Raw genomic sequence first — 68834 nt, 5'->3', positions numbered from 1 at the left:
CCCATCAGAGAATCCACACCGGAGAGAAACCTTACAAATGTTTGGAGTGTGGGCAGACCTTCTGTTGGGCTAACTCCCTGACCTTACATCAGATCACTCACACGGGAGAGAAACCCTTTAAATGCTTGGAGTGTGGAAAAAGCTTCAGCAGAAGCACCAGCCTTACCTCGCATCAGAGGATCCACACGGGGGAGAAGCCGTATAAATGTTTAGTGTGCGGAAAGAACTTCAGCACAAACAGATACCTCACGTGCCATCAACGGATTCATATTGTGGATAAAGCTTTTAAATGCCTGGTGTGTGGGAAGAGCTTTAGCACTAGCAAATACCTCAGCTGCCATCAAAGAATCCACACCGGGGAGAAGCCATTTAAATGCCTGGAGTGTGGGAAGAGCTTCTGTTGGGCGTATTCCCTTACTTTACATCAAAGAATCCACACAGGAGAAGATGCATTTAAATGCTAGGAGTATGAAAGTGACTCTGGTTTTTTTGGGGGGGGGTGGAAGGATGAGGGAGCCCTTATTGTAGAAGAATTTAAGGGAGAAACCGTAGAAATCACTGTGGAAAGACATTCGTGCGGAACACAGACTTCATTTCTTTGCGTTAGATATAAATTTATTTATATGTATGCTTTATACTGTTGGTGTGTTGGCCGATTGTTGCTGTCCAGTGTTTCAGACGGCTTCCTTTTCAGCCCCGCTTTGAGGGACTGGGAGCTGGACTTGAACCGTCAGTACGCTCCACATCTAAGCAATCGTTGTACCCTAATTTGAATTCTTGGGGTGAGAAGGAAAGAACTGCAGTCTGTGCACAGATCTCACCTCTCAGCGAAGACCGGGGACACGAGAGGATCCGTAGAAACGCCTGGAGTTTTGCAGAAGTCCTTCAGCTGGAGCTGAAGATGTCAAGGAACCCATATCGTAGATTTGCAAGGAATATAGGATGTTCATCCGCAGTAGACCAATGGAGGCCCATGTGAGTTCCTATAACATTGAGTTTCTAAAGGTTGGGAGCTCTAGGGGTCTAAGGATAGCTCATCCTAATCTACGTTGTCTGACATGTTCCTGTCAGACAGAGATCTCAGGCCACTTCTGGCCCTTCCTGCTCCACCTCCGCCAGACCCTTGGCCACTGAGTCTCCCTCAACGTACTAGCCAGAATGCTTGACTCCAGTTCTTGCACAGAGGGTCTCTAGCATCACCCAGTCTTCCAAACGCAGGGCTTTCAAGAAGACAGGCATGGCTGCAATAGTGACCATCCAGGAGATGCCAACAGAAGCAGAGTGCGAGACATGGGCACGTGGACCCTCTTTCTCTAGCAAATGCAGCGACATTTGAGATTGCTGGAGTGAGGGGGGAGGCTTTGTGTGTGTGGCCCCCAATCCATTTGCTGTATTTATTTACTAGGGTTATATCCTGCCCTTGCTCCTGGAGCTCCGTTTGGGAATCTCCCTTCATTTTATCCCCCCAGCAAGATCCTGCAAGGTGACCAGCTCAAAATCAGCCACAGGGTTTCCAGGATGGAAGGTGGATTTGAACTCAGGTCTCTCTCTCCTGGTCTAAATCCTGTAATTGCTGTATTGTCATAGGAATCCACCGGGCCGGGGGTGGGGGGTGGGGGACACCTGTTGCAGTGTCACGGTGTAAAGTCCAACCCTGACGTACTTGTGAGTGGCCTCAGCATACAGGTACCCAAGAGGAGGTCTTTGGTGTGATGTCAGGCTCCCGTTTTGTCATCCTGATAAGGAACAGACTCATGCAAATCAGGGGGGCTCTTCAGTGCTAAACATCAAGAAATGGGGCCACAGCTTGGGGCACTCTCCTAGAGCAGTGGTTGGCAGCTAATGAGGCTCCTTCCTGCCCACCCACTGCAGCTCCTCACACCCCCAAAGCCCATCTCAGCCAAACGGCCATATTCAGCAGCACAATTTTACTTCTTCCTTGGTGATCTAAAGCTTGAAAATCTGGTCCCGCTTGGCTGAGCTTGCCTGGGCTCAAAGGCTAAGCGGGCCTGGATCAGGGGAGTGTTAGGATGGGAGATGACCAGGGGATCTCGGGCAATAGGCCAGATGAGAAAGTCAAAAAACATCTCCAAGGAAAGGAGTGGCAAACCACTTCCAAAGAAAATTCCACGTGAGGAGTCAAGTTCAGTTCTAGGGCTTTGCCCTTTTTAGGGGGTACATCACGTCTCCCTGCGAGTTTTAATGCACCTGCTTTATATTTCCAAGGAAAGCCCCCATTTGCAAAATAAACGAGAAGGGAAACCTGCAGGGTTGGGCTTCTGGAATCCATTCCGATCCCTTAATAAGAGCTCTGCTCTGGGTCACATGACCAGGAGATGCTCTGGGTCACATGGCCAGGAGTGGGGGTTAGAATGGAGGAATCGGCAGCCTTCGGAGCCTCTGCCCTCTCATAAGGATGCCTTGAGGAAGTTTTTCTGGATTTTTTTCCTCTGCAGTCCCTAGACAGATCCACCTCATTTTCAAGCTCATTATTTCTTTTCCCAGTTTCTTCCTCCCAACACCAAATTTGGTCCCGTTCCATGTTAGAATTATCCTGCTGATGGATCCCAGGACAGAACCCTGAATCCCTAAATTTCTTTCCAATATTCCATCAGGTTAGAAAGAAAAACAAGGACTGAAAGTTTTGGATCCCTGAAGCTTTCAGAGACTTAAAATAATGGGGAGAGTAGGGACATCTGCAAGGGGGATCAAAAAAATCAAGACAGCAGCTATGAAAATGTGATTGAAGCCTTTTACAGGGAGTCCTCACTTAATGACCATTCGTTTGTTCGACTGTTCGAAGTTACAACAGTGCTGAACAAAGGGACTTACAACCATCACAGCACCCCCATGGTCATGTGATCCAATCCAGGCACTTGGCAACCAGGTCACACGATGGTTGCAGTATCCCAGGGTCATGTGATCGCCATTTGTGACCTTCCCAGCTGGCAGGGCTTTGACTGAATGGTTGTGGCTGCCATCTTGATTTTTTTAACATTCCCCTATCCCACCCTGCACTCAGTCCTGGGTAGGGTTGGTCATTGACACTCTTTGGAGCAATGAAAACACTTCACAAGAATTACCAAGATAATTTTTCATACTGGCTGTGCCCATCCTTTACCGCCTTGATCCCAGAGCAGTGACATCGGGTGACACCTCCCTAACCCTTGCCAGATGTGATTTCCTTGTTTTTAATTTCCCGAAAAATGATATGTGAAGTTTGTGTGGTTGCAAGAAAGAACATACCAGCGTCCAGCATTATCTTTATTTTCAGAAACGCCTCTGGGCCCCCTGTAAACACCAGCGGTCCCCTTCAGAAATGCAAATGGAACATGGCTGCAGGCCAGGCCTTTGGAAGTGATGGAGATCCTTGGACCGATGTTTGGTGACTGGGAACTGCTTGGGCAGGCGTCCCCAACACATTACCACAATTCCAAAACGTGACTGCTAGACCCTGAAAGATTACCAATCCCCGATTTAGTCTCCTTGGATCTAGCCCTCCTCACTCACATCCTCCTCCTCCAGGCTGGCCTTGAAAAGGAATTCCAGTTGCCTAACCAATGACTCGAGCAGGCGGAATGGAGAATCCTCTCTGGATTTTTTCTCGGCTGCATTTCCCACCTGTCGTTCTGGGCTGCATTCTGTGTGGGGACCTGGGCCATTAACAACATAGACAGTTTGGGAGCACACACACCCCCTTTGCTTCTATGAGACTTGGGGGTCACAGGTGGATCCAAGCGGCAGGGCCTTTTCAGTGGTGGCAGCGAGACAACTGTCTGCCTGAAGTTGCATCGTTTGGGAAAGTTGCATCCTTTGAGAAACTGCAAAAAGGAGCTTTTTCTGGTGTGTCTCTTCCTCTGCTGCTGCCACCTCCTTGGCAGCTCTTGGGCCGTGCTGCTGCTCTGGTTTTAGCTCTCTTCCTTTGTAAGGATGTGCAAAGCGTTCTGTGCACAAACCATCTTGTGCGTGGAGGTTTTCGAGTGGGCCATGCCTGAATCAAAGCACAGCTGTTCTGGGTGTATTGATCTGTGCACATCTGGAATGGCAGGGCCATTTCGTCCCTCTATGGATGGGACCGGTCCAGATAGAAGTGGTGGAGTGGGGAGGACGCTGGTGACTTGGGGAGATGGGGAAGGAAGGAGGACGGACAGCGGGATACGTCACACGGTGGCAGTGGAAGGGAAGGAAGGAAAGACATTGCAGGCGGGAGCTGGTGGAATTCGTCATGTAGAGAAGGAGCAACGGGCATTAGACATGCCCAACTTGTCCGGATTTTGTTTTGCCCCAAACAAAACAGCCGAAGCGTTCCAGGTTTTGTTACTGCTGGACTGTGACTGATCCGAAAGGGTTTGGCAGAACTTCCGAAACATGATGGCTGGTTCTGGGTTCGAAAGAAACTCTTTTTCCTGTCTCGGGCCCACCCCTATGTTGTTGATGGCTTTGGATAGATGTGTAGAGGGGTGGGATTAATGAAAAAAGTAGAATAGTAATCCTGTGTAAAGCAACTTCTTCCCTGTGGTAGAAACCCACTCAGGTGAGGCACCGTGAATTGGAGAAAAGAGGCGTCGTGAATCTGTTCGAAGACCAACTGGTGGACTGGCAGCCTGAACTGGGCTCAGTGTTTGAGGTGCCTTCGGAAAAAGAGGCTCTTCTGAACGGCTGGGCCTCGTTGCCGAGAATTCAACTTTCGTTCTAGAGCCATATCCTGCTTTTTCACAGTGTTTCTTGTTTAAACAGTGCCGCTCTGCATGTTTTTACAGAAATCCAGTGAGTTATATGCAACTTTCGCTCTGTGTGTTTGGTCATTTTTCATTTTCTCTGTAATTTCATTTTTGTATCCCTTCTTGGATAGTTACTGGTTAATCTCCTGTACTAAAAGCATGGAATCATGGATGGGTATTTGAGTGTGAGTTTTTGGGGGAGGCGTACGAAAGGCGAGTCGTGCGTGAGCTTCTACAGTGGGAGGGGGGCATCACACGTGTCATGATGTCGTTCTGCCATGAGGTCATGTATGGCGTGGCTGACCTCATAGCAGCTGATACTGGATGCCTCTAGAACAGTGTTTCTCAACCTTGGCAACTTGAAGATGTGTGGACTTCTTCATGTGTCCACACATCTTCAAGTTGCCACGGTTGAGAAACACTGCCCTAGCTATACCATTGGACCCAAGCAGCCTTTGTGTGAGGTTTCCTTCCTAGGAAACCCTGGCCAAGTTCCCATGACCCATGAAGCCATGGCTTATTCAGTTGTGGTTTGAATGACTGGTTGAATGAATCGCCACGGGCTGGAGTCACCCAGCATGGTAAGCCATAAACATGATTTATAAACCATAAGTGTCTGAGTTCATACAGCCCACAGACTCATAAACAAGACAAACCATGATGTGTGAATCTGGCCAGCAAGTTCAGGAGGAATGAAGCCAAGATACTGAAGCCAGAGCTGGAAAGAGTTTTAAAAACCATGTTTGGGCATCTTTATTCTTCTTTCAAACAAAGCATCTTGCATCTGGGAAACCTCAGAAAGAGAATTTCTATGTCCTGTCTTTCTTCCAGGACGTTAAGGTGGTATACATAACATTCTCTTCTCCGTTTTTTTTTTTTCCTGCCACAACCACCCTGTGAGGTAGGTTAAGCTGAAAGATCATGAAAGCCCAGACTCATCGCCAAAGCTGAGTGAACTTGATCTTTGGACTTCTGAAAAGGTTGTTACCTCAACCTTGACACTGGGTTTGCACTTCAGGCTTAAGCCCTACTTAGCCATGGTTTATTGAACAAACCATGGTTTGGTTTAGGGCTGCAAACTAATCCTCAACTTATGACCATTCATTTAATGATCGTTTGAAGTTACAACAGTACCGAAAAAAGTGATGACCAGCCCTCGCATTTAGGACCGTCGCAATATCCTTGTGTTCACGTGATCAAAATTCAGGTGCTTGGCAACCGGCATGTATTTATAACAGTTGCAGAGTCCTGGGTCACTTGATTGCCATTTGTGACCTTCCTAGGGGGCTTCCAACAAGCAAAGTCAATGGGGGAAGCTGGATTTGCTTAACGACCACAGTGTTTTGCTTAACGACCATGGCAAAAAAGGTCAAAAAATTGGGCATGACTCATTTAATGACCACATTGCTTAGTGACAGAAGTTCCAGTCCCAATTGTGGTCATAAGTCGAGGACTATCTGTATGCTTTTGGCAAGCTCATTGTAACTGACTTAACAGAGTGTGTGAATGGGAATGTATGTACAGCTTCTTTATGATTTCCTTGCTTGTTTTTTCTAAGCATCTAACTATTCTTGGGCATCTGCAAGGCAGACTCGACAGCATCAGGATGGCATGCACGGGTTAGGGTTGTTGGCATGTTAAAAAGCAGTGGGGTGTCAATAACCAGGTTGAGCCTGTCATCTCAATGCCGTTGACCTCACCAAATAGATACCCTGCCTCCAGTGAAGTGGAGTAACCGTTAAAAGGGAAAGAGAACAAAGCAGAACCTGGTCCTAATCCAGGAGCAACTCCTGTGAACTTTGCTTGCCTAGCTGGTTTGGGGTTTAACAAATGATAGTTAAAACAAACCATAGTTTGGTGGATGAAGACAAGACAATATGCTAATGGGGCTTTGTATGTATCAAGGCTGATTTTCAAGTCCTTGAAGTATAACTTTTATGGGCAATTAACCAGAGTTAAATGTGTCAGAAGAGAATTCCCCCTCCCCAGTTAAATACATCTCCTTTAAAGACCAGGGGAATTCAAATTATGATGTGTGACAAACATAACAGCAGGCAGAGGTTGAATCGCCCATCGTGGTCACTATCTTGACTTTTCTTTTTACTATACCCTGCAGACATTCCTGTAAACAAAAATGAAGGAAAATAAAAAACTAAAATATTTGGGACTTGAGCTTGCCAAAAAAGACAAATTAAGGAAGGGAAACAGCCAGGGAAAAATATTTTCCCGCCTCTCTTAAAACACTAGGACCAGGAGTGATCCAAAGCAGCTGCTTGGAAGCAGATTTAAAACAGACAAAAGAAAGGGAGGGGGGCATTTAGGCAGGGCAAAATTAGCCTGTGGGATTCATTGCCACCAGATGTGGCAGCCACTAACTTGGATTGCTTGAAAAGGGGATCAGAGAAGTTCACGGAGGAAAATCTATCAAGAGCGATTGGTCTGGAGGAGTCAAGGCTGCCTCTGAGTCAGAGGCAATGTAGCTCCAAATATCAATTGCAAACAGAAGTACCTGGTTAGCCCTGTTTCTCAGCCTTGACAACTTTAAGATGGGTGGACTTCAACTCCCACAATTCCCCAGCCAGCAAGGTTGAGAAACACTGGGTTAGCCTCATTTTTTGGTGAATAACAGAGTGAACCGTGGCCTGGTCTAGTAGGCCCATTCTGTAGAGGAACTGACACATTCTTATAATTAAAAAAGTCACATTATGTATTTATTAAATGTATAGAGCCGACCATCTCGCATGTGTGACTCTGGGCGGCGCACACAAAATAACAAAAATGATAACCACCAATTAAAATAAAACCCTTAAAAGAATTAGCCGAGAAGTGGAGACCTCTGATACAACTTGGCTGAGATCTCAGAGCTGAAATGTGGAATCACCAGCTCTGATGCTTTCTTCTTATTTAAAAGGCTTAATGATCAACACTGAGTTCCATTTCTATTATTCATACTTTAAACATATAGTCCTGTTTTCTGTGCTGGACTTGTCTTGTAAGAACCTGGAGTGCCGACCAAGAACAAATCTGACTTTTGATTGATTTAAGTTTGCAACACAAGAATTCCGGCAAGGGCTCTACTGCCAGATGAGAACCCTATATATAGACAAGCGAAAGCAGGAAGACTGGTCTGTTTCCTTGCACTGTTGAAGACACTGTTCTCTCTGTGAAGACAGTGCAGGCTGTACCTGTTGATCATTTCAGAAACAGCTAACAGAGAGTTTTTATCAATGTAGAAGCCAAAGGCGTCGATAAGATCCAAGAGGTTTACAGCTAGTCCTTGCTTACTCTCATTTAATGACCGTTCCAAGTTATGACGGTTGGGAAAAAACAGCTTTGTGACCAATCCTCACATTTATAGCCATCGCAGCATCCCGTGGTCACGTGATCGCCATTTGGGCTCTTCACAGCCAGCTTCCTACTAATAGTGTCAATGGAGAAGCTGGCAGTAAAATTGCAAATCACGGTCACGTGATGCTTTGCTTAATAACTGCAGCAAAAGTGGCACAGTCATGTGACTTTTCACTTAGTGACTGCAGTATTATCTATGTAAAATCTTTTAATAAAAAAATATTTAAAAAACAAAAGAGGCAGAGCTTGGTCACAAGGGCGCAACACTTTCATCATTTGATCCCATGCCCTTTTGGACCCCTCTGGAGTCAGCGGTTGCATTCTAGAACACGGTGGGGCTTATTCACAAGCCATGTGTAGTGAACAAGGAAGACATCCTTGTTGGAAATAGGCACGACCGTGATCCATCCCAAAGGGGCTGTAAATGAGATAACATTTGGGAGCGGCTCCAGCAGACGCCTCCCTGATTCACTGGCGCATGAGGAGGAGGAGGAGCAGCACAATCAGACCTGCAAGATTCTGCCATTAAGCCAATCTCAATAAAAGTAGTTTCAGCCTTCCTCTGGAGTGGATTTCCTGGTCTGCTCTACCTAGTAGGGCTGACGCAACATGTGGCTGTCCAAAGCTCTTCCTTGCACCCTTTTTCCCATAAGACAACCCCGTCCCTGTAGGGCCCTTAAGTCTGGGGTCTAAAACGAATTACTGGACATAAAATGCAGTAGGTATAAAGCCGTTTGCAGAGGAAGCGATGAATAACATTGCATCAGAAGGCAAACTCCACTTCTTATATACATTGCAATGCAAGAACAAAGCGGCAGAGTTTCCATTATGACGTCATAATGCCTGTTTGTCACATGGATTCTGGCGCTGACAGTGGGGAGACTGAAATGGTTAACTACCTATAAGGACCCTACCACCCCAATTTTATTGCCACAGATTTAAAAGCTGTTCAAAATCGTAAATCCGCAACAGCTCACCCTACTACAAGTTCCTTGTTGGACTACCAAAAAAAATAATAATTCCTCGGACTGAAACCTGAAGACTCCCCGCCCAGCACTAAAGGAAGTGCAGAAATCTCAAAACGTAGCAGTCAAGGCACAGCACGCATGGAAGCAGGCCCTTTAGTCAATCGAGGCTTGATCACGTCGGTGGTTTATTTATTTCTTGAAAACTTTTACATTTACTCAGCAATTTTGTGTTACTTGAAAGGCTTCTAGGAAAAGGTTACAAACTAATGATGCTCCCCCCCCCCACAAAATCCTTGCCCTCAAGCTTCCAGTCCCAAAAAAGACGACTTCAGAGGAAAGAGGGACGGAGAGGGAAGAGAATCATCCTGGATCAGGGTTTCTCAACCTTGGCAGCTTTAAGACATGTGGACTTCAACTCCCAGAATTCCCCAGCCAGCATATAGGGAATATAGCCATAATGCTGGCTAGGGAATTCTGGGAGTTGAAGTCCACACGTCTTAAAGCTGCCAAGGTTGAGAAACCCGGTCCTGGGTTATGAGTTCGTACAAGCTGTAATCCCTTGATGTCCTGTACTGAATTACAAACGAGCTAGCCAGGGTGCCTGGGTTTTTAAAACAGTCATTTGTAAACAAGGACTTCCATGAACTAAGTCCTTAGATCAAGTTAACCTAAGAAACATACCACGTTCACTGCGATTTAGTGCAAGGTGGCCAATCTGCAGCCAAAGGCAAGGCGCACCCCAAATACTTTGGGGTGTCCCAAGGCCGTACAAATGCAATAATTATTAGAAATGGGAGTAGCTGTTTTTCAAGCACCGGCTCAAATTGTTCACTACATCGGAGACAGTCCAGATAGAGTATTCCTTAGGGCAGGTGTATGGAGAGGAGGTCAAAAAAGTCAAGATGGTGGCAAAGGCCAGATTGCAAGGTCACGGTGGCCATCTCGACTTTTTTGACCACCCTACCACAGAGGGTGCCATGATCAAGAAGATGCAACAGTATCTGGTAGAGGCCCAACTGGTGTTCAAATTCACAAAAAGGTGACATTATCCGTTGCTTCTTCAGGTGGACTAATCCAGATTACCTCCCAACAAACTTTCCAATTCTTTATTTTATTTTCCTTTTCTTTTCTGATGCTTTCCATATTTCTACAGTGGCTAAAGGGCCTATGTGCTTTAATTAAAATATCCAATTTATATACTATATCTACTAACCACGCTGTATTTTATATCTGATAATACAGATATAAAACCTCCTTCTTTATGTTTATTTCAATAATTTCTGCCCCAGAAATCAAATCACAGTTGAATAGGTGTGCATGTAAAATTCAACAGGCAGGTTTAATGTAAATCATTTTCTTAAATGTAGCTTTGCTCCTTTATTTATTTATTTATTTATTTATTTAATTAATTAATTAATTAATTAGTTAATTAATTTATATGCCGCCCATCTCCCCCAGAGGGTGATGATCACTTCTGTGTTAATGTGAACTGCCTTAAATCCTATTTTTATTTCAAAGTGAAGACATACTTTTCCTTATTTTTACACCCTGGTTCTCCCATTCTAATGATTTAGTAAAAAGATTTACAAAGCATTAAATTAAAAACTGAGCACCTCTGAAATACTTGTGATGAGAAAGCACCCGAACCAGTGGAGAATAACACAGCTAACAGGAATACTCCCTAGTGGGCTATCAATATTTCAAATATTTTGTTTAGTCCAGAAGAGGTTCTTCCTCCTCCAGCTACTTCTATCAACCTGGTTAGAAAACCTCTAGTCTATTTATCTAACATTTTAAAAATATTTCAAATGTCACTGAAAGATCTTTCTTGGTCCTAAACACTTAGAGAATCCACTCCAATGTGGATTTTTTGATGTGAAATAAGCAGGGCTGTCTATGGTGTGTGTGCGCACTCATGCATGTCCATGTGTAATTGAGACTGCCATCTTGACATCATCCCTTTGTACAGGGATTTGTATGTAAGTGTTTTGTTGGAAGAGAAGCTCCTGTGATATGGGCAGCATTGATCTTCTGGGTGGATTCTCTGATACCTAGCAGAGTCCTACTTTTTCCGGAAGCTCTTTCCATACTTCCATGCCTTCATACGATCTCTGCCCCGTGTGGCTCCTTTGATGCAAAGTTAGATTTGCCTGACTCGAGTAAACCTTTCCACACTCCAAGCATTTATACGGTTGATCCCCTGTGTGAATTCTCTGGTGGGAAGTCAGGGTGGTGATGAAGTGGAAGCTCTTGCCACACTCTAAGCATTTATAGGGTTTCTCCCCTATATGAACCCTTTGATGATCGTTACGGTCCCCAATCCTCCAGAAACTTTTTTCACATTCCAGACATTTATACGGTTTCTCACCTCGGTGGATTTTTTGATGCGAAGCTAGACTCCCGCTGCTCGAGTAGTTCTTCCCACACTCCAAGCATTTATATGGCTGTTCTTCGGTATGAAATTTCTGATGATCCTTAAGGTTAATTCTGCGACGAAACTTCATCCCACAGTCAACACACTTATATGGCATCTCTCCCGTATGGATTCTTTGATGGACTGTCAGGTCCCCGTTTTTCCTGAATCCCTTCCCACATTCCAGGCATATACACGGTTTTTCCCCTGTATGGATTCTCTGATGTACAATCAAGTTTGTTCTTCTGGAGTAGCTCTTTCCACACTCCAAGCATTTATATGGTTGCTCCCCTGTGTGAATCCGTTGATGCGCAGTAAGGTTTGTTCTTCTGGAATAGCTCTTCCCACACTCCAAGCATTTGTATGGTTGGTCTCCTAAGTGAGTTCTTAGGTGGGAATTCAAGCTGGCCCTCAGTCCAAAACTCATTCCACACTCAGAGCATTGGTAAGGTTTCTCTCCTGCGTGAATTCTTTGATGTCTGTTAAAATCCCCATTTTTCAGAAAGCCCTTTCCACATTCCAAACATTGATATGGTTTCCCCCCTCTGTGCATTTTCTGATGTGTCACTAGGCTTCCCTTAGTACAGTAATTCTTTCCACACTCTGGGCATTTATACGGTTGTTCCCCTGTATGAAATCTCTGGTGATTTCGAAGATTAATCACGTAACGAAATTTCATGCCACATTCCAAGCATGAATACGGCGTCTCCCCGGAGTGAATCCTTTGATGCCTGACAAGGTTCCAGTTCCTCCGGAAACTCTTTCCACACTCCAAGCAATGATACGGTTTCTCCCCCGTATGAATCCTCTGATGGGCAATCAGGTTCGTTCTTCGAGAATACCTCTTCCCGCACTCCAGGCATTTATATGGCTTCTCGCCTGTATGAAGTCTCTGATGTACCGTAAGACTGGTTCTTCGAGAGTAGTTCTTCCCACACTCCAGACATTTATAGGGTTGTTCCCCCGTGTGAATCCTTTGATGAGCAATCAGGTTTGTCCTTCTGGAATAGTTCTTCCCACACTCCAAGCATTTATACGGTTGCTCGCCCGTGTGAGTCCTTTGGTGGGAAATCAGGCTTGTCCTAAGCCCAAAGCTCTTCCCGCACTCTAAACAATGATACGGTTTTTCCCCTGTGTGAATCCTTCGATGTCGGGTGAGGTCCCCTTTTTTCAAGAAGCTCTTTCCACATTCCAGACATTTACATGATTTCTCTCCTGGACGTATCTTGGGTTGAGAACTTAAATTCCCACCAAGGATATTCTGATGGTGATAATACATACCGCAGTACAAACACATATATGTCTTCTCCCCTGCATAGGCTCTTTGGGGTTCAGTGACATTCACATTTTTTCGGAAGCTCTTTCCACACCGCAAGCAATTAAAAGGCCTCATCCCTGTGTGAATTCTTTGATGTACGGTAAGGACTCCCTTCTTACTAAAACTCTTCCCACACTCAAAACATTTATAGGGCTTCCCATCCATACTGATTCTCTGATTGGCGGTGAAGTTTGTGCTCTGAGTGGAACTCTGTGTACGCGGTACAACTTTAAATAATTTCTCCTTTGTTTGCACCAGGGCTTCCTGGAAGCGATTATGCTGAACCGTCACGGATCTATTCCTTCTCCATTCTTCTTCCTCTTTGCACCTGGATCTATTCAAGGATACCTCAAATGATCCTGGCTTCCTCTCCTCCTTCATGATTCTGATAGTCCCATCACCTGCTAGAAAAGTGAAAGAGAAGATTGGAGTTGGAATCCAGGGAAGATATGGAGCCAGACATCAAGGAATAAAAATAGGTAGCTAGCGTTGTCTGAGAAGATACAATCTTCTGCTTCATATATTTGTGCTTTAAGCAGTCACAAAACTGGGTACAGAAGGACTGTGCCAAATATTTAATATTTGACTGCCCTCAAATTTATTATCTTGCTAACGGTCAGTTTAGTAACAAATTGTAATGCTTTCCAGTAACAATTTCTCAAGATAGTTTATAATAACCATAACAACTATAAACATGAATACAAATTCACCTATAACCTAAACACATGTGCACAGCAGCTTGGCTGCAAAGAAAATGAACTAAACCATTACTTGTCCCACATGCAGGACCAGCGGATGGTTTGGGACACATTAAGTGCTCAGATATGGAGCATGTTTGCAGTGATAACTTCATTTGCTACTTTGCTCATCAGAGAAATAAGTAAAATATCTCATATACTGCCTCCAAAGATGGGAACAGGCCTCAGCATCCAACTTGGAAGCCATCTAATGCTGCCTGGCCATAGTCCAGCAGGTGGAATCTGAAAGTTTTGTCATTTGTTTCCTCCCCGGGTGGACACCTATGAGCTGAGACAACCACAACAGACCCTTTATGAGCCTTCCATTCTGGGAGAGGAGAAAGTAGGGTGTTGACTGCAAGCAATGAAATGTTGATTTCATTTATTGACTTTTCCAAAGTGGTATGATCCTGTAGAGGAAAGAGGGAATGGCCTTGAGGGGCAGGAAGAAGAGCTGCTACCAAGACAACGGTGAGATAAAAGAGGCCAGAGTCCAAGGCAGAAGTGTAACCTGAGAAAATGTCTCAGACAAGCCCCTCCTTAGTTCTCACAAAGATAAAAGGAAGGAGAGGGGAAGCACATTCAGACTCGCAAGTTTCTGTTGTCAGGTTCAGCTGGCACTGCACGCCTAGGAACTTGCCCAGCCGCGCTTTAGTCAATTTCACCGCTCGAGCGCCAGCGCAGAGAGAGGAAATGAGAAACCGCAAGCTAATGAATGGTCCACCTGGCGCCGCTTCACTAATCTGGAGCGGATACGTTGTGTTAACGCCAGAGGGCCGCGGGCGCTATAGACAAAGGAGAGAGCCGCGGAATTGAGGAAGAGATCAGCGCGCGGGGTGGAGCTCCCGGCTGTGCGCGCGACAGAAGCCCCAACGAAGGCAACGAAGGCCACAGGCAACAACAATCCAAGAAACAAGAGAACTGGGCTGAACCTGCCATTCCAGTAGAAGGGGGGGATTACGGGGGCAATCTGCAATCTAATTTGTAATATGTAACCTAGCAACGGGGCCCGCGGGGGGATTGAGACAACTATAAAGGAGTAATGTAAATGTACCAAGCCAGTCCTGGCTTTGCTTGTGACGGCTACGTTACGCATGAGTAAACCTCTTTTGTGAACCACACGTGTCACGGGAGTTTCTCTGTCGAACGGGGCAAACCTTACATAAAGCCAGGACTCCCATTGAGTGCTACCCGGTACACACCGAGGAGCGCTCACCTTTTTTCCCTGCAGCCAAGACCGGAGAGGAATCGATTAACGGCACCAGGAGATGGCAAGCGATGGGGAAACCGCTTGCCAGCTGGGCAACCAGGAGCCCAGATCCGAAGGCATGATGGCGGGACCAGTCCGGGGCGAATGGCGCACAGACACAGCCAAGAGGGCGCCAGAGGACGGGTGGTCGTTCGGCGGGGGCAGGAGCCCCAACGGGTCGCCAGCATGGGGGGTCCCGATGAGTCGTGACTCGGAACCCGAGGCCCGGGAGCGTGAGGAACGATTCACCCAACTGGAGGCCAAGATCGAGCAGCGGATGGACGCTGTCCAAGTGATGTTGCAGACCATCTTCCGGCGGGGCAAGGCCCCAGGGGCAGAGTCGCAGGCGAAGAAGGAATCGGGCGATGCCGGCAGCAGTGAGGGTACAAACTCAAGAAGCTGCACGGAGCCTAGACCAGAGATTGCGCAGATGGCTCCAGTCCCTAGAGTGAGGAAGAGGGGACCCACAACCACGGCCAGTTCGCGGGGCGCCAAGCGGGCGCTCAGCAGCAGGACGGAGCCAGAGGGCTTGACGGGAAAGTGCGGTTCCCGGGAGCAGCGGCGCAGGGTCCAGGAGCCAGGAGCCGGAGGAGAGGCTGGACCAGCTGGAGGGTGACCTCCAGCAGCAGACGACAGCTGTACCGGGCATGCGGGAGGCATGGCATGGCGGACCCAGGGCCCCGGCTGGGGCAGCCGCAGAGGGCGGCGTGGAGACCAGGCTAGCAGAAGTGGTCAGCCTGACGAGGAGCGCGAAGGGGGGTCGAGGAGTGCAAAGGGGGGTCGGCGGCCAGCAGAGGCGCCCCGATTCAGGAACTCAAGGAGCGAGCTCTCGGGGGGCCCCGAGCCACTAACCTATCTCCGTACGCAGGACAGGCTCCACTCAGAGATCCAGGGGGGAGCCCCCAGTAGGGACGACCTGGAGGCTCTAGTGAAGTGGAGCTGGCTGGCGGAGGCGGCACCAGAGGCGAGGCGCAGGAGCCGACGGCGGAGGATCGAGGTTGGAAACGCCTGGCAGACTGCAGGGACTTGCTACCGGTGTGGAGGCAAGGGGCATCGGATGGTGCAGTGCCCCTCGAGGCAGAGGGTCTTGGCGAGCTGCACAAAGGACGGGGGCCAGCGATTCCCGGCTACAAGGAACCCCGACCGATCCTGGGAGGAGACAACAGCTAGTGGAGCGGTGTGCAGTGGAGCCGGCTGGCTCACAAGGAAGCCCGGCTCTGCGAGGAGGGGAGAGCGAGCCAGCGGGAGGCGACGGCCGGCGACGCTGAGGCGCACCCCGGAGCAGCCAACGGAGTGGCAGCATGAGGAAACTACTCGCCCATGAGGATCAGGGTCCACCTCAAGGGGGTGAGATCGGAAGCAGAGGCGAAAGTCGACGCCTTGCTGGATTCAGGATGCACCCACTGCCTGATCCACCAGGTACTGGCATCCACGCTGGGGCTCAGAGTGAGGAGACTCAGGGAGCCCCTCGCACTCAGCCAGTTGAATGGATCGACGGCAGGGGGGGACCCGGCGCAGTATCGCACTGAGCCGGTCGGTTTGACGGTGGGGACAAGCCGGGAGGAGCTAGGCTTGGTAGTTGCCCCGGTGGCCGACCATGCACTAGTGCTGGGGCTGGCATGGCTTACGCGCCAGAACCCGCACATCGATTGGGTGGCCAAGACGGTGCGGTTCGGCAGCACCACCGAGCAGACGGGGTCGAGCCGCGGAGGTGGCACGGGAACAGGGGGCCCCACAGAACTCGGTGAGGTGGCGGCTGCACGAGGAGCCGAGGGCTGGCGAGCTGCAGCAGCGACGGCAATGGGGCCCGGGCAACCAACCGCACACGAGGTGAGGGCGGCGCCGAGGGAGACCGGCAGAGGAGCCGGGGCGGCAAGCGCACGAGAGAGTGTGGCAGCAGAGACGGTGCGATTCGACGGCACCACCGGGCAGGCCAGGTCGAGCCGCGGAGGCGGCGCGGGAGCTGAGGACCCCACGGAGCTGGGCGAGGTGGCGACTGCGCGACGGAGAGCCGAGGGCCGGCAGGCCGCAGCAGCGACAGCAGCGGGGCCCGGGCGACCAACCGCATGTGAGGCGAATACGAGGACGGCGCCGAGGGGGGTCAGACGACCGCTGAGGGGGCAGTGGCATCGACGACGAAGGGCCCCGCAGCAACGCAGGGGTTGGCTACAGCAGAGACGGTGGCAGCGGGAACCAAGGGCCCTGTGGCAAAGCAGGCAGCGATCACACTGGCATCAAGAGTGGGGGCAGGAGCGGCGCCGACTGGTCCGCGCCAAGCATGAGTGAAGCAACCGGCGGTAGACCGGGACCTGGCCACGGCCAGGGGGACCTGGAGGGTTGTAGGACCCTGAGGGAGCCGCCGCTCGAATCTACGGACCCAAGGAGGACAACCCAGCTGGAGGCAGCGAAAGGCGCAGCCCAACCCCCAAGGGAGAAGCAGGGGAAGGGAGCCGAGCCGGAGCTGAGGCGGCGCTGTGCGGAGGCGAGCGAGGGAGACCCCTGGTTGGTAAACAGCAAGGACTCCCTGAAGAAACAAGGGACCTGCTGGGAGCACAAGGGGAGGCTCTACGTTCCAGAAGCTTGCCGGGTGGATGTGCTCCGGAGAGGGCACACCGAGGACACTACGGGACACTGTGGGTTCGTTAGGACTTTCCACCTCCTGCGTGAACAGTTCTGGTGGCCGTCTCTCCGGAGGGATACGAGGGAGTACGTGGCCAGCTGCTCGACGTGCGCAGCAGCGAAGGAAGGGAAGGAGAGCCTTCCCTAGGAGAACCTAGGGACCCGTCCTATAAGTGACTCGGCCATGGTAAGGCCAAAGCCCCAAGCCGAGGAAAGGCACACCGTTATGGCACATGCGGGGGGGCAGCACCCTAGTAGCCCAATTAAGAGGGGGACTTGTGTTCAGGGGGGCGGTATGTCAGGTTCAGCCGGCACTGCACGCCTAGGAACTTGCCCAGCCGCGCTTTAGTCAATTTCACCGCTCGAGCGCCAGCGCAGAGAGAGGAAGTGCGAAACCGCAAGCTAACGAATGGGCCCCCTGGCGCCACTTCACGGATGCGTTGTGTTAACGCCAGAGGGCCGCGGGCGCTATGGACAAAGGAGAGAGCCGGGCTGAACCTGCCATTCCAGTAGAAGGGGGGGATTACGGGGGCAATCTGCAATCTAATTGGTAATATGTAACCTAGCAACGGGGCCCGCGGGGGGATTGAGACAACTATAAAGGAGTAATGTAAATGTACCAAGCCAGTCCTGGCTTTGCTTGTGACTGCTACATTACGCATGAGTAAACCTCTTTGTGAACCACACGTGTCACGGGAGTTTCTCTGTCGAACGGGGCAAACCTTACATCTGTTACCATATCTTTACAATAAAAGTAGCATTGGCCTACATGACTTTGGTTCCCTGGTCTGGTTGACCTTGAAGGGCTGACAGATACACCAAGGGCAGAAAGGGAGACTCTTACCCAAGGAGACCACATTCCAAAAATTCTCCTCCATCACTTCCCTATGGAGGGCCCTTTGATCCAGGTCCAGCAGCGCCAATTCTTCTTCGCTGAAATATACGGCTACGTCTTCAAAGGTCACCAAGTCCTGAAAGGAGGGGAAACCGTTTGTCCTCTTGCCAAAATCACAGTCAGAAGAGACTTTCCCAGCTTCGCCATTTCCAGGTATTTCCTGGGGTTTTACGAGAGCTGGAGGCGTTCAGCTGGAGGGCTGATAAAAACTGAGCATCCAGATTGGTGGGAAGCAGCACAAAATAGTGGTGGCTGATGGGAAATGCCATTCACAAGATGGCAGCAGTTGCTCGGAAGTGCCATTCATAAAAATGGTGGTAACTGATATACAGCACCATTCACAAAATGGTAATGATCGGTGGGCAGAACATGGCTGATGCCCCATCTCAACTATCAATGAGGGTGTCAGGACCTCAATTTGAGGAAAAGAAGTCATCTAAAAAATACTGCCCTACCTGATAGGGTTGCAGAGAAGACTGTTGGACTCCGTCTTGTTCGGTTAATGGCCAAATATTGATCATTGGTGTAGTTTCTCCATCTGTGTGACATGGAAAAACATTCAAGGATTTGTTCTTTACAACTCTCTCTCTCTATCTCTCTATCTATCTCCCACTTTCCAACACAAAACAGGTGTTAATATAATCAAACAAAATAGCCTTCCCCAGTCCTGGGACACAATCACTTGGAATTTCCATTAATTAATTCTGCGCAGATATGGGCAGAACTCTGTATTATTATCTTTTGACTAAATTATAAAATCCAGACATTTGGGCATGGCTTCAATCAGACTATTCACTTGGCTTGTCCTAGAGGTGTCTACAGGGAGTGTCAAGGGGGGGCCAAATGACAAAAATAGTGTCCCATTGTACCACAAGTTCTACCCCATTGCACTGCTTGACACTTTTCTCTTGCATGTTCTGTGCTATTGTGACCCACACTCAAGACCGTCATGCCACTCTACCCCTTTCGTGCATGTGTTGCAACAAGGCATGTAAATAATAATAATAATTTATTAAACGTACAGTACTGTGCAAAAGTTTTAGGCAGGTGTGAAAAAACGCTGTAAAGTAAGAATGCTTTCAAAAATATATATTGTAATTGTTGATGTTTATCAATTTGCAAAATGCAAAGTGAGTGAGCAGAAGAGAAATCCAAATCAAATCAATATTTGGTGTGATTACCCTTCGCCTTCAAAACAGCATCAATTCTTCTAGGTACACTTGCACACAGTTTTTGAAGGAACTCGGCAGGTAGGTTGTTCCAAACATCTTGGAGAACGAACCACAGATCTCCTGTGGCTGCCGGCTGCCTCAAATCCTTCTGTCTCTTCATGGAATCCCAGGCAGACTCAATGATGTTCAGATCAGGGCTCTGTGGGGGCCAAACCATCACTTCCAGGACTCCTTGTTCTTCTTCACGCTGAAGATAATTCTTATTGACATTGCTTGTATGTTTGGGGTTGTCCTGCTGCAGAATAAATTTGGGGCCAATCACACGCTTCCCTGATGGTATAGCATGATGGATAAGTATCTGCCTGTATTTCTCGGCATTGAGGACACCATTGATCCTGACCAAATCTCCAACTCCATTTGCAGAAATGCAGCCCCAGACTAGAAAGGAACCTCCACCATGCTTCACCGTTGCCTGCAGACACTCATTACTGTACCGCTCTCCAGCCCTTTGGCGAACAAACTGCCTCCTGCTACAGCCAACTATTTCAAATTTTGACTCATCAGTCCAGAGCACCTGCTGCCATTTTTCTGCACCCCAGTTCCTATGTTTTTGTGCATAGTTGAGTCGCTTAGCCTTGTTTTCATGTCGGAGGTATGGCTTTTTGGCCGCAATTCTTCCATGAAGACCACTTCTGGCCAGACTTCTCCGGACAGTAGATGGGTGTACCTGAGTCCCACTGGTTTCTGCCAGTTCTGTGCTGATGGCACTGCTGGACATCTTCTGATGTCGAAGGGAAGTAAGCATGATGTGTCTTTCATCTGCTGCATTAAGTTTCCTTGGCCGACCACTGCGTCTACGGTCCTCAACGTTGCCCGTTTCTTTGTGCTTCTTCAAAAGAGCTTGAACAGCACATCTTGAAACCCCCGTCTGCTTTGAAATGTTTGCCTGGGAGAGACCTTGCTGATGCAGGAGAACTACCTTCTGTCTTGTTGCTGTGCTCAGTCTTGCCATGGTGTATGACCTGTGACATGAACCTGTCTTCCACAATCTCACCTTAGGAGCAGAGTTTGGCTGTTCCTCACCCAGTTTTAAGCCTCCTACGCAGCTGTTTCTGTTTCAGTTAAAGACTGTGTTTCAACCTACATATGAAATTGATGATCATTAGCACCTGCTTGGTATAATTGGTTAATCATACACCTGACTCTAATCCTACAAGATCCCTGACTCTGTGCAAGTGTACAAAGTGTGCAAGTGTAAGAATTGATGCTGGTTTGAAGCCAAAGGGTAGTCACACCAAATATTGATTTGATTTAGATTTTTCTTCTGTTCACTCACTTTGCATTTTGTAAATTGATAAACCTAAACAATTACAATATATATTTTTGAAAGCATTCTTACTTTACAGCATTTTTTCACACCTGCCTAAAACTTTTGCACAATACTGTATACACCACTCCCAGGAGTTGGTGGCACATTGCTCATTCATCATTTTGACCAAAACATCCCATCTTGTGAATGGTTCTGCATTGTCTTTTGTCTTCTTTTCAGCTGTCCCATCGATATATCCATAAACATATCCTACAGAGTGGGGTAGTGGGGCATAGTATGGAAGGTGTTGGACTAGGGGGAAGGAAACTCAGGTTCTGATCCCCCCTCAGCCACAGAAGCTTTCTGGGAAACTCTGAGCCAGTCCCCCCCAAGCCAAAAAAAAATGTGCATGTGTCATACTGCAAAAGCCAACACAGTAAATTTGGCCCAGTTGTGCTCTCTCAGCCAAACCAAACCAACTCAACCCAAATACAGGCAGTCCTCAACTTACGACCATTCGTTTAACAATCATTCGAAGTTATGACAGCACTGAAAAAAGTGACTTACGACTTGTCCTTGCACTTACGACCGATGCAGCGTCCCCACGGTCATGTGGTCAAAATTTGGGTGCCTGGCCACTGGCATGTATTTACGACAGTTGCAGCATCCCAGGGTCACATGATTGCCATTTGCGACCTTCCCAGGGGGCTTCCAATACGCAAAGTCAGTGGGGGAAGCCGGATTCATTTAATGACTGCGATGATTCGCTTAATGACTGTGGCAAAAAGGTCATAAAATCGGGCACAACTCACTTAACTGCATCACTTAGCGATGGAAGTTCTGCTCCCAATTGTGGTCATAAGTCGAGGACTACCTGTAAAACGCTAAAATCTAAAATCCTGCAGGACTGCAGGAGAAATCTTCCCCACCCTCAGATTCATAGGAGAAAGATTTTGTCATTCCCTCCCCAAATGATGTGCATGATGCCATTTGCATCAGTCACATGACTACATTCCCAAGAAGTTGAGAAGGTGCCTTCTCCCCCCTACAGATTCAGATAAAATAGCCACTTTTCCTTACCCAGCAAAATAGGATCTGCGACACAGGCCTGGGTGGGCCGCTCGAACCCTGCTGCAGTCACTTCTATTGTGCGGTGAGACATTTCTGAAGACATTCGTAACTCCACTAAGATTCTTAGGGAAAAAAATTATGGTGTAACAAAAATCATTTTCTTTTCTTCCTCCCCTCCCTTCCCAGACTTTGTAATCATATTCTCTATTGGTGCACTGCTCCAAAATATGTATGTAGAAGCACCTTAAATATATATTAAAGAAATAAAAGGGGATACATGGGATCAGCCTTCCTAAGTTGATTAGTATCTCCAGAAATCTGGAGTATACTGGAGATATAATTAGTATTTGTTGCGTGTGGTGGGGAGGCTTTTGAGCATAGTCTGGTATATATTGTCAGATCTTTGAAACTACGATACAGAAAAAGGCACTCTTAAGTTGAGTTGTAATTTTTTTGGCAGTAGTACAGAAGGGCTGCCTTCAGATTTTTTTTTTCCCATTTCCTACAACTGTGGGGTTTCCTGGTGGTCTCCCATCCAAACACTAACCAGGCCTAACTTTGCTTAGCTTCGAGATTGGCCTGCATTTTATCCCTTGTGGTCCCTTGTATTTGTTTAAGACATATGTGTACATCCTATGCGATAAGGGTATGTGTGGCTCCTATAAGTATTTGGTGTAACCGTTTGAGTCCTCAAAAAACTTGTTGCCAACTTATCACACCAAATGTGAACCGAAGGCTAAATTGTTAGTCATAACTAACTATATTTAATTTTACTTCTACATAAATGCACATCAAACGAAATCAGATTTTTGAGTGTGGGAGCAGGAATGGCCCTCAGCCCAGAAAAAGCCCCTGTACGATAAAAGATACAGAATTTAAACCTGGGTTAAAAAACCAGAAAATGTAATTGTCCTGGAAGCTTTCAAAGACAAATTTGTTCTGACAATCCTTCCCTGCTTGTATCACACCATCTTTCACTTCTATTTTTATTGTATTTCGATGTTTGGTGGGTGCTCGTTTGTATTGCTTTATGGAATTTTATATCACAGATGCTTTATCAGTTTTATATTCTACGCAAGCCGCCAACAGTCTTTTGACAGTGGCAGAGGGATGAATGGATAAATAAAAAGAGAGACCTGGGTTCAAATCCACCCTCAGCTATAGAAACTCTGGATGACTGGGGCCAGCCCCCCCAGCCTACCTATCTTGCAGGGTTGTAGGGAAGGGTTGTAAGGAAGGGGCATAAATTAAGTATAAGGGGGGGGGGAAAGGATATTATGAGAATGGATTGTTTTGGCTGAATGGACCGCTGCTTTTATGTATCTCCCGCCCCCCCCCCATTGCTCAGAACCCATCAGAATCGGGGGTGGGTTGAAACCAACACTTCAATAAATAAAATAAACAGGCAAGAACCCCAGCTACGCCCCCTTCCGAAAGAAAAACAGCCAATAAATCTAGTAAGACACTGAACCCCCCTGGAAGTTTTAACCCTGCCTTGGGGGGGGGAGCAATCGAACGGAAAAGAAGAACAATTGTGGGGGGGCTAAGCTGCCACCCCAAGGCAGAGAAAAGAAAAGGGGAGACAGCCCCCCTCCCCAGCTTGTCTTTTCTTTGCAAGAACAGCTCAGATCTTTTTTTGGGGGGGGGTCCCTGCGCCCTCCCTCCCTCCCTCCCTCCCTGCTGCTCTGCAGCTTCGCTTTGCCCAAATGCACAAGGCGGGGGGCCCCACCGGGGGTGCCCCCCCGCCAAGGGGGGGCGCAGGGCCCGACTCCCACCCCCCACCGCCCCCCCACACACCAGAAAGGGCCGGAGACAGCAGGCTCGACCTCAGCGCCTTCTGCGAACGCCGCCGCGGCCGGCCCCGGGAGCATTCAGACGAGACCTGGAAAGGGAGGAGCGTGGGCGCTCCCTTCTCTCCCCCCCTCCCCATTCCCCAACCTCCACCCCAAATTGTCTTCCTCTCTAGGAATCCATCGCCTTTATTTAACTCTTTCGAGGACCGGAGCAAGAAGAGGCGCGAGGAGAGAGGGAGGAAAACGGGGAGGGTGGCGAGGCTGGAGCTGCAGCGCCTCGGTCACCTGCGCAGGTGAAGACCGGGCAGATGCATCTACCCAGAGTGCTGTGCGCGGCTCCTGCGAAGCTCTAACCCAGGGTTTCTCAACCTCAGCCCCTTGAAGGGGTGTGGACTTCAACTCCCAGAATTCCCCAGCCAGCCATGCTGGCTGGGGAATTCTGGGAGTTGAAGTCCACACCCCTTCAAGGGGCTGAGGTTGAGAAACACTGCTCTAACCAGATTTTTTTTGTGGGGGGTGTTAGTACATCAGGTTAGTTTTGGGGTCCTCGCCTTGCCCCAACCCAGAAAATGGGGAAATTCAGGAGGCTGGTGAAGCGAAGGCCGCCCTTAATCTCCCTACAGGTACCTCTGAAGAGCTGAGAGTACTTGAGGCCTCCAAGAGTCGACTTCACCGCTGTGCCTAAGAAATTGGCTGGAAAGGGTGCCCTAAAACATGCCAAGGCAGATGTTGAGCTGGCAGGGAGGGATGGGAGTGGTAATATTCGTGCCCTCTGGAGAGCAGGAAGGGGGAAAGGTCAAAGGCGTGGGCACTCTTCCAAACTTCAGCTTTCCAAGGGCTTCCCGGCAGCTCTACCAAGGGCTAGCCTGCAGTGTATTTCGATATATATATATATATATATATATATATATATATATATATATATATATGAAATTGTATTGAAGATTTTTTTAAACAAAGATAAAAACTAACACAAACTGATATAAAGTGAGAAAAAGAAGAGAGAAAGAAATCAAAGAAAAGTGCAAAAAAGAAGAAAGAAGAAAGATACAAAGGAGTAGCTTCCCTTTTTTTTTTTACAGCCGTTATAACTCCAATGGTAAGTTTTCCTCTCACTCTCTTCCTTCTATAATCCGTTCTGTTTAATCATCAAAACCATAAATCATTTTAAAGTTCATTTTTTTCTGTTTCACGCAAAAAGACTACGTGGCGTAGGTCTTGACTGCTTGTTCCTTTGCTGTTGATGGTTGATCCTAAAAGGCAGAAGCTGTCCAACACTTTGATATCTTCATCGCAAGTTCATTGGTTGTTCTACCTGTTGTCACTAGTTTGGTCTTCTTGATATTTAATTTTAGTCCCATTTTTTCACTGGGCTCCCTGACTTTTGTTACCAGGGCTTGCAGCTTCATGCATTTTTGGCTATCAGGATAGTGTCGGCAACATAGCTCAGGTTATTGATGTTTCTTCCTCCAGTCCACGCTCATCTTCTTCCGATCCAGCTTCCCTTAATATATATTCAGCACAGAGGTTGAATAAATAAGGGGAGAGTGGACAGCCTTTGACAACCTAGAGCCGGTTTGTTTCACCGTGTTCTGTCCGTCCTGTGGCTTCCTGACCTGTCTATAGCTGTGTAGGAGGCCCATTGATTTGCACAGCTTATTTTATATGCCTGTTGGATGTCTGGATAGAATACTCCAGGCAGTTGGCAATTAAAGCAATCATTGATACATAAATAAGGTAAAAATAAATGCAGATTTAAAAAAAAAAACAGGAACAGATCATAAATATTTAAAAACAGATCATAAATATTTATATATTTATATATGTGCACAATACATTTGTATAACATATTATATAATATTTATATAAATATATTTATAATAATTTATCATTTATATTTATAATTATTTATAATAATCCTTGGGTGGGGGAGGGTGCATGAGGGTGCGCAAGGGGCCAGTGCAGTGCAAGTGTGGCAGGGTGGGGGGGCTCCTGCAGTGTGGGAGGGTGCACAAGGGTGTGCAAGGGGCTGGTGTGAGCGTGGTGGGGCTTGGGGTGGCTGCTGCAGTGTGCAGGAGAGCACGCAAGGGTGTGCAAGGGTTGGCATGGTATGAGTGCAGTGGGACTGTGGTATTGCCAGGTGCGGAAGGGCACATGAGGGTGTGCGAAGGGCTGGGGTGGTACAAGTGCGGTGGGGTGGGATGGCTGCTGCCAGATGTGGGAGATTTACCAGTGTGACTTGCGACCTTCCCTGCCAGCTTCCTTGATTTTGCTTGTGGAAAGCCAGCAGCAAAGGTTGCAAATGGTGATCACGTGACCATGGGATTCTGCAACCATTGTAAGTGCAACCCAGCTTCCCAGTGCCCAGATCACGATCACATGACCGCAGGGGTGCTAGGACGGCTAGAACTTCCAGGACCAGTTTTAAGTCCCCCTCATTCAGCGCCATCATAACTTTGAACAGTCACTGAATGTGTGGTTGTTAACCAAGGACTACCTGTAATGTCTACTGAAGTATAAACCAGGCCTCAACTCCAGATCCAGGCAACTTCCTGTATTGTTATGGAAGTGAACTACAGGTAGTCCTCATTTAGGGACCGCCTCATTTTAGTGACCGTTTGCAGTTATGACAGTGATGAAAAAGTAACTTTGCAACTAATCTTTGCAGGTCTGTAAAGCAAAGGAAAGCTGAAGTAAAATCATAAGCACAATCATGGTTTCACTTAGCGACTACTTCACTTAACAGCCAAGTTGCCAGTCCTAATTGTGGTCACTAAACGAGGACTCCCTTTAATGAAAATCAAATTATAATGACAAAACTGCAACTAAGGCATCCCTCTTTAACCACCGTCTGGCCTATTCTCTTGGTCCGGATAACTATCTAGAAAGAATCTGGTTTATAGAAAGAATATGGTTATGCTAAGTTTCTCCAGCTGTTAGAAACCAATTTCCAGTTGTGTTTGTACTGTAGGGCAAACCATAAAGAAAGTGAGAACAAATGTAACCAGATCAAGGGGTCTTGAAAGGGGGGCTGGGAACAATGGGAAAAGGAATCACACATTTGGAATTCTTGTCCATGCCATGTTCTGAAAGAATAATCATAGATTTATTTATGTGATTTATGTAGCCACCAGCTCAGCACATGACTCAGGGTAGTGTACGTCATCAATAAACAGCCATACACCCATGTAAAACAGCATAGTAATCAAACAATAAAAACAAATCACAAAAACATTAAGACATAAAGTGCTGAGAAAAATTCATCCAGGCAGATTCCACCTGTGTTCAACCCAGGACCGGGGAAAAGAACTTTAATGCCTTTGGAAAGGTGGGCAGTTGTGGGTCCAGCGGAGTCTCAGGGAGGATGGTTTTTCAAAGAGCAGGGCCTTTGACAGAAAATGCACATCTCCTGGGTCCCACCGGATTATAGTCCCACCTAAGTGACGGGGCCAGATCTTCCCAAATGAGCAGAAATAATTTGAGGCACATGATCCCACAATTAACCTTGTTCTGCACCATGAAGATCTTCACAGGTGAGAACCAACACTGTAAATTGTTCCTGGAAGTTCACTGGTAACCAGTGCAGCTCCCAAAGTAGAGATGTTTACAGGGGCCTTTCGAGGTATACCCATAACTACCTGCACTGCTGCATTATGGACCAGCTGCAGCTTCTGCATGACCCCATGTAGAGCACATTGTGGTAACCCGATTGCAAGGGGATCAAGGCACGAGTGACCATGAACAGGGCCTCCCAATTCAGAAGTGGGTGCAACTGGCACACAACGTGGATGTGTACAAAGGTCCTCTGAGCATGGCTGCCACCTGTTCTTTGAGCAGAAGTTGCATCTGGGAAGACCCGCAAATTGTACATTGGGTCCATTTGGGGCACCATGACCCATTCCAGAATCAAAGATGGCAAGCCTCCAGATCCACAGCTACTCAGTCTAAAATACAGGTGGACACACTCACAGCTCCAAGATCCCTGCTCTCTTACTCAAGGCCAACAGGATAAAACTCTTCCTAGATAACCACATCATCATACCTCAGCTTGCTGCATGAGACCTGTTCAGCTAGAGTCCGAGTGGATCCACGCAATTTGATCAGGTAGATGCCATGAAGAATTCTCACAGCAACCCTGCAATAATCCTCTAACTTAGTCCTCCCAACAAGGACTGAGTTGCCTTAAATAGGGTTGCCGGAAGGCAATCTGTGGATGCAAATAAGAGTGCCAAAATAATTCTGTTTTGCCATTCTATTGCCACAGTGCTATCTGTAATAAAGGCTCTTATCTGTGTCTGGTTGGATTTGCTCTTTATTTTCCTCCAGCGATATTCCCGACATCTCTTCTGCTGTTTCATGCAGAGAGTCAGGAAGATGTCCTTGATGGAAATATGCAGGAACTGTTACCTAGGTAAAAGGGGCTGAAATATTTCTTAAGCCCAGAATGGCAGACGCCTCCCAAATTCACTGAACTATAAGGAGGAGGGGGAGGAGGCACAGAATAATCAGACTTGCAAGATTTTGTTATTATGGCCAATCTCAATAAAAGTATGAGCCTTTAGCCTTCCTATGGAGTGGATTACAGACACTCCTCATGTAGCAGCTACCCCGTTTAGTGACCATTTGCAAACACGACAATAATTTTTTTAAAAAATCATTTTCTGACCAATGCCTCCACTTACGACCAAATTTCATGTGCCTGACAGCAATACACGCTGAAGTGAGAGTAACGCTGGCATAGCTGTACAAGAGAACTTTATCTAAATGAGACGGTACCAACCAGTGATCTGCACAGCATCTCTCTCTCTCTCTCTCTCTCTCTCTCTCTCTCTCTCTCTTCAGTCACATGTTCACTTAGCAACCATTTCACTTAGCGGCCATTTTGCTTTTGATTTAAGGAACAGATTGCAATTACTAAATGAGGAGAGGCTGTACTTGGTCTGATCTACCTAGCGGGGCTGACATTCATCTCCTGGAGTTCCTCTGAAGACCAGAGGGTTCTCCAGGTTCCGTGGGCAGAGAGCGGCTATTGCAGGTGCAATTCAGTCTAAGGCCATGCCATTCCAAGTGGTGACTGAGGCCTCAGCTGAAGTGTGACTAGATCCTCCGGAATTCCACCAAGTACTCCCTGAAACCCAACTGGGTCCATCAAGCACTTGTGGTGGATCAGATGAATAGGTCTTACCTCCCTGCAGTGGAGTAAGGATAACTCCAAAGCAATCCAAGAGTGATCTGCCCATGTAAAACAGAAACACTCCCCAACTCCAGATCACATCGCCACTGCCCCAAGACAAAAATGAGATCCAACGCCCGGTATGTTGGTCCTCCACAACTTGGGTTAGGTCCATGTTTGCCATAGTGGCTATCAACTCTGAAACGCTCCCAAGTTGGTGCCTAAGGAGAGCAGATTAGAGTCTCCCAGAATCGTCAGCCTGGGGAATTCCACCGATCGGCTGGCAACTCTGATGAGTGACTCAGGCAGGGATGTGGGTCTGCAGCAGGGAGGCCAGTACGAGAATGACAATCCCATCTGTTTCCTAGAGCCCTGCTTCACAAATAGGGTCTCACATCTGTTTATCTGCAGAGCAGCGCCTCTAAAACTCACAAGAGTCTCCTGGATAATAACAGCCACTCCCTCTCTGCCTTGCGAGGTAGTCCAGACAAGAAGCATACCCAGATGGACTAGCTCTACTTTATTGTAAGGTTACATTAACAGAAGCTTGCAAGTCTGAAAGTACCTTTCTCCCCTATTGCCTTTACAGCCCAAGAAACGGGGGGGGGGGGTCCTTTCTGAAACATTTGTCAACCCCACATTCCTTCTGTGAGCTAAGCTGCTTATCTGACCATTGCTCTGGCTACGGCTCTTCCCTATGTCTCCCAAGGTCATTCTCACATACTATTATATGCCCTGACCCTTGCCCTGGGGTTGAAGCACCTACCACACTTGGAACCCAGGCGGGCATATTTCCAAAAGGGGAACCTTCCTTCCATGGCCCACCCAGTTTCATAAATACAGGCCAAATCAGTTCTCTCTTCCAAAATAAGGTATCGTAGGAGGAAAGGGTTATCACAGACTGACCTAGCATTAAGCTGCAACATCCTGAGATTAAGCTCTCCAAGGACCTGATGACCAGGCATTGGGGTGGGGAACAGCAGGCCAGGAGGCACAGTCGGTGTCAAACACTGAGGACACATTCTCTGAGGGTGGCCCACCCTGCCTCCTGCCACATCCACCTCTGCATCACCACCGAGATCTTACCATCGCCCTATCCTCCTCCAGCAAACCACTTCGCCTGGAGCCTGCCAATTCTCCTCCAGGACACAGAATCCCATCTTTCATCCAGACTGTAGCCAACCACCCTCAGATCAGGCTGCCTGTTCTCTGTTATTCCATCTAGATTAATATCGACACCCTGCTTTTCTATAAAGTGCTTCAAGATATGTCTCAGTCTATCATCAGCATTTGCCTCCTTGCCCCACAAAAAGGGCCACCTTACTCTTTCACACCCTAGGAATACTTTGAGAATCTGAGTGAAACTGCTTCCACATTATGGACACATGAGAGACCATGGGAATCAGGCAGAGGAGTTCAGTGGGTGCGGGAAGAGGCAGCCCAGAGATCGGGCCTATGGGCAGGAAACATTTCAGAGAGATTTTGCTTTAATTGGCTTGCTATAAGTCTGCCTGGGAACTTTTCCAATTTGCAAGATTATGCAGTTACCCTGGCCAGCATTAAAGATGTTTTCCTAAAACCTGTGCGGTTGTCGCTTCTCGAGTTTGCCAGCTCTGTGGATCTTGATAAGACATTCCTGTGGTTTCTCCCTAGCAAACGACTTCTTTGCTGTGATGACTCAGACATCATATTTAACAATCGGCATGTTCACTGTGGTCCACTTCAAACTTGGATTGTATTGCAAATGGTGTTCATTATAACCGCCTTGCATATCTACGGTTTCTCCACGATGACTTCTCTGATGGCTGTTAAGGCTGGAGCTCTGAGTAAAAGTCCTGCCACACTCCAAGCACTTATATGGCTTCTCCCCTGTGTGGATCCTCTGATGTAAAGTCAAGCTGGTGCTCACACAGAAGCTCTTCCCGCACTCTAAGCATTTAAACAGATTCTCTCCTGTGTGGATTCTCTGATGATAAGAAAGGTATTTCCTGGTGCTGAAGTTCTTCCCACACTCCAGACACTTGTAGGGTTTCACTCGGGTGTGAGTGGTCTGGTGAGAATTGAGGCTCGTGCAATGGCTAAAGCTTTTCCCACATTCCAAGCATTTGTAGGGTTTTTCCCCGGTATGAGTCCGTTGGTGGGTGGTGAGATTTCCTTTCAGCGTGAAGCTTTTCCCACACTCCAAGCACTGATAGGGTTTCTCCCCAGTGTGAATTCTCTGATGGGAAGTGAGGTTCGCCTTCTGCGTGAAGCTCTTCCCACATTCTGGGCATTTATACGGCTTCTCTCCCGTGTGAATACTTTGATGGAAAACCAGGTGTGGGCTCTTTGTGAAGCCCTTTCCGCACAACGTGCAGGTGTACGGTCTCTTGCCAGTGTGAACGCGCTGGTGGGATGTGAGGTACGCGCTAGCCACAAAGCTCTTTCCGCATTCCGAGCAGGTGTACGGTTTCTCCCCGGTGTGAATCCTCTGATGTTTGTTGAAACTGGAGCTTTGGCTAAAGCTCTTCCCGCATTCGAGGCACCGGTAGGGCTTCTCTCCAGTGTGAGTTCGTTGGTGGGTAGAGAGGTCCGAGTTTTGACGGAAGCCCTTCCCGCACTCCGAGCACTTGAACGGTTTCTCCCCGGTGTGAATCGTTTGATGAGAAGTGAGGTATTTGCTCACGCTGAAGCTCTTCCCGCAGTCCGAACACTGGTACGGTCTCTCGCCGGTGTGGATTCTCTGGTGGTAAACGAGGTACGTGCTTTTGCTGAAGCTCTTTCGGCACTCAGAGCACTGGAAGGGTTTCTCTCCAGTGTGGAGTTTCCAGTGAGCTTTAAGGCTCGATTTATAGCTGAACGTTTTCTCACACACAAGACACTCGCTTCTTTCTCTTCTCTTATGAGGTCTTCTGGGGAGGCCGGTTTCTGCAACGTCGTCTTCCCGATACACTGGGGAGTCACTCCTCTTCCGTTCAACCTCAGATTGTCCACTTGATTCACCTTCACCTCCTGACAGCTGATAGGAAACAGTACCTGAAATCAAGGAAAGAAGCAAAACATGAGGTGAAAATCCACTCACAATTTGTCGAAAGTAAGAAAGATGACTTTGACAGAGATAGGTAGGATCTGTTGCCTGGGCAAAAGGGGCGGAAGCATTTTGTAAGTCGAGAACGAGATAACATTTGGAAGTGGCTCAGAGAGACACCTCCTTGACTCACCAGAGTATTAGAAGACAATAGTCCGGTCTACCTAGTGGAGTGGACACAGTTTGCTCACGATGTAACGTGATGGTGACAGGATTCAGCCATGCGCAAAGCCCCATTCACATCTTCTTGGAGCTCTAGGATTCTGTGGAATCCAGCTTGGGAAGACTCTGTTTAGGTGGGTTCTGTGGATGGGAATGGCTTTTGCAGGACTAAGGGAAAAAACTCTTTCTGCAAGGGAGTAAGGGGGGAAAAAACCTGTTTCTTTCTCTCCCTGCTTTTGCTGGCCTTTCATCCCATTTTGCCAGAAAGTATTTTATTGTTTGCTGCTGCTTAATAAGTGAACATCAAGCTGTCATTTTTGCTAGCTGAACTGAGTGGCACGTGGACTTCCTCTGATACAGGAAGTGATTTACTGGGAGCATACTGGGTGGAAACTAAGCTAGAAATTATCCACAGTAAGTTTCCAACAAATATACTCAAGGAGAGCCAGTTTGGTGTAGTGATGAAGGTGCCAGGCTAGAAACTGGGAGATCCTGAGTTCTAGTCTCGCCTGAGGCACAAAGCCAGCTGGGTGACCTTGGGCCAGTCCCTCTCTCTCAGCCCCAGGAAGGAGGCAAGGGCAAATCACTTCCGAAAAACCTTGCCAAGAAAACTGCAGGGACTAGGCCAGGCAGTTGCCAGGAGTCAACCCCCCCCACCAAAAAAAACTCCAACAAAGCAAATGGTGGCTTAGAATGTTTCAATTCAGCTATCCAGCCTTCACACACACACACACACACACACACACCCTGGTGTATTAAAGTTTGCAAAAGGACATCTGAAGTCACCCAGGAAGGAAGAGAAAAATTCCGGGTGTTGTAAAGCAATCGAGAAACCAGGACTGCTTCCCAAAGAGATGGATTTACCCAGAGAGGCCACCGTCTTCCAGTTCTCTGCCATGACTGCTCCGTGCAGGGCCTTTTGCTCCGAATCCAGCAGCGCCCACTCCTCTTCTGTGAAACACACAGCCACCTCCTCACAAGTCACCGGATCCTGAGAGGGAAGAGAACATGATTTCCTCCTCACTTTAATGCAAGCTGACCTTCTCCATCTGGGAGCAGATCCAGCCCCAGGAAGGATCCACGGGGGGTGTCAGGGGAAAATCCTCGTCAAAAACGACCGGCATACACACCAAAACGCTGACCACTTCAAGATTCCAAAGGTTTTATTAAATTTCAGTTCAATAGCATAGAGCAAAACATACTTACATAAATTCCCATTCCCATTGCAATGACGACCAGCACGGACAAGCGGTCAAATGGACAGCTTGAGGCCGAGTGGTCCCAAACCCCTCACAGCAATCCCTTTTATTTCTTAAAACCACAATCATGACTCCCAGGATTTGCAACCGTTCTTGGTGCTAATTTTACAATACTTCCCTGTTCTTTTCTCTTGCCACATTCCTTCCATCAGCATTTTTACTTGTCTCATCTGTTTTCCGGCTTCCTGTCCAATATAACTGATAATAAGCACATGACTGAAAACTTCAGTCTACATAGCAATTTTATTTATTGCTCTGTAAGATAGTTTTATTATATCATTAGCATTTATTGCTGTAAAGCTAATTTCATTAATATATTTCAATTAGTCAAAGCCTTAAGTTTCATAAGTCATTCTCCTCACAGGGGTTAACAGGGGGTTGCTTGTGAGCAAGCTGGAACAAAGGACTCTTCTGGATGGTGTCCCAGGGACCCCAATTTAAATTTTTAAAACTCAAATATTTAAATTGGTGTCCCTGGGGCACCATCCAGAAGATTTTTAAATCAATTTCACCACATTTCAGGCAAGAACACTGAAATCTGGTCAGCTTCCAGAAAAGGACATCAAACCTCACAGGAGGTGGGGTGATTTCTAATATGCATCTAAAAATCTGGTGATTTCACCTCCAATTTTTTCCCCTACCTGGTCTGGTTGCACGGAAGTTGTTTCTGTTCCTCCGTATGGAAGAGTTGAGCATGGATACAACGTTGGTATTATTCGATCGCCTGTAAGAAAGAAGAGGTGGTGGGAAAATGCTTATCCTTTCACTGAAAGATTTATTCTCCTTGGGCTGCAAATAATTAATTCCTCTATGCACATTCATTCTGTGCCCCAGTATTAAAATGCAGGAAAACTCAAAGCTAGTGAAACTTAAAAAGGACTGGAAACCCTTCTTAAGTAGGGTTGGAGTAGGGCTAGAAACCAAGTAGAACACAGGTTTCTTCCAGATTTATACTGATCAGGGGTGTCTGTGAGGGAGTGGGGGTCAAAAAAGTCAAAATGGCAGCTACAACTGCATAATTGAAGCCCTGCCCCCTTTTTACATGCTGTAAATCACAGGGTTTCAATCACATGGGTTTTGACTTTTTTGAGCCCCCCCATGGACTCCCCTGTTGCCAATAATGAATGTATCTAGGATGCAAGGGGCCACCGCTAAAAGTGCCTTATTATTTTTATTAATTTAAATTGTGGATATTCATTTATATTTTGGCACTGTTTTTTGTGTTTGATGGCTTTTGTAAGCTGCTTAGGTTCGTGTTGATGGAAGCGCCATAAAAGCCCTTCCCAATAAGTAAATAAATTCATATATACATTATGAAGGCCTTTGGCGCACCGACTCCAAACACCCACTGGCAAAGTTTGGCAGAAAATTGCTCATTTTACCAACTCGCCAAAGTTTAGCTGACAAACTGTTTGCATATGAGTGTTTCAACCAATGCTAGGCTCAATTCATTATTTTGTTTTAAATCAGGGGTTTTTAATAGATTCCAGGCGGTCCGTGAAGTTGGATAGGAAAAATATTACAAGTTTATTTTCACTAACCTCCAGCTGAAATTTAGTTTGTCTTGACACTGATTTAAAGGATTAATAAAGAAGCACATATATTCCTATATTGCGTACCAGTTTTTTTTTAATATTTTAACAACTGTATTTGAACATTCATGGATAAAATCTATGTATGAGGTCGCTAAGAGCTGACACTGACTTGATGGCACAGGATCAATAAATTTGAACATAATTGGTCTCCTTTGTAATACAGTCTATATTGGGGTGTCCAACTTCAGAGGGCTGAAGGGCCACAATTGTATCCCCGAGTCGAGTGTCAGGCTGCAACTAAACCAACCAGTTTTTGCTGAATAACATAAAAATGAGAAAAGGTGACAATTATGAAGTAAAGGTGAATTGATAGTTCAGGGAATTTTACTACTGATCGCACAATCAGCTGGAGCTGTGATGATTCCCTTCTTTCTCAGCATAAAACTCAGAGTTTCTTGGCTAACAATATTAATTGTAATAAAATAAATGATATTTTCATAATACAGTACCCTTAAAGGCTGCAAAAGAAGGTCCCACGGGCTGCATGCGGCCTGCCGGCTGCCAGCAAGACACCCTTGGTCTATACCTATGTATTTTATTTATACATTAAATATATTTTTCTGAGAAGGGGTCCATAGGTTTCACCAGACTCTCAAAGGGACCCACGGCAGAAAAAAGGTCATGAACTCCCCACCTTAAATAAGCCTGTTGTTCTCCCTCTGAAAAACAGGATGAAGAATTGGGACTCACATTGACAATATTGTGTCACTGCCAGAATCCTTTAAGGCAGGGTTTCTCAACCTTGGCAACTTTAAGATGCATGGACTTCAACTCCCAGAATTCCCCAGCCAGCCAGGCTGGCTGGGGAATTCTGGGAGTTGAAGTCCACGCATCTTAAAGTTGCCAAGGTTGAGAAACACTGTTATAGACAATAAAGATGCCTTTCGCAGCTGGCTGGGGAATTCTGGGAGTTGAAGTCCACGCATCTTAAAGTTGCCAAGGTTGAGAAACACTGTTATAGACAATAAAGATGCCTTTCGCAGCTGGCTGGGGAATTCTGGGAGTTGAAGTCCACGCATCTTAAAGTTGCCAAGGTTGAGAAACACTGTTATAGACAATAAAGATGCCTTTCGCAGCTGGCTGGGGAATTCTGGGAGTTGAAGTCCACGCATCTTAAAGTTGCCAAGGTTGAGAAACACTGTTATAGGCAATAAAGATGCCTTTCGCAGCTGGCTGGGGAATTCTGGGAGTTGAAGTCCACGCATCTTAAAGTTGCCAAGGTTGAGAAACACTGTTATAGGCAATAAAGATGCCTTTCGCAGCTGGCTGGGGAATTCTGGGAGTTGAAGTCCACGCATCTTAAAGTTGCCAAGGTTGAGAAACACTGTTATAGGCAATAAAGATGCCTTTCACAGCTGGCTGGGGAATTCTGGGAGTTGAAGTCCACGCATCTTAAAGTTGCCAAGGTTGAGAAACACTGTTATAGACAATAAAGATGCCTTTCGCAGCTGGCTGGGGAATTCTGGGAGTTGAAGTCTTAAAGTTTTCATCTTAAAGTTGCTGAAGTTGAGAAACCCTGCTTTAAGGCCTTGAAAAAAAATATTACAGCAGAAAGGGATCCTAACATTCTTACCCCATAAGGCAGCCTCTCCGTCCACCTCCTGTGAGATCTCCAAAGCCAGTAGCTGCGCTCCGGCATCAAATAAAGCTGCCTGGGGCTTGTCAGGAACAACCTCCAAGGCGCCGTGCACCTAAAAGAGAAACCAGCATCCCGGAGATGCCTAAACCATCACGACACTGGTGGGGCCAAAAGAAGGAAATTAGGAGCTGGGGAGAAGAAGGGCCACCGTGCTGGGTGATTGACAGAAGAAGTTGGGTCCCCCTTGAATGAAGACGAAGGGTCCTCACCTGCTCTGCCTCCTCCACCTGGCTCAGCAGGAAGCCCTCGGCCAGGGCCACCGCCTGGGAGCTGCTCTCTGGCATACACTCCCTGACCCAGTTCTTCATCTCCAGGGGCAGGACAGTCAGGAACTGTTCCAAGACCACCAGGTCCAGGATCTGATTTTTGGTGTGCTGCTCCGGCTTCAGCCACTGGCAGCAGAGATGGTACAGCTGGCTGCAAACCTCTCGGGGACCCACGCCCTCCAGGTAGGAGAACTGTCTGAAACGCCAGCACTGAGCTTCCACGCTAGGGACGTTCTCAGCCAGAAACTTTGGCGCCGTTCTTTCCAAGAATTCCTCACTGCTCCCAGCCTGGATGGTGTAAGGAGACTTTCCTGCTTGCAAGCCAGCTGAGCCTCCCTCTTCCATCACCGATCCACACTCCATACTAGCCACCAACGTAGCTGGAGGTTCACTCTCGTCTTGTCCCTGATTCTGCAAAAATCAGCAAAGTGACTGCAGATACCAAATTTGGGCAAGTCAACGAAGTCTCTGGTACATGTCATTATTAACACTCTGAAGCCCAACAAGATTTAGCACTCAGAGGCCTGCCTGTACTCAACATCTCTCTTTATTAAGAAGTCTGAGTGATAGGGATGTGCAAAACTGCTCCAAGCTCAAAACAGTACTTTGAAGTGTTCCAGGTTCAGAACAAAGCATCCCATAGTCTGGGCATTTTGTTTTGAGTCTTCTATCATAGCAACTATGGGAATGTGAAAGAAATTTCTCGTTTTCTTGTCCTAGCACCATCAAAGTGGGTGGGATGAAAGTCAATGTGGCGTTGCTACCCTAACCCAACTTACAGAAAAATTGGCAAAGGGGATTTTTTTTTCTTTTTAAAAAAATAAAATTCCACATCAAGTAAGCGACATGGTTGGTACTGTCTGAAGTACCACTGCTATTCTATTCCTCCTCATTCCTTTTAGCATTCTTATTATATTTGGATGGTCTTGCAGATCTATCCCCAAAAAGGTCTGCCTTGAGCCCAGAGCAAAACACTTTGCGCAGGTGACAAAACTTCTCCCACATTCAATATGCCTGCCTATAGAGGGCAGCCCCAAAGATCTTTTTTCCAAACCTCACCAGCGATTGGCCCCCTCTTTAGCCTTGGTATTCTCTTTTTCAGTCGGATTCAGAGAGCTGGCTGCCCTTGCTCCAGATGCAGAGACAGAGAGAGAGAGAAAGATGGATGATACCATTGGCAGCAGAAAGGCAGGAGAGGGAGGGACACTCACTTTGCCAGTAGTTCCCCCCCCCCCCGCTTCAGAACATTCTAGTTATTGCTGCTTTTCCAGCTTTCCATCCTTGAGCAATTCCTCTAACAAAAGAAGGCAAAGCCCTTCTTGGAACACCAGGGAACTCTCATGGGGCTATCAGGATGCCTTAACCCTTTCTTGTCCAAACCCCAGAAGAGTTTTCTGCATTCAGAGAACGACCTCTATAACAATAATGAAGCAGGAAGGCAAGTGGGGGGGGGGGATTTTGCTCGCTTTCCTCAGCTCCCCCCCCCCACTTTTTTCTCTCCACTTCCTGGCCCAGTCTTTTCCCTACTGGAAGGATTCTTACCTCCTCCCCCTCCCCTGTCTCCCCCAGCCCCCTACAAAAGCTCCAGGGGTTCTCTTGCAGCTGGAGAGATATACAGGGAGAACTTACCTGATTTCCTTAGAGTTGGAAAGACAGTGCTGGATTTCTTATTTCCCAAAAAGGAATGGGGGTGGGAGGTGGACGTTGGCCGAGCAAGGAAGCTGAAACGATGCCGGCCGCTTGCAACAGTTCCATGCATCTCAGCTACTTTTCCAGAAACATTGGCACAAGACAAGCTGGAAGCTGCATTTACCCCCCAGGACCCCCTCCTCTCCTTCCCTTTTATATCCCCCCCCCCTTCCTTCCTCTCTAGGAAGCATCAGCGTTAGTTTATTTAACCCTTCAAAGGAATGCAAGCTCTCTCTCCACTTCTGCAGGATTCTTCAGAAGCAGAAGTAGCGGCCGACCACTTTGGTATCGCTGGCAAGCTAACCACAGAAACGCCTCCACGAAGTCGCCAGGAGTTCCACTTGAGGGAGCTTTTATTTTGCCCAGGGAGTTGACAGCCCCTGGGTTGCCTTTGGCTGCTCTGGAAGAAAAGCTAAGCAGAGTTGAATGCGGATAGTACTTGGATGGGAGGCCACCAGGAGACCCCAAGGATATGAAGTTGAAAAGAACATCCTGGCTGAAAGAGCTGTTGCTAAGAAAACGACACGGGTGTGTCCTTGACCTGACCAGGAGTCAAGCCCAACTCAAGGGAGCCTTCAAGGAGGTGCCAGAGCCAAGCCAGCCTTGGCTCATCTGGAAAAAAACAAAGTATGCAGGATTGAACCAGATTGATCCTTGGATGAGAGACCATCAGGAGATCCCAGGCTGTAGACTAGAGTGAGAAGCAAAGGTTTCAATCCGAGGTTGGACAGCCATTTGTCTGGGGTGGTCCGAGGATTCCTGCCCTGGGCAGGGGCTGGACTAGAAGACCTCCAAGGTCTCTCCCAACCTAAGATTCTAAGTTGAAAAATATCAAAGAAGAAAGCAGTGAAAAATCACATTCATGCTGTTGCAAGATGGATTACAGGAATGAGTCTGTGAAATCACCAGGAAGCGAGCCCAACTCAGAGATTTTGCCTTTATCAAATTGCAGGTAGTCCTTGCTTACCAACCACTCGTTTAGCAACCATTCAAAGTTATGACAGCACTGAAAAAGGAGACTTATGACCAGTCCTCTAAGTTGTGGCTGTTGCAGCGTTCCCATAGTCACATGATCGCTATTTTGGCACTTGGCAAGCAGTGCACATTTATGGTGGTTGCAGTGTCCTGTGGTCAAGTGATTGCCATTTGTGACCTTCACAGCCAGCTTCCAACGAACAAAGTCAATGGGGAAGCCAGCCGGAGGTCACAAGTCATGGTTACATGATGCCACCCACGGCCAGAACTGACAAACCGACATTGTAAGTCGGGCACAGTCACATGACATTTCACTTAACCACGTTGCTTAGCAACAGAGTTGCCAGTCCCAATTGCGGTCGGTAGGTGAGGACTACCTTTAATTCCTAAACATTATTAATAACAGTAATAATGTTTGGTAGGGTTACCCACGTAGCTGCTGATGTCAGTTTGACATCAAAGGAGTGGAAGTCCACACATCTTGCAGTTGCCAAGTTTGAAAAACACTGGCCTAGATTGGTATGCAGACCCAGGCCAGGCAGGTTCATTTATGGTGGAGAATACGGGGTTCGCTGCGTTTCTCAAGACCGCTGTGGGGATAAAATGACCTGAGCCACCTCCCTGCGCTCTTATGGGCACCCTCTTGAACTCTCAGGGAAAGCAGCACTGCAAATAAATCACTGCAATCCGTCTGGGCTATGTTAAGCCTGGGCAAGCAGGTCGTGGGAACCCAGCCAACGGAAGACCCGGGTTGCAGAGCGTGGCGAGAGCCAGGAAAGCTGCGCGGGAGGAGGGGGGGTGGGGAGGGAGGGATCCCGCTGGGGGAGCCGGGAGAGCGGCCGGCGACGCCCAGCAGGTGGCAGGCACGCGACGCCTTCGGACAAGAGACAGGCGCGGGGGCGAGCGAGCGAGCGAGCGAGCGGGGCGGGGGGACGGGCAGGAGGAAGTCACCGGGTTCGAATCCCGGTTTCCCCTCTGAATCGCGGTCAATGCTCAGGGCAGAGGGAAGAAGCCGGGGGTTGGGTGGCGGCAGGCTATTTTATTGATGCGAACATGATTGTTTCTCTGTTGCTGAAAGCATAACTCCCCTTCTCCAAACTGGCGCCGTGCAGCTGTATGGGACTACAACTTCCATTACCCGCAGCCAGCCCAACGGCCGGATTGATTGATTGATTTAGCGTGCGGCATCTCCTACGGGGACTTGCATTTAGCCCAAGTGAAAAGCACTTTAAACTTTGAATATGAAACAGCTCTAAATGCAGAGGCCAACGTCTAGGCCGTCTAACCACTGAAGCGCAACATCATTTCTATCTATCTAAAAAATCAGATATTGGCCCATTATGTAGGAAAGTCTGGGAGAAGCCTGGGCGGAAAGGAGTTAAGTCTAGTGAACTCCTGGAGGAGGCGTTCCTAGAGGGCAAGAAGCGGAAGGGAGATCCCAGCTAAAAAAGGAGAAGGTAAATACGGCCAGACCCCTTTCCTGTTCCGACGTTTATTCCCCTCCCTCTGGAAACAGGCGTTTTCCACCCTCCTTGGGATGCCGATGCATTCAAAAGGGCATTTCTCTTTCCCTGCAACAGTTGCACGGCGGGCATATGCCGCGAGGGAGACCTGCCGCGTGCAGTCAGGTTCAGGAAAATTGGGTGAGTTTTTAAAAAATAAAGGGCGGGTAGGTTGGTGGGAGGCAGGAGGAAACCTGGTCAGAGAGGAGCATGGACTTCAGCTCCCATAATCCTTAACCAACCCAAGGGAGCACGCCTGTTGAGGTCCAGTGCAGCTGAAGGGCGCCAGGTTGGAGAAGAAGCAAACAAAGGAGACGACTAGGAGGGGGGATCAGGGCAAGTCTCCCTTCCGATTTTGAAGGCGTTTGAAGAGGAAAGGTTGGGCTTCCAGTGCAAGAGACAGACGTCCTTGTATTGGAAAAAAAAAGGACATAGAGTTTCTTTGGATTGAGGCAGTGGATAAATCGTGTCAATAAATAATCAGAGAAGAACGGCTCTACTTCCCCTTGACATGTGGCTTTTTTACAGGCAGGTGCACTCCTGGGCATTCACTAACACGAGCCTCTGATTTATCGAGAGCCGCAAAGGTGTTGGATTAGAATTACAGGTGCTCCTCATTTAGTGACGGCCTTGTTTAGTGACCGTTTGCAGTTACGACGGTGAGGAAAGAGTAACTTTGCAACCAGTCCTCATGTTGACGACCTTCGCAGGTCTGTAAAGCCAAGGAAAGCTGAAGTCAGATCATAAGCCCAGTTGCAGTTTCACTTAGTGACCGCTTTGCTTAACGACCAAGTTGTCAGTCCTGATTGTGGTTGCTCACTGAGAACTAGCTGTCCTTTTTTCCTTCCTGAATAAGGAAAGAATAGATGAAAGAGATGGGAAAGAGCTTTTTTCCCCTTCCTGTGAGTATAAATAAAATTGGACTCGTTTGAACAAACAACCTGACTTCGGGCAAGTTGGCTTGTTCTGTGTCTTGTTTGCCATCGTGCACCCATGTGAAAGAAACAGGATAATAGTTCTAAACGTGAGAATGTCTTAGGAAGGCCAGTTAAGCCTTCATGTTCCTCGTTAACCTTCGTTTTCGGTTAAGGAGAACATGGATGAGACCATAGGCCTTCTCCGTGGTGGCCCCACACTCACAACTCTTTAACCCAGAAGTTCATAAACTTCTTTTCCTCCTGGCATCTTAAAGATCACTAAGGATGGATCCATTCCCCTGAGCCCTCAGCCCCCATTGATTGTTAGTGGCATCCATCTAAAACCTCTAAATAAACCTAATCTAAAACCTGCAAAATAAAGGGCTAAAATAAATATATCCATGTTGGTGTCACGTGTTGGTCCTGAGGCAGCTTGCCTGTTGTACCACAATTACTATTGTACTGTGATTATTATATATAGTTTGGTTTGGTTTTCTATAGGCCAGTGTTTCTCAACCTTGTCCACTTTAAGATGCGTGGACTTCAACTCCCAGAATTCCCCAGCCAGCCTTGCTGGCTGGGGAATTCTGGGAGTTGAAGTCCACGCATCTTAAAATGGACAAGGTTGAGAAACACTGGTATAGGCTTTGTAGCACAGTTTTCTTTGTTAGCTCCCAAAGTTATTTAAGATGGGCAGCTATACAAATTCTCTAACCAAATAAATAAAGCAGCGTTGGCGTCAATAGGAAGGTCAGAGGCTGGTTCTGAAGCCAGCCCACCGAGGGAAGGATTTCCCTTCCGCACTTTTATCCGCTTTCTTCCCCAGCGAGAAACCTTCTCTTGCATGTCTTCTTTCTCCATCTGCAGAGAGGCTGCGGGAGCTCTTTCCGTCTTGAAAATGGAAGATCCGGTGATGGGTCTCAAGGTGGCAAGAAGGTCGGGCAAGGCAGGGAAAAGCCCTCAGCTGGTGTCGACTGGGAGCACTGGGAGATTCCCAGAAAGGGTGCCACTGCAGCCGAAGGTCAAACAGGAACTGGGTGAAGGGCTCCTTCCTTGTTGGGAAGCCCAGCGGCCGCACTTTCTGCAGGAAATGGAGCCTCCTGGCTCAGGATGGGGGCTTCCTCAGCCGCCTCGGGAGCCCACCCTGTGGGACGATGCCAAGGGCTTCCTGACCTCCTTTGAGCAAGTGGCCGAAGCCTGCCGGTGGCCGAAATACGAGTGGGTAGCCCGGCTCCTGCCTGCCCTCAGTGGGCAAGCTGAATGGGCCTTCAATGGCCTGGAGGTCAGAGACCGCGAGGATTATGGGAAAGTGAAGGCGGCCATCTTGCGGGGAATCGCCCTGAGCCGGGAGAAGCAGCGCCAGCACTTCCGGCGTTTCTGCTACCAGGAGGCCGAGGGCCCAAGGCGGGCTTGCAGCCGGCTTCAGGAACTTTGCCGCCGGTGGCTGAAGGTGGAGAGACACTCCAAGGAGCAGATCCTGGAGCTGCTGATCCTGGAGCAGTTCCTGACTATCCTGCCGGCAGAGATCCAGGTCTGGGTCAGGGAACGGGGCCCCGATACCTGCTCCCAGGCAGTGGCCCTGGCCGAGGATTTTCTGCAGAGGCAGCAGGACAGGGAGAAGTGGGGGCGACAGGTGAGGAGAACTGATCCTGATACACCCGTGAGCATAAGGTCAGTGGTGGGGATGGAGCCTGTCTCAAACTTACCAGGGTAGGAAGAAGAATCGCAAAGCATCGTTGGTGATTTCTAAAGGGGATTGGGTTTAATATTCACCAGGCTTTAATATTGACCTACGCTGCATGCATAGCACTTTTATTTTATTTTATTTTTTTGGTATATGCCCTGCTATGTACTGTTAACACCAGTCGACCTGATTCTACTGTACCAGCCACTGAGAAACTGACTAGATTAGAGAAACTGATTAGGAGTAGATAGATCAATGGCTTGTGGCTGAAGTAGCTAGAAGAATCTTGCATGTTCTGCCCATATCTGATAATTAGATAGATAGATAGATAGATAGATAGATAGATAGATAGATAGATAGATAGATAGATAGATAGATGATGTGCCATCAAATTGTTTTCGACTCCTAGCAACCACATAGATAGATTTTCTATGATACCTGATAAAGGCAAATAATAAGTAAGCTATGGATTTTAAGCTGAGTGGCAAACTATCCAGAGGTACCTATTGTCAGAGACAAAACTTTTTCCTGGATTCACTCTTGTGTTTGCTGCAAACCAGGAGAGGGCCTTCTCCCTGCATGTTGCTTTTCTGGCGGTATCTTGACTGTCCCCCTTCAGAAAGACCATGCTGGGTTAGACGAATGTTTAGTTTCATGTAGCTGGGTAAAGTGGATCTTCACTCATGTTTCAGGACTTCATGCCATGCGAGGAAGTAGCTGTTGGTTTCTCAGGAACAGAACAAACTTCCCAGCATCCGGGCCAGAGCCAGCTGCACAGAGGGGCCAAAAGAGAAAGGGAGGGTGACAGCAGCATCCCAGGTACTGTTTGCACCCGCAGCCTCGAAAGCTCTCGGTTTTAGCCCGTGTTGGTTCAGGTGTGATTCAGTGTGTTTATGTGACATCTGTTGCTAGTCTGGCAAAGACTGCACTCTTGTCATTAAGATGTGACCGTAGAGCAACAGTTGCATGTGGGGAAAACAAATCTGAACTCAACCCCGGTGTAAGAGAGCCTCAGAAAAGAAGGGGGCAGTGTTGAGGTCTCTCTGCTGCTGTCAGCCCTTTGAGATAGGCCAGTTCAGGAAACAGACTCCACAAGAATTACTGAAACTTTATTGATCTAGACTGGAACAACAGAATCTTGAAAGACTGATAGAAGAGAATATCTGTAGCTCAGGGTTGAACTGGGGATTCTCTGAGCTTGGTTCTTTTCTTGCAAATGTTTCATTACCCGGCTAGGTAACATCTTCAGTGCTAGAATGAAAGACTGACAGCATCTTGAAAGATTGACAGCATTTTCCCCTCCTCTCTCTTATACCCAAGAAGGTTAAGGGAGAGCCAGTTTAAATTTTTTCTGTTCTCTTTCTGGCCTGGACTTCAATCATGTTTGCTTAATTGCCACATTCCTTCTTCAAGGTCATCTCTGTGATTCTCTAGAGCCGGGTTCCCCAAAGTGGTCAGTATTGACCCCCAAGGGTTGATGGGACTATCCAAAGGGTCAGTGTTGTTGCTGTTATTATTCTTTGTAGTACTGCTAGTTAAAGTAGCATTTATTAAATTATTTTCATATAATAAATGTTTGAAGATCGATCAACAATCTGAAACCGATGAGTTGAAGAGTTTGGAGACCCCTGCTGTAGAGCTACCAGGAATTAGCATTCATATTTTTAAAAGATTGCTACATTATAGGAGTCTATGTAGCAAAAAATCAGAAGGATGCTGATAGTACCTTTTCCAACCAAGACATTTTATTACAAGGCAGAAGCTTTCACGAGCTGCAGCTCGCTTCATCAGATGCGCAAAGCATCTGTGACTCACTGATGAAATGAATGGCAGTTCACAAAAACGTCTGCCTTTTAATACAATTTCTGGGACAGAAAAGGTGCCCCCGACTCCTGACTGCTGCATTAATAGCCTAAGATTTGCTTATAGAAGGAAGCAGCATAAAGAAATGAGGTCAACGGTCTCGCCTTTTCTCATTCCAACAGAGTACGGAGCCACGAATGATCATACGGAGAGAAGCAGTTCGCAGGAAGGAGCTGAGGAAGGAGAACAATGCTGGATCCCCCAAAGACAACCCGCCGAGAACTTTTCCCGCATCCCCGAGCAGGGGAAGCTCTTCCAGAATCAGCCCCGGCAAGGAATCCAGACACGGAACAAAGTAGCCGTATCCATTGCTTCAGTAGTCAGTAGGAAGATCTTGGGCAAACCCCCGCTCTTTCAGACCCAGAAATCAGACATCCTGTCTGGGGTGGACTTGAGACAGGAACCGGATGATCATATCCCCGTTCCGGAGAGGCCTTATCACAAGTGTTCGATCTGTGGGAAGACCTTTGGTCAAAGCTCGCATCTGATTTTCCACCAGAGGACCCACGACATGGAGAAGCCCTACAAGTGCACGCAGTGTGGGAGCAGTTTCCACTCACGCCAAGGCCTCATCTACCACCAGCGGAGCCACGCTGGCGAGAAGCCGTACAAATGCTCCTTCTGCGGGAAAACCTTTAGCCAGAGCTCCCACCTCCTGGTGCACAAGAGGAGCCACACGGGCGAGAAGCCCTTCAAGTGTCCTGCCTGCGGGAAATGCTTCAGCCGCAACTCCCTTCTGACCATCCACGAAAGGACCCACACGGGGGAGAAGCCGTATAAATGTTTGCAGTGCGGCAGCCAGTTCCATTCAGGGTCGGGGCTCATTAACCACAAGAGGATTCATGCCGGAGTGAAACCATATAAATGCTCCAAGTGTGGGAGAGATTTTATCCGGAAGGCGCACCTCACTCGGCACCAGAGCATACACAGTGACGACAAGAACAGCACTTGACCTGGCTTGTGGGGGGACCAAGGGAGAAGCTCCTTCAAGGACTCGCTGCTTGTGTAGATCACAAGAATAAACACAAGCCATCTGAGTAACTATTGAGCACGCGTGTTTTAGGAATCGGAGTGAAAAAAGTGATCCTTTGCCAAAAAAGAAAACAAGTTTCCTACCAGTTTTCATTCCATTTGATGAAAGTGAATTTTCTTGAGAAGTCTCATTCAAAGCAAAAGAGAAAGGCAGTGAAATTCTCACAGTGGAGCCAGGCTCTTTGGCAACTGCTAAACTGAAAGTGATTCTTCCAGCGCAGAGTTCTCTTTAACAAGATTTACTGAGACATAAGGGACCAGGTTACCAGAATTCCAGCAAACAAACTATTTTATTTTCAGTGTAGGACCAACTTATCCAGGAAAAGACTTTCTAATTCTTTTCTTTGCAGCCTTCTAACAAACTGATGAGAAGGCAGGTCTGTTCACTGATACCGGGAAAGTTCACAACTGGTTGTTTACATAACAGTCTCTTGAATCTATCAGTCTGGGAACTAACTCATACAAACGGACTGTCTCTTGCCCTTATTTAATGATGAAGTGGCTAGGGTGTGTGTGTGCGAATACTCTATTTTTCATGGTATGGTCTGGTGATCTGCATTCACCCTCGATTCCTGAACTTCTGAAAGGAAAGATTCTTTGGGATTCCTGAACAATCCCAAAGGAAGATTCTCCTTCCAATTCAGACTTTTTCCATTTGGGAACTGTAGGGAGAGGCTTCAGAAGGGTGGGAAGATGTATCAGAAGACATTCACACATATCGGCCACCTCCACCAGTAAAACACGCTTGGTAGCACCACCGCGTGAAATAAATGGTCACAAACCCTGAGAATGAGGTAGCAAAACAGAAACCTTCATAAAGAAAGGAGCATTTTGAGAGATTGCTAGGCAGATCTTGGTGCAACATTAGGAGAGAGTTCTTACACCAACCACTTAAAGCAGTGTTTTTCTGGCTGGGGAATTCTGGGAGTTGAAGTCCACACATCTTAAAGTTGCCACGTTTGAAAAACACTGACTTAGAGGATAGAAGGTACAATGCCCAGAATTCACAAAGTCAGTCTTGTAAAAACTTGCAGAATTTATTAGTCCTCAGTTTTTTTAATTAGTTTTCTCAGGGGCTTTGGTTTCCTCCATAGGAAGGCAGGAGAGTAAAAATACTTCCTCTCTACCAGTTGTGCTGGTAGGGGAACAAATTGATGCCAATCATAGTATTTCCATTTGGAGGGTGGACGAGACGGGTTCCCTTCCTCTGACTAACCTTCAACTGGCACAGAGGAGAGAGGGCATACCGACCTGTTCACATGGCTGTGTAAAATCCCCAAATTGCTTTGCTAAAATGCAAGTCCAGTTTATTTACTTTTTCTCACCTTTGGTATTTCTCCCTGAGTGATCAAGAGCAGTCCTTTGATTTTTAAGACACCACGCCCCAAAACCGACCTTAGTGTGTTTAATAAAATGTCCCTCACTCCTTCTCTTTTGCAAGATCAAGCATTCCTTGCAGATTTGGACTCTCCAAGCATCTGTGGAAAAGAATTATTCTTCCCATGTTGAAGTCGTCAATGTAAAGTGAAAGGCACCTTTATTTTCTATAACAGTGTTTCTCAACCTTGGCAACTTTAAGATGCATGGACTTCAACTCCCAGAATTCCCCAGCCAGCCAGGCTGGCTGGGGAATTCTGGGAGTTGAAGTCCACGCATCTTAAAGTTGCCAAGGTTGAGAAACATTGGTCTATAAGAAAGTGAGCTACATTCATTTCATAAATTTCTCTTTTGAAAAGATGACAAGTAAGGTGACAAATAAGACTGGTGTTCTTCACTGCTGTAATAACTGGACAGAGTCAAGACATCCGTGGTATAAAAAACCCTTGTCCACATTTCTGAAGGGTTTCCTGAGCAGGCACAAGTCTGAGTTATAATCAAGTCTAACCCACCTTTCCTTTTTTTTAAAAAAACACGTATTTGTGAATTTCCCTAGGTTGTCTGCAGAATATGTGGTAAAAGACTAAATGTTGGAAGCCAGGTCACTTTGAAAACACTTTGAACATAGTTATATACAAAAAAGAAACATTTCAAAACAAGGAGTCTGCTCTCCCCCCATGTTATTGTTCACCTGCTTTTTTTTTTTTTTAGCAAAATGCCAACCACGAATTAAAATTTGGGGAAGGAGGAAGGTAACGCAGCAGAAAGAATTGGAAACGCAGATAATCCATTGAAGATCAACTATTCTGCATCCCAGCCACAAAATGCTTGAAGACTGAATTATTCAGTGATATGCTGTCAACACGGGGGGGGGGATCTGCAGAGGATGGTCAAAAAAGTTAAGTGGGTGGCTATGACAGTGCAGTTGAACTCTGCCTGTTTTTTATGAGTGTGAGACACACAACACTCATAAAAAACAGGCAGAGCTTTAACTGTGCCGCTGGGATCACCACCTTGACTTTTTGACCACACTCTGAGAACAGCCCTGTAAATATACCTTCTGGTGGTTCTGTCATGAGAGCAACATGACATCATTTTATCATTCCCCCCCCCCCCCAGGTTTGATGCTTAGACTAACTGCAAAACCAAGCACGTTCCTTGCTCGTTGGGAAATAACAAATTTAACTTTTTAATAATTAAAAAAAATACATCCTGACTGAGTTATGATGGATCTCTGTGATATTAGAAAGATTGCAATTTGCTGAACTGTTCTGAACTGCAGCTTCTAGAGATACAGAGCGCATACAGGTAGTCTTCGACTTATGACTACAGTTGGGACCAGAACTTCTGTCACTAAGCAATGTGGTCATTAAGTGAGCTGTGCCCAATTTTACAACCTTTTTGCCATGGTCATTAAGTGAATCACCATGGTTGTTAAGTGAATCATGTCATTAAACAAATCCAGCTTCCCCCATTGACTTTGCTTGTTGGAAACCCCCTGGGAAGGTCACAAATGGCAATCACATGACCCTGGGGCACTGCAACAGTCGTAAATACATGCCACTTTTCAAGTGCCCGAATTGTGATCACATGACCATGGGGACACTGCAATGGTTGTAAGTGTGAAGATTGGTCATAAGTCACTATTTTCAGTGCCGTTGTAACTTCTAACAGTTGTTAAGCAAATGGTCATAAGTCAAGGACTACCTGTATGCCGTAACTAGAGAGAGTAGTGTAGCTCCATCAAGTCCTGGATTTTGAGCATCATGGAAAGTTGTTGCATTTTGATTGTCAGGAACAGGGAAAGGTAGCTGTTACAGTGTCTACTTTATGGTGTTTAAATAGTTTACTTGGCTTTGAAAGTTGCAAACCAGATCATTGTTTTTTTAAAAAAGAAATAATGCAAAACTGCAGTATATTAAAAGAATTCTGTTTTCAGAGATCCTAGAAACTGCCTTTCCTTTTGGTCAATGTCTTCCTTTAACCCCTGATTCTCTGCCCTCTGGAACAACATTTCTTGGGATCTCCGTGATGGGGTTGGCAACTTGAACCCGAGTCCTTCTGAAAGCCCTTGTCACAAGAGAGAGCAGAATAAGAAACTCTCATTTCCTAATAAAGACTAGTTTGACTTTTCTGTCAATAGTCGATCCCAAAAGGCAGAAGCCGTCCACCACTTCAGCATCTTCATTGTCAGTCCTTAGGCTGGTGGTTCCACCTGTTGTCAATAGTTTGGTCTTCTTTATATTTAATCTTCTATTTTTTTTTCACTGTGCTCCTTGGCTTTGATTACTAGAGCTTGCAGATCCTTTGCATAATTGGTCATTAAAGGAGACTCTTTTAAAGCAAAGGAAGGCTTATAAAATGGGGAAGAACTGTTTCTCTGTGGCTGGGAGGAGGGACGGTGACGGTCTGGTGGAGGCTGTTTCTCCTGTTTAGAAAGCGTGCCTGTTTCCCCAGCAAAGGGGCATAGATCCCAGCAGATCTACTTTCCCCAGGATGAGCTGACCTTCCAATAGCCCATCCTAATTTAAAGGACACAACATTAAAGGAAAAGGGATCTGGAGGGGGGAGGAAAAAGAAAAAAAAACTTTGGCACTACATTTCAACTTCAACAGTCATCTGGAACAGAAACATTTCAGGGAGAGAAAGAATCCAGCAATGCTGGTCTATCAAGAAAACTGCTGGAAGGCTGAATTAACAATTTCCTATTTTCTGCCTTTTTCCGACAACTTAATATGTATTCTTCTTACCCTTGCCTACACTCGATTTGAAGGCTGAGCGGGGTTAATTTTTTTAATCCACCACCTTACAATTGGGGTGCTTTATGGCTGTTGTAGAGGAGAAAGGACTGGCATATTTTGGACTGAAATATTCTGCTTTTCCTATGTAAAGCACCTGATAAATGTGTTTATAAATAAGGTGCTTTACTAAGAAAAAACAGAATTTTTCAGTCTACAATAGGCCAGTCTTTTCTCCTCCACAACAGCCAAAGAGAGTTTAATCATTCTGGCTTTGCAGGCCAGAGGGTAACAAAGATTAAAAAAAAACAAAAACTGAATTGTATTGTTAAATGTATACCCCCTTTACAATTGGTATAAATGTTCAAAGCCGCTGACCACAATTTCCTCAGTCCATTGGTTCTCCTGTCTGCCATTCTCCTGAGACCCTCTGTGCAGTTCAGACAGAGGGCAGGGTGACATTGACCCCAGCCATTACCTCTGATGGGGTTATCCCCCCAAGAGGGATCTGTGACTTGGGGGTCCTCCTGAACTCATAGCTCCTGCTTAAACCGCCAGTGGAAACTGTGGCCAGCAGCGCCTTGGTCCACTCCAGCACATGCACCGCCTAAGGCCCTACCTGGATCAAGAGGCTTTGGTGATGGTAACTCAACCCAATCACCATGCGGCTGGACTACTGTAAGGCAAAGGCGGTGGGGCTGCCCTTGGAGACAGCTTGGAAGCTGCAGCTGGGCAGAATACGGCAGCCAGACTGCTGATGTGTCAAACCCAATTGAGGAGGAGGAGAAGAGGAAGAAGAGGAAGAGGAAGAGGAAGAGGAAGACATCAATTGCAAAAGGCAGCTTTACTTGGAACAGCTTACATCCTGTGACGATACCTTGAATACCATCAGACAACAACTTCTGCCTATCCCAGGTCCTTGGGAAGGACTCGATAGATGGATAAAAATGCCAAATCCTGTCTAAACATCTGGCTGACACTGCAACCAACCATAATAACGTATTAAACTTGTATGCTGCCCAGCTCAACAACTGTGACGGCCCAGCATCGCATCCGTTTTAGGACTGGTTCATGGCTCCTGGTAAGCTTCTGAGCCCAATTCAAAGGGCTGGTTGCTCTCTTTAAAGTCCTGTACAGCATAACACTGTTGGTTAGTTGGTTAGTTGGTTATTGGCTGGCTGTTTGCTTCCAGTTAGCTGTCTTCTTTTTTCCTTGATGCATTTTGTTTTCTTATAATTTTTATCTGTAAGCCACCTAGAGTCACTAGGGAGTTGGGTGGCCTTGAAATTGAATAGATAGATAGATAGATAGATAGATAGATAGATAGATAGATAGATAGATAGATAGATAGATAGATAAGGATTAGAGATCAGGAACTGTCTTGCTGACACTGACTCTACTTATCCAGTCTGAATATTTAAAGAGGCGATATTTAATATTTAAAGAAAGATCTGTGGGGTGAAAGGCAGGCGACAAGGCTTTTCAGCATTGCTCCCCACAATCTGGAACACTCCCCCGGGGAATACGTGCAGGCCCATCCTCCCTTGCCTTTTGCAAAGCCAAAAGACCTTCCTAGTTCTTTGGCTCCTGATTAAGAGTGGGTGCCCCTTGTATGAAATATGCGCCTGGTGGCACAGTCACCAGGTTAAGAGGCCTTGGGAGTCAGGCTCGCCAAAAGGATTTGCTTTATTATATTATGACATTGCTTTGTTGCTGCTGTTGGCTGACATTGGGTTATATTTTATTGTTTTGCCTGTACTGCTTTTAGATAAAAGGGCACGTGGAATATACATTTATAGCAGGATAGGAAGAAGGAGGATAGGAAGGGTATTGATGCTTTTAAATGTTGGTGTTGGAGAAGACTCCAGGGCAGTGTTTCTCCACCTTGGCAACTTGAAGATGGGTGGACTTCAACTCCCAGAATCCCCCAGCCAGCTGGCTGGGGAATTCTGGGAGTTGAAGTCCACCCATCTTCAAGTTGCCAAGGTGGAGAAACACTGATCTACAGGGTCGCTAGGAGTCAACATCGACTTGATGGCTCATCATCAATCCATCTTGCAAGACTCATAGACCAAACCACTCGAGACACAGGCTCAAATGATCCTACTTCGGGCACATGGTGCGAGGAACCAGCTCTCTGGAGGAGGCTCTGAGGCTGGGAAAGGTGGAAGGAGAGAGAGGGAGAGGAGGACCAGCAGCAAGGGGGGTGGGCTCCGCTACAGTGGCGTTGGAAGACCTGAAGGACCAGGTTGGGGGCAGATCCTCCTGGAGGAAACCCACCTACGTGGTCACTAAGAGTCAACACCGACTGGATGGCACTCGCTCCATCCATCAAGCAAATACACGCTTCCTCTACTATCCTAGCTCCGCCCTAAAAGCTTCACGCCCCCCACCCTTGATGAACCGCGATCAGCGGACCGAAGGGAGAAACCCCCGCTCCCTTTGGGGTTCCTGCAAGCCTCCGCCCCGAAAAGCCGGACACGTTCTCTCGCTCCTGATTGGCTCACCGGCCGGGGCTTCCTCCGCCCCTTTCCAAGCGGAACGCCCTCCAATCGCCTCGCCTGCTCGCGGCCGGCGTTCCTCGGGAGTCGTAGTCGGGAGCGAGGGGAGGGGGCGAACTACAAGTCCCAGGATTCCCTTGCCGCCCCAGCCCGGAGCGAGTCCGCCCGCCGCCCGGTGCAGAGAGGGAGGGAAGCTTGCGAAGCGGAGGCGCCGCTGCGAGGGAGCCCGGCGCGCCCAGCCCTCCGCAGCGGGACCGCAAGCTTGACCGCAAGAGCCCCCGCCGAGAGCTTCGGTGGGTCCGGGAAGGCAGGGCTGGAAGGGGGACCCCCGCCCCGCGGGCGCGCTTCTGCGGAGCCTCTTTGGAGCTGCCACGGGCCCCTTTGCCCGGGATCCGCTGCTCTGGGGCGCACGTGGCTGGGGAGCCCCGCTGGACAGAGTGCACGTCTGAACGGCGGCAGACACGGGGTGGGTCCTTCCCACCCCCTTCCCTGGCCGAGGAGCGGGTGGAGCGAGGTCCCGTCGGACCCATCCGGGGCGAAGACGGTGAGAACTCGGGGGTCGGCGGGGAGGAGGGCGGTCCCCGCCATCCAAACCCGCGTCGGCACACTCGTGGGCACGTGTCTTCCAGGGAGCGTGGAGGTTGAGCCTGGGGACGGGTTCATCTTGGGGGGTCCCGCCCTCCCCCTTTCCCCCCTCAAACAGGAGGCTCTGCGATGCTAAAAAGATGGGGGGGGCATTTGGTAAGCACACAGCATTGCAAGCAACTCGGGGCAGGGACCTGGACTCTGTACACAACAGAGTTTCTCAGCCTTAGCAACGGTAAGAGGTGTGGAGAAGCCGGGATAAAAATAATATCAAATGCAGATTTACATAGTTCAATACAGTTCATATGTATTAAATCAGTTCTTCCTTCTAGCACAGGGTTTCTCAACCTTGGCGACTTGAAGACGGGTGGACTTCAACTCCCAGAATTCATGGCTGGCTGGGGAATTCTGGGAGTTGAAGTCCACCTGTCTTCAAGTCGCCAAGGTTGAGAAACACTGGTATAGAATCCTGTTGGAATTGCTGAATAAGGGGGCAGGCTGGCTTGGCACGGGAGAAAACCTTATCCTGGTAGTTAACAGTCCAGTTTGGATGATCCATCTTTTGCCCCTGGCTGACCTTGTCTGTGATCACAAGCTAAGCAAGTTTGGACCTGGTTAGGATGTGGATGGGGGACCACCAGGAAGGCCCTGAGACCTAGATTAGACTGGGAAGTCAAACAAACCTGGGAAGAAAGCAGTGGCAAACCACTTTCATATTGTTGCCAGGAAAACTGCAAGAGATTTTACTTTTTAAAAAAAGGATGTTGCGGAAAATCAGGGTTTCCAGCTCTCAATTCAAGTAATTCATAGTCATCCTTCACACACACACGCCCCGACCAAGATGCTGTGGCTTATTTTATTTTCAATATTTGCCCCTCTTCTGAATTCAAAGGCTTCTCTTCCGAATTAAAATATAGAATAATTATTAGTAAAGCAACCTAAAAGCTGGTCACAGTGTCAGTAAAGAAAACTGTGTTTGGTGCTTGAAACCAAACAGTATTTGCTATCTGAGATCAGGGAGCAATGGAGAGTGAAGGGTGGACTTTCTGCCCTAAATGGAGGGTTGCTTTGAACTTTGGGGCCACCCCGAAAAAGACTCTGCCTCTATGGATGTCTCTTGTATGTCTTTTTTTGGCATGCTTGTTACTGTTTTAAACACTCCTTTTGGAGGAGTGATGTATAAATTAAATAAAATGTATTTATTGATCAGCAATATTTTTAGGCTGCCCCGATCAAAGTGAATTCTGAATGGTGAACAATGGTTCTAACGTTCAAAACAGTCATTAAAATTACTGTAATTTTAAAACAGTAATGAAAAACAGCCCACAATAGCAGGATAGTAATTATAACAACAATGCCTATAACAATAATTAAAAAAAACAATAATAAAACATGAAGCAGAAAATTGGGGTTTCCAGCTCTCAGTTCAAGGAACCATAATCGCCCTTAACCCTGGCCAAGATTTATTTTCCAAGTTTGCCCTTGCTCTTCCAATGAAATTTCAGCAAGGCTTTTTTTCCAGATTAAAACATATAATAATTATTAGTTGTTGTTGTTCAGTCGTTAAGTCGTGTCCGACTCTTCATGACCCCATGAACTGTATCGCGCCAGGCCTTCCTGTCCTTCACTGCCTCCCTGAGTTTGCTCAGTTTCATGCTCATTGCTTCAGTGATGCTATCTAACCATCTCATCCTCTGCCGTCCTCTTCTCCTTTTGCCTTCAATCTTTCCCAGCATCAGGGTCTTCTCCAAAGAGATCTCTCTTCGCATTAGGTGACCAAAGTATCTGAGCTTGAGCTTCACTATCAATCCTTCCAATGAGCAATCAGGGTTGATTTCCTTTAAGATTGACTGGTTTGACCTCCTAGCAGTCCAGGGGACTCTCAAGAGTCTTCTCCAGCACCACAGTTCAAAGGCATCAATTCTTCGGCGCTCAGCCTTCTTTATGGTCCAGCTCTCACAGCCATACATTACTACTGGAATAATTATTAGTAAGACAGCCTAAAAGGTGGGCACAGCATCGGTCAAGAAAACTATGTTTGGTGCAACAATATCTACTGGTGAATAATAATAAAAATAGCAGCAGTAGCTACAATTATGATGATTTATATAAATCCTCCAGTGTAAGAGGCAGTATATCTCTGAATTGCCTTTGGCTGGGGGAAATAACAGGTATCTTTGTGTGTTGCAAACATCTGCTTATCTTCCTGGTTACAGTGGGAAATATGGAGTGGGTCCAAAATGGCTCTTAATCTGTTCAGATGGATGAACCAATGAGAAGGCAGTTTTGGAAGAGGCGGAGCCAACCACCAGTTAGTGCTGCCCAGCCAATGGAATGGCTCACCCTTTCCCAGCTTTGTTGTCCTTCTTGCAGAATGTCTGCATGCATCTATTTTGCATATGATTATCTCACAGGTTGCCTTCGCGGCGGGAAATAGTTGAATGAGCATCTCCTTTCCTTCCATTTCAGGTTGAAGCCATCTTGATCCCGCTCGCTTCTTCTAGCGCCATCTTGCAAAATCTGGCCAAAGATGACCATGGAAAAGAGAGGTCCTGTGGGCCGCGTGCAAAGAGGAGGAAGCAGGAAGGCAATTCACGCTCTCCAGGGGTTGGGAGACTGTAAATCCAAGATGGATGTGGAGGGAGCAGCTCGGCCTCCCGAAGCAGTGCGATCTGAGTGCGTGGGGGTCTCCCATAGGAAAGCCAGCCTGTGTCCGGTCAAGATGGAGCCAGGAGAAGGACTGGCCCAATGCTGGGAGGCCCAGTGGCAGGAGTTCCTACGGATGGTGGAGTCCCCTCCCTCCAGCTGGGGGGCCCCGCGGCTGCCCGAGGAGCCCACCCCGTGGGACGACGCCACGGCCTTCCTGGCCTCCTTCGAGCAAGTGGCGGTGGCCTGTTGGTGGCCCAGGGAGGAATGGGTAGCCCGGCTGGTGCCCGCCCTCCGAGGAGAGGCCAAGCTGGCCTTCAGCAGCCTGGAGGCCAGGGACCGGGAGGATTATGGGAAAGTGAAGGCGATCATCTTGCGATGGGACGCCCTGACCAGGGAACGGTGGCGCCAGCACTTCCGGCGTTTCCGCTACCAGGAGGCCGAGGGCCCGCGCGGAGTGTGCAGCCGGCTGCAGGCGCTTTGCCACCAGTGGCTGAAGGTGGAGAGGCTCTCCAAGGAGCAGATCCTGGAGACCCTGGTGCTGGAGCAGCTGCTGGCCGTCCTGCCCCCGGAGATCCAGCGCTGGGTGCGGGAGCACGGCCCCGAGAGCTGCTCCCAGGCGGTGGCCCTGGCCGAGGAGTTCCTCCAGAGGCAGCAGGAGACCCAACCGCAGGACCCCCAGGTAACTTTCTCGCAAGGGACCCCCAAATCCTGCCCTTGTGTTTCCGTTTTTTTTTTCTTTAATGCCCCTTAAAAAGACATTATGTTCAAAATATCCTTTAAAGTGTGGCTTAAAATCATCAGCTGTGTAAATAAAAAAAAAATCCTGCCGTCAGGTTGCACCAGCGAGATCCCAGGATGCAAATGGGACCCGCCCCTCCCCACCTTGTTCTCCATTGTTTTGCAGCCTCCCATCATTTCTCCTTGAGTTTCCTTGGTAACCCAGAGAGCCTTGAAAAAGAAAAACGAAATCGGCATTCGTCTGCAGCTTTCCCACAGCTGTACCTTCTATTTCTGTTCAATAAGTAGTTCTTCAGCTTCCAGGAGTTCATGGGCTAGGCCACTGGAGGAGAATGAGAGGCTTGGTAATGGTGTAAATTAAAACTAAAATAGGAATAATCAAACCCATCACCCAATGTTATTGAAGCTCTGATAAACCAAGCTGAGCAATGAACAGTATAAACAGTGTATAGAAGGGATACGTATATTTGAATGATGTCTTAAACAAAGCAAAACAAAAATGATCAGATTGCTCAGAAATTGCTCCTCTGTCAGAACAGGGCTAATTCAGATGTTGATCAATGGGATGGACCGGGGATCTAGTTTTACAAATTCAGCATTCATTTAATTTCCTATAAAAATAATTCAATAATTATTATTTTGACTCCAATGAAGTTATCACATCCAATTTTTTTTTTGGAAAGCATACACACGCACCATGTCAGACATTTCTCCAACTTCATTTCCATTAGATTATTTGGATTATAGCTCTAATTATTTGAGAACGTTATGCATATAGTCCAAACCTGCAAGATCCTCTGGTAAGGGAACTTACCGATATCACTTAGCAAATTCCTGCCATTTCCAGGAACTGTTCTCAAGCCAGCCAGAAGAATATATAAGTTTTTAAAGGTATTTTTAGGTTGCTTTTAAGGCAGTATAATAAAATGTTCTATGATAGTTCAGCCAGAAACACCCTCAGTGGAATTCTAACAAGGCTTCCTACCAATGGCACAGTAAAAATGATAAAAGTTTTTAAAAGATCCAAAGTAAGTGAGCATTCTGGCTGGGGAATTCTGGGAGTTGGAGTCCACACATCTTCAAATTGCCACGTTTGAAAAACAGTGTTCTAGATCAGTGTTTCTCAAGCTTGGCAGCTTGAAGATGTGTGGACTTCAATTCCCAGAATTCCCCAGCCAGCTGGCTGGCTGGGGAATTCTGGGAGTTGAAGTCCACACATCTTCAAGTTGCCAAGCTTGAGAAACACTGATCTAGAGAAAGGTTCTAAAATGCTGGGAGGGGGTTCCTGGAGGAACTTAGTTCAGATGGTCTCCGGTGTGGGACAGTGGGGCTGTCACGTGCAAAGTGACGAGGCAGGACCTGGCCTTCCAGTGCTTTTCTCAACCCTAAAAGATAACCCCCTTTTTGTCTGCCAGGTGGCATTTGTGGAGGACACTGAGAATTCTGTGGCGGGTGGACAAGCTTTATCAGCCACGGAGCGGAGGCAGCTCTGCGTGGAAACCAAGGAGGAAGTCAACAATGACTGCAGAGCTGCTGGTGAGGGACAACTGGGTAAGTTTGGCTTACACCTTGGGCTTGGAGATGGGGAGGAATTACAACTGGGTTGGGGTCGTGGTGAAGGTGTTGGAGCAGGGAGATGCAGGTTCAGGCCCACCTTCTAAATCTCAACTGTTCCGCATCGTGCATTCTGGAAAGAGAGAGAATTGGTCCGATTGTCTCAGGTGTGGCTTCCATTCAGGAATGTGAAAGGTCCTATCATATCTTCTGGTCCTCTTCCCTTCTCTAAATGTTCTCAGCTCTTTCCATTTCTTTTCATAGCACTCCACTGTTCATTTCTTTTCATAGCACTCCACTGTTCATTCCCCAGTTATCTGCATTGCCCTTCTCTGAGCCTGTCCCAGTTTGTCTGAATCTTTAAAAGGTGGGCTCCAGATCTGGACCCAAGACTCATGGTGAGACCTGACCAGTCAGAAGAGAATGGGAGAATTTCTTCCTACGATTTGGAAATTACCTTTCTGTTGATGCCACCTAAAATTCTCTTTGCCATTTTTGCAGCCATGTCACCCTGCAGGCTGGTACTCCATTCACAATCAACTACTCCCCAATCTTTTTTTCATGAGTACCACCCTCCATCTTATACCAAGGCGTGTGACTTTTCCCAAGAAAAGCATTTTGCACTTGATTTATTTATAAAACATTTATTTATTTATAAAACATAACACCCCGTTGCAATGTAACGATTCTCAGCAGCTTACGTAGTATATCATATTACAAAAATGAAAACAGCCATGGTACAATTAAAATAACATCATAAAATCCACAACTAAAAAACAACCTAAACAAGGGAAAAACAGAAACGAAGATGTACAGCGGTGTTTAAAACTTTGTGAACCCTAATCCCTTATGGACTGTTTGCCGAAAAAAGAGAAAAATGAACTTTTGATTTATGGATTTGAAGATTAGAAAGAGTAGCTTATGGAAAGAAGGAAATTATGATGTAAATTTAGAGAGGGTAAAATATAAATGCATTTTTAACTGCTCATTTTTCTACTTATTGTTCTGGCTTCTAGGATACTGGCTATCCTATCCAATTATTTTATCATCTGAAAATGCTATAAACCATCACCTCCTCACCCAAGTAATTAATAAAAAAACCGAAAGAGTAGAATACCCAGAACTTAACTCTGTGGCACCTCCAATTTGATGAGTATGATTTTTCTGAGTATGATTTTCAAGGCAGTTGTGTGTCTACCTCATTGCCACCCAATGCAGTCCACCCTTGACTAGCTTCCTAATGTTATGCTTTGCTGAAGTCAAGATATATTATGTCTAGTGCATTCCCATAATCTGTTACCTGATCTGCTCTTCACAGTTTCATGATGACTGTGATCTGGGAGTTTACAGTTTTCGATAATCGATAATCACAGTTTTCAAGTTGTTTACAGATTGATCTCTTAATTATCTGTTGTGGAATCCACCCCAAATATCACTGGCAGCCTGGCTTGTCAGGCTGGATCGTCTTGTTGGATCTTCTTTTTCTCTCATTTTGAAAATAGAGGCAATATTTTCAACTCTCCAGTCTCCTGGCATCGTACCAGTTCTCCAAGAGTTCTGAAGGATAATGCATAGGAGTTTGTCCAGACCATCAGCTAGTCTGGCCTAGAAAATGTAAACTTCAAAGTAAAAAGGTGGTCTCTGGCCATGTTTCTATCACTCTTCAGCTTCAATCTCACCTTTTCCTTTTGCTCTTCATAATTTTCTGGTGGGACATAGGCTTCTTTTTAGAGAAGCCTAAACCAAAATAGAAGCTGAATAGTTCTATTTTTTCTTTGTTCCTGCCAGGCTTTTCCCATCTTCACTGAACAGCTTTTCTTGTCATTCTAAACATATTGAAGAAAGTCCTTCTTATTATTCTTAGCAACCTTTACTAATCCCAGCTCACTTTCAGTTTCCTACTACCAGCTCTGTAGTTCTGGGCAAGCTGTTGGAAGGTGGGAAAGAGTCAGGAACTTACCCAGATCTAAACACACAGTTACTTTTACAAACTAAAGTGTTGTTCTTTTGTTACAGGTAGTCCTCACTTAACAACCATTCATTTAGTGACCGTTCAAAGTTACAGTGGTGCTGAACAAAGGGACTTACAACCAGTCCTCAAGCTTATAACCGTCACAGCACCCTGTGGTCACATGATTGTGATCCGGGCTCTTGGCAACCAGCTCGCACTTATGATGGTTGCAGCATCCTGGGGTCATGTGATTGCCATTTGCAATCTTCCCAGCCAGCTTCCAGCAAGCAAAATCAACAGGGAACTGTGGGATTTGCTTAATGACTGTGTGATTTGCTTAATGGCCGCAGATTCACTTAATGACTGCTGCAAAAAAGGTCGTAAAATCAGGCCCGACTCACTTAACAACCACCCCACTTAACAATGGATTTTCCCGTCCCTATTGTGGTTGTTAAGTGAGGACTACCCATACAGTGCTATTGAATGAGTTTTTTTGTGTATGACTTCCAGTCTGTCTTGACTTCTGGCAACTGCCTAGAAAAGTCCCTGCAGTTTTCTTGGCAACATTTTCAGAATCCATTTGCCCTTGCCTTCTCCTTCCTAGGGCTGAGAGAGAGGGACTGGCCCAATGTCACCCAGCTGGCTTTGTGCCTAAGGAGGGACTAGGACTCACCGTTTCCTGATTTCTAGTCCAGTGTCTTTAACCACTACAACAAACCGGCTCTCAAAGTATTAATGAAAAAGTAGCTGAAATCTTGCTGAATGTGACTGCCAAATCTTGGATGAGAGTTTGGGACAGCCCTTGAGTAGGCTGTTGTTGACCTCTCACCGTGCAATACGAGAGAATAAACCTCCTCTCCCATTGTTTCCTTTTCCCCACTTTTTGAGGGGAGGAGTTTGAAGTCGGTGCCTTTTGTCCAGACCCTGAGTTGTTGGGGATCCCTCCTTGTGTCTTGAGCAGGCAACGGATGGATGGCCGCAGAAGATGGGGTAGAAAAGGTGCCAGAAGACTGTCAGGCTTTTGCCTGGAAAGCCAAGGAGAACTTCTCTCCAGCCTGTGAAGGGGAAAATTCCTTGGCAAGTTGCGAGGGAACAGAGTCTTGGCAGCAGATCCAGCGCGAAGAAGATGCTTCCAGCCCTTGCAGCGATGGCCTTAAGAGTCACAGTGAACCCACCATCCAGGTAGAAATCGATGCAGGTAAGCTTTATGATCTTTACTGTAAAAATGATCTCTGGAATCTTCGGGGAGGGGGGCGGATTCTGACTTTGTAGCCCAGTTGGCTTTCCTGGTGGCCTCCCCACCAAGGATTTAATTCAATCTGACCCCGCTTAGTTTTGCTTCAGGATCAGTCAAAGAAAGTTGCTGCCCTCTGCTCTGCAGGACCCCAAGGCCTCTTAAAAATACAAACTCCTGGAATGCTCTCCGACCCCTTCACCCTACAGTGGGGCTGCTCTGGGTTGCACAGCCGGGAGAGAGGAGGCTTAGAACGGAGAATCGGCCATCCCCAGAGCCTCTTCCCCGCTCCTTCTCCTTGGGGACTTTTTCTGGCTTTGTTCACTCCCCAGCCCTTGCCAGACTTGGCCCTTCTTTTGCTGGGGGTTGCCCTTACGCCAGATTTGGCCTGTTCTGTGTCTTTTTCAGAAAGTTAGTCTGCTGGCAGGTAGACAGACCAACGCCTCTCCACGCTCATCCCTTTCCCGAGTTCTGTTAGGTTGCAAAGAAGAAAAACAGAAACATCATAAAATACCAGCCTCACCCAACCCAGGGACTGACCGCACAGCCTCCCCACCGTGCCTCCCCCAGCCTTGGAGGCTGACAAGAGCATAACAAAAGCCACACGCAGCTCCTGGCTGAGGAAATGTACCACCTGTCGATGGGGAACTTGAGGTTCACCCCCCCCGTGCCCTTAGCTGGGGTTGCTGCAAATTGAGGCTATTTTTTTTCAGTTGTCTAGCCGTGCAAGGCTGCAAAAAAGTGGATCATCAGGAATTGAGCTTGCCAATAAGGAGATGTGGGAGCTGTGCTGCATTGGCCAAGCTCCCCTTTGAGAATTTGACTGTTTCTGGGTGCCAAACCCAGAAGGATTTAGCTCTGATCAAGCATGTTCAGGGAAGGGGAGGCAACTATGAACTTACCCCTATGAGGAGGATGGTGCATGGAGAGAACCACAAAGATAAGGAATGTGGCACTAACAAGTACAAGTAGTCCTCGGGTTATGACAGCAGTTGGGACCAGAATTTCCATTGCTAAGTGATGTGGTTATAAAGCACATCGTCACGTGACTGCATTGCTTAGCAATGGCAATTCTGGCATTCCCAGTTGCTGTTGTTATGTGAGGACCATGCTGGTTGTTAAGCGAGGACCTCACATGATTGTGACTTCCGACTTCCTGCCGGCTTCCCTACTGACTTTGCTTGTGGGAAACTGACAGGGAACATTGGAAATTGCAATCACGTGACTACGGGGGTACTGTGACCGCTGGAACTACAAGGACCTGTCGTACTTCCCCCTCGTTCAGTGCCATTGTAACTTTGAACAGTCGCTGAACAAATGGTTGTAACCCGAGGACTACTTGTAAAACACGAATTAAATCCTGGAAGAGAAGAATACATAGAAACGGAAAGTGATCCTGCTTTGACTCTGTGTTATAAGGGGGAGGGATGAAAAAACACTGTCGGGCTTTCCAGACTCATGTCAGCCCTTCAAGGTAGGCCTAGTCAGGAAACAGCTTCCACGAGAAATACTGGAACTCTCCATTATTGATACAGGCGTGAGTAGCAAAATCTTGAAAGTTTGACAGCATTTCCCCTTCCCTCCTTCTTATACCCAAGAAAGTCAAGGTGGGATCACTTTCTTTCTCACCCCTTTCCCTTTCCTGGGCTTAAATTTGTGTTTGACTGACTGCCACTGCCACATTCCTTGTCCGTGGTCATCTCTATGGCACTCTACTGAAGAATGAGAAAGATTGGCCCTTGAGTGCAGAATGCTGAAAGACTACATGAGGGCATCTTTCAAGTGCCTGAACAGGTGTTGTGCAGAAGAACACTGAGTTCATCTCCAACCAGGGGCATCTACGATAGGGAGAAGGGGGTCAAAAAAGTCAAGATGGCAGCTACCCTGGCAGGACCAAAGCTCCACCCTTTTTTTATATACATCGCAGCACATGCAGGCTTTAAATTACAGGAAGACAGATCCACACAGAGTGATAGAAAAAGTTTCTTAAGAGAACCAGTGAGCCAGACAGGTAGAGGGCCCCCTTCATGGGATGCACTCAAGGGGAGGCTGGATGTCTGTCTGAAATGCCTGAATTTGGCTTCCAGCACTGAGGGGGAAGTTGGGCAGATGGTTCCAATTACATCTTTGGAAATTAAGCTGTATGAGGAACGTTTCAAGGAGCTGCCTATGTTGTCTGAGCAAGAGGGGACTGAGAGGAGACAGGATGGCAGCATTCAAGTCTTTCAAGGTCGATCGTATCAAAAAAGTGCACTTCTTTGCTCTTGCCCCAAAGGGCAGGACCAGAATTAGGGAGTTAAAGTTAAAAAGAAGTAGATCCAGGTTAGATATCAGGAGGGACTCCCTGATGATACAACCTGTTAGCCATGGGAACAGGCTGCCCCATGAGAGGGTGAGTTCTCCTTTGGCAGAGGATCTCAAACGGAAGGTGGACGGTCGTCTGTCAAAGATCCGTTAGTGGATGCTTAGATGGCTTCTAGGATCCTTTTTGATCTAGGGTTCTGTGAGCTTTCCAACTCTTGGATTCTGTGATTTTAAAAAAAAGTTCCATTTTTTAAAATGTAAATTTTAATCAGGAAGGGCAGGGCGCCCAAAGATATTCAAAACAGCAGTGGCTCCCACTTGGATTGCATTGCCAGTCCCAGGTTTAGGAATAAGAAACTCAGGCTTTGGGGGCAGGGTGGGGGCTCTCCCTCAAGGACCCTGACAGCATTTCTCTTTTCATTCCAGCCGATGAGATGTGGGAAAGCAACAGCGAAGAGGGACTTTCCAAGATACACCCGACAACAACCCAGCGTGACGATTTGAAGGAGAACTTGTGGAACCAAGACGGGCTGAAGATGGAGGAAGAAAACCACCCCAAGGGACATCCGGCTTTTCCTTGTAACGGTGGTGACTTTCCTGACATCATCGTCCAAGAAGAACCAGGAGGAAACAGGATGGACAGGTGCCTGAGCGCCCACTGGAGACTTCACACGGAGGAGAATTCAAATCAAAGCCTAATGTTTGGGAAGAGTTTTAGCACGAGTAGAACTCTTCCTGAATTTCAGTTCCTCCAAGAAGAAGAGAAACCATACAAATGCTATGTTTGCGGAAAGTGCTTTACGCGGAGTACAAACCTGACTTCCCATCAGCGGATCCACACGGGGGAGAAACCATACGGCTGCCCAGACTGCGTGAAGAGATTCTCTAGCCAGTCAGACCTCATTAAGCACAAAAGGATCCACCGAGGAGAGAAGCCGTACAAATGCTTTGTCTGCGGAAAGAGTTTTAGTCAAGGGGGCCATCTCACTTCCCATCAGCGGATCCACACAGGGGAGAAGCCCTATAAGTGCTTGGAATGCGGGAAACACTTCAGCAAGAACACCAACCTGACACTGCATCAGAGGATCCACACTGGAGAGAAACCGTACAAATGTCTCGAGTGCGGAAAAAGCTTCACGTGGAATTCCAACCTGACCTCGCATCAGAGGATCCACACCGGGGAGAAGCCGTTCCAGTGTTCGGATTGCAGCAAGAGCTTCTGCAACCATTCGACTCTGATTAAGCACATGAGGATCCACACGGGGGAGAAACCCTATCAATGCTTGGTGTGTGGAAAGAGCTTCAGCCAGAGCGCCAGCCTCACCACACACAAGAGAAGCCACACCGGGGAAAAACCGTACAAGTGCTCTGAATGTGGGAAGAGCTATAGCAAAAATACAAACCTTATTTCTCACCAGAGAATTCATAATCTGGGCAAATTGCATAACTAAAGGCAGCATTAAGGCCTAAGGGTGCATTGACAATCCCAGGTTTAGGAATCAGAAACTCAGGCTTTGAGGGGGAGGGGGTTGCGTCCACATGGAAGCGTGAGAGAATCTGCTCGGAATTCACATAGGGAATTAACTGTTTTAGGAGCAGAGAAGAACGCCAGCTGGTCCAACACTGGGTGAAGCCATCTAAAAGACCAGATCAATGTTTCTCAACCTTGGCAACTTTAAGACGTGCGGACTTCAACTCCCAGAATTCCCCAGCCAGCCTGGGGAATTCTGGGAGTTGAAGTCCGCACGTCTTAAAGTTGCCAAGGTTGAGAAACACTGGACTAGACTGTAGCAAAACCTTTGATTGTAACTGAGGCTGTGGAATGCCCGGAGGTGGTGTCAAAAAAAGTCATTGCGTGTGAAAAAGGGGCGGGGCTTCAGTCATGCCATGGCAGCTGCTTTTGGGTCTCCCCTGCGGGCGCTCTTGGTCATGAAACCCATCTGAGACCCAAGAGGAAATGAGGAAGCATTAAAATGACCGAAACCTTATTTGGGTTTTCCATCCTTTGAAACGCATATCCGTGGCAAGTTCTTGTAGATGTGCATTTTGTCGGTCATAGCTGATGATTGCTTTACTGCAATAAAACGAACGTCCTTTTTGCTGTCTGTGTGTTACTGCTTCTTCTCCATCTTTGTCAAGAACGGGCAGGGAAAGCGGTTTTAATGGAGTTCAGAAATGGACGTGAGCGATCTAAATTACAGTGGGGCAAAAAAGTATTTAGTCAGCCACCAATTGTGCAAGTTCTCCCACTTAAAAAGATGAGAGAGGCCTGTAATTTTCATCATAGGTATACCTCAACTATGAGAGACAAAATCGGGGGAAAAATCCAGAAAATCACATTGTCTGATTTTTAAAGAATTTATTTGCAAATCATGGTGGAAAATAAGTATTTGGTCACCTACAAACAAGCAAGATATCTGGCTCTCACAGACCTGTAACTAAGAGGCTCCTCTGTCCTCCACTCATTACCTGTAATGGCACTTGTTTGACCTTGTTATCAGTATAAAAGACACCTGTCCACAACCTCAAACAGTCACACTCCAAACTCCACTATGGCCAAGACCAAAGAGCTGTCGAAGGACACCAGAAACAAAATGGTAGACCTGCACCAGGCCGGGAAGACTGAATCTGCAATAGGCAAGCAGCTTGGTGTGAAGAAATCAACTGTGGGAGCAATAATTAGAAAATGGAAGACATACAAGACCACTGATAATCTCCCTCGATCTGGGGCTCCATGCAAGATCTCACCCCGTGGGGTCAAAATGATCACAAGAACGGTGAGCAAAAATCCCAGAACCACACAGGGGGACCTAGTGAATGACCTGCAGAGAGCTGGGACCAAAGTAACAAAGGCTACCATCAGTAACACACTATGCTGCCAGGGACTCAAATCCTGCAGTGCCAGACATGTCCCCCTGCTTAAGCCAGTACATGTCTGGGCCCGTCTGAAGTTTGCTAGAGAGCATTTGGATGATCCAGAAGAGGATTGGGAGAATGTCATATGGTCAGATGAAACCAAAGTAGAACATTTTGGTCTAAACTCAACTTGTCGTGTTTGGAGGAGAGAGAATGCTGAGTTGCATCCAAAGAACACCATACCTACTGTGAAGCATGGGGGTGGAAACATCATGCTTTGGGGCTGTTTTTCTGCAAAGGGACCAGGACGACTGATCCGTGTAAAGGAAAGAATGAATGGGCCATGTATCGTGAGATTTTGAGTGAACACCTCCTTCCATCAGCAAGGGCATTGAAGATGAAACGTGGCTGGGTCTTTCAGCATGACAATGATCCCAAACACACCGCCCGGGCAATGAAGGAGTGGCTTCGTAAGAAGCATTTCAAGGTCCTGGAGTGGCCTAGCCAGTCTCCAGATCTCAACCCCATGGAAAACCTTTGGAGGGAGTTGAAAGTCCGTGTTGCCCAGCGACAGCCCCAAAACATCACTGCTCTAGAGGAGATCTGCATGGAGGAATGGGCCAAAATACCAGCAACAGTGTGTGAAAACCTTGTGAAGACTTACAGAAAACATTTGACCTCTGTCATTGCCAACAAAGGATATATAACAAAGTATTGAGATGAACTTTTGATATTGACCAAATACTTATTTTCCACCATGATTTGCAAATAAATTCTTTAAAAATCAGACAATGTGATTTTCTGGATTTTTCCCCCGATTTTGTCTCTCATAGTTGAGGTATACCTATGATGAAAATTACAGGCCTCTCTCATCTTTTTAAGTGGGAGAACTTGCACAATTAGTGGCTGACTAAATACTTGTTTGCCCCACTGTATTTTGCTTTGATACCCTTGTGCACATAACAGAATACAGGTAGTCCCCGGGTTAAGAATGCCCGGTTTATGGATGACCCACGGTTAGGAACGGAGCCTATTGTAACAAAATTCAAGTTAAATACACAATGATTTGAGTTAAATACACAGTCATTCGAGTTCATTACACAATACTACTTATGCAGTATTATACAATAATACTGTTCCAGCTTACAGACAAATTTGACTTAAGGACACACCTTGGGAACAGAACTCATTCTTAAACTGGGGACTCCCTGTATGTGTAAGTAAAGGTTAACAAAAGACAAACCAAATAATACATTATCCCCAAATCAATAAATCATCTAATACGCATAAGGAATAAATCAGTTATATTGTCATTTGTACAGATAGATTATCTGTTCTTGTTTTGGATAATTCACTTCCAAAAAACTGCCAGAAGTGTGGTCCAGAAAAAAAATGGGCTATTCTTGTATTCCCTATAATATTCTGCTTTCAGAACAAAATATTTTGCACCTCTTTAGTTGGTAGGGTACTGTGTTTAGGTTATTGCCAATGTTATGAAAGGAAATGCAGAATTTGGCTATTCAAGTGCATTGTAATGGAGCCAGCATCCTGTCACTTGCGGTACCTCTAGATGGCACCGGTGTGATCCCCAAATTAATTAAATATGAATTTAACAAATTAAAAATGGCTGCATTCTTGCAAGATCACCAACTCCCCCTAAAGGTTGGTGTTCTGGGAGGCCTTGTGAAATAGCAGGAATAGCAATATCTCACGAGATTTCAGAGTGAGCCCGGGGCCAGTTTTAATTTCTGAAAATTGCATTTGCTACCACTTGCATTGAGGCACAGCGCCTGAAATGATAGCTACCTTCTGCATTACAGTATAAAACTCTTCTGCTTTCCTGAAAAGTAAGTTTGCTTTGCCTTAAGTGTGATAGAGTTATTCAGATGCCGTGATGTGTGTATACCTACA

The 68834-nt window shown here is 47.1% G+C and overlaps 5 protein-coding genes across 13 annotated transcripts in view; 3 read left to right on the top strand and 2 right to left on the bottom strand.

Annotated features, from left to right (window-relative positions):
• Positions 1-4891, top strand: part of LOC148213923 (uncharacterized) — a 13714-nt gene extending 8823 nt beyond the window's left edge. For 2 of the 3 annotated variants that reach the window (XM_088129451.1, XM_088129452.1), the window contains exon 6: positions 1-4891. This exon is cut by the window's left edge and continues 1167 nt beyond it. In XM_088129451.1, coding sequence (XP_087985577.1) covers positions 1-464 — 464 coding nt within the window. In that variant the 3' untranslated portion in view covers positions 465-4891. The other variant, XR_015793623.1, reaches the window with a different exon arrangement.
• Positions 4892-9506: 4615 nt separating this feature from the next.
• On the bottom strand, positions 9507-23722 carry LOC103060989 (uncharacterized). Of its 5 annotated transcripts, none has more exons than XM_088129346.1 (6): positions 23618-23641; positions 21830-21942; positions 19450-20580; positions 18724-18806; positions 18218-18344; positions 9507-13172 (listed from the first exon to the last, which is right to left on the bottom strand). In XM_088129346.1, the coding sequence occupies exons 3-6, from the start codon at positions 20450-20452 to the stop codon at positions 11089-11091; spliced, it is 3297 nt and encodes a 1098-aa protein (XP_087985472.1). In that variant the 5' UTR covers positions 20453-20580; positions 21830-21942; positions 23618-23641; the 3' UTR covers positions 9507-11088. The 5 variants fall into 5 exon arrangements, with proteins under 5 accessions (XP_087985472.1, XP_087985474.1, XP_087985475.1 ...); XM_088129348.1 differs by having other exon boundaries at positions 9507-13169; XM_088129349.1 differs by lacking the exon at positions 19450-20580 and having other exon boundaries at positions 23618-23722.
• Positions 23723-25539: 1817 nt separating this feature from the next.
• Positions 25540-38575, bottom strand: LOC103065137 (uncharacterized). 2 transcript variants are annotated; one of them, XM_088129520.1, is made up of 6 exons: positions 38404-38575; positions 36718-37185; positions 36443-36560; positions 33916-33998; positions 32880-33006; positions 25540-31801 (listed from the first exon to the last, which is right to left on the bottom strand). In XM_088129520.1, exons 2-6 carry the CDS (start codon positions 37135-37137, stop codon positions 30465-30467), a joined length of 2085 nt encoding a protein of 694 aa, XP_087985646.1. In that variant the 5' UTR covers positions 37138-37185; positions 38404-38575; the 3' UTR covers positions 25540-30464. The 2 variants fall into 2 exon arrangements, with proteins under 2 accessions (XP_087985646.1, XP_025032654.1); XM_025176886.2 differs by lacking the exon at positions 38404-38575 and having other exon boundaries at positions 36718-37553.
• Positions 38576-40930: 2355 nt separating this feature from the next.
• LOC148213922 (uncharacterized) lies at positions 40931-48006 on the top strand. Its single transcript, XM_088129653.1, has 4 exons — positions 40931-41081; positions 42725-43490; positions 44234-44360; positions 45527-48006. Exons 2-4 carry the CDS (start codon positions 42756-42758, stop codon positions 46354-46356), a joined length of 1692 nt encoding a protein of 563 aa, XP_087985779.1. The 5' UTR covers positions 40931-41081; positions 42725-42755; the 3' UTR covers positions 46357-48006.
• Positions 48007-53128: 5122 nt separating this feature from the next.
• On the top strand, positions 53129-65731 carry LOC103049840 (uncharacterized). Of its 2 annotated transcripts, none has more exons than XM_088129483.1 (5): positions 53129-53345; positions 56107-56965; positions 58440-58575; positions 61491-61727; positions 64494-65731. In XM_088129483.1, the coding sequence occupies exons 2-5, from the start codon at positions 56168-56170 to the stop codon at positions 65516-65518; spliced, it is 2196 nt and encodes a 731-aa protein (XP_087985609.1). In that variant the 5' UTR covers positions 53129-53345; positions 56107-56167; the 3' UTR covers positions 65519-65731. The 2 variants fall into 2 exon arrangements, with proteins under 2 accessions (XP_087985609.1, XP_087985608.1); XM_088129482.1 differs by having other exon boundaries at positions 53129-53596.
• The last annotated feature ends 3103 nt before the right edge of the window (positions 65732-68834 follow it).

This window comes from Python bivittatus, unplaced genomic scaffold (genome assembly GCF_059951505.1).
Source record: "Python bivittatus isolate LINGU-HERP-01145 unplaced genomic scaffold, Pbiv_v1 ctg000810_np1212, whole genome shotgun sequence".
Taxonomy (NCBI): domain Eukaryota; kingdom Metazoa; phylum Chordata; class Lepidosauria; order Squamata; family Pythonidae; genus Python; species Python bivittatus.
Note: the sequence above shows the minus strand (reverse complement) of the source record. Positions and strands in the feature narration are given on the sequence as shown.

What these genes read in the sequence shown, in the direction of transcription:
- LOC103060989 (XM_088129346.1), bottom strand. Translation starts at nt 20,452, where the DNA reads ATGGCAAGACTGAGCACAGCAACAAGACAGAAGGTAGTTCTCCTGCAT. An exon ending in TGCTGTTTTGAAGGCGAAGG is followed by an intron (nt 18,807 to 19,449) that starts GTAATCACACCA and finishes CATGTCACACAG; the next exon opens with ATGGAGAAACTACACCAATG. An exon ending in TTGGAATGTGGTCTCCTTGG is followed by an intron (nt 13,173 to 18,217) that starts GTAAGAGTCTCC and finishes TCACTTTTCTAG; the next exon opens with CAGGTGATGGGACTATCAGA.
- LOC103065137 (XM_088129520.1), bottom strand. Translation starts at nt 37,137, where the DNA reads ATGGAGTGTGGATCGGTGATGGAAGAGGGAGGCTCAGCTGGCTTGCAA. An exon ending in CGGAGAGGCTGCCTTATGGG is followed by an intron (nt 33,999 to 36,442) that starts GTAAGAATGTTA and finishes TCTTTCTTACAG; the next exon opens with GCGATCGAATAATACCAACG. An exon ending in GAAGACGGTGGCCTCTCTGG is followed by an intron (nt 31,802 to 32,879) that starts GTAAATCCATCT and finishes CCTTGATTTCAG; the next exon opens with GTACTGTTTCCTATCAGCTG.
- LOC148213922 (XM_088129653.1), top strand. Translation starts at nt 42,756, where the DNA reads ATGGAAGATCCGGTGATGGGTCTCAAGGTGGCAAGAAGGTCGGGCAAG. An exon ending in GGGAGAAGTGGGGGCGACAG is followed by an intron (nt 43,491 to 44,233) that starts GTGAGGAGAACT and finishes CTCATGTTTCAG; the next exon opens with GACTTCATGCCATGCGAGGA. An exon ending in GGGTGACAGCAGCATCCCAG is followed by an intron (nt 44,361 to 45,526) that starts GTACTGTTTGCA and finishes TCATTCCAACAG; the next exon opens with AGTACGGAGCCACGAATGAT.
- LOC103049840 (XM_088129483.1), top strand. Translation starts at nt 56,168, where the DNA reads ATGACCATGGAAAAGAGAGGTCCTGTGGGCCGCGTGCAAAGAGGAGGA. An exon ending in CCCAACCGCAGGACCCCCAG is followed by an intron (nt 56,966 to 58,439) that starts GTAACTTTCTCG and finishes TTTGTCTGCCAG; the next exon opens with GTGGCATTTGTGGAGGACAC. An exon ending in CCAGGTAGAAATCGATGCAG is followed by an intron (nt 61,728 to 64,493) that starts GTAAGCTTTATG and finishes TTTTCATTCCAG; the next exon opens with CCGATGAGATGTGGGAAAGC.